At 35.6% G+C, this 72,089-nt stretch overlaps 2 protein-coding genes across 2 annotated transcripts; one reads left to right on the top strand and one right to left on the bottom strand.

The window, feature by feature from the left end:
- The first annotated feature begins 6,803 nt into the window (after positions 1–6,803).
- On the top strand, positions 6,804–10,553 carry LOC117921139 (FT-interacting protein 7). Its single transcript, XM_034838939.1, has one exon. The coding sequence runs from the start codon at positions 7,098–7,100 to the stop codon at positions 10,257–10,259; it is 3,162 nt and encodes a 1,053-aa protein (XP_034694830.1). The 5' UTR covers positions 6,804–7,097; the 3' UTR covers positions 10,260–10,553.
- A 24,144-nt stretch (positions 10,554–34,697) lies between these two features.
- On the bottom strand, positions 34,698–70,517 carry LOC117920226 (peptidyl-prolyl cis-trans isomerase B-like). The gene is made up of 3 exons (XM_034837632.1): positions 70,374–70,517; positions 69,955–70,262; positions 34,698–34,920 (listed from the first exon to the last, which is right to left on the bottom strand). Exons 1-3 carry the CDS (start codon positions 70,515–70,517, stop codon positions 34,698–34,700), a joined length of 675 nt encoding a protein of 224 aa, XP_034693523.1.
- Between the last annotated feature and the right edge of the window lie 1,572 nt (positions 70,518–72,089).

Genomic DNA, 72,089 nt, shown 5'->3' with positions numbered 1-72,089 from the left:
AAGATAGAGGTTTCGATAGCTCAAGGATTGGATGTACTAAATATTTTTAAGGATGTACCAAATTTTGAATGATGTACCAAGAGCCCCAAAGTTCATTCTAAGGTGGGGAATGACCTCCAATCAATACCTAAGGGTCCTCAAATGATAATATGGACCATTGGAAGGTAGATAGGGGTCTCGATAGCCTGAGGATTGGATGTACCAAAATTTCTTAATAATGTACCAAATTTCCTTAAGGATGTACCTAAGATTCCAAAGTTCGTTTCGGAGTAGGGAATGACCTCTGATTACTTCCTAAAGATCCCTAAAGAAATAAACAAACCATAGGTAATACTATAAAGGTCCCGATAGCTCATGGATTGGATTTACCAAATTGTTTTAAGGATGTGCCAAATTTTGTGAAAGATGTACCAAATTTTGTAAATGATGAACCAAATTGTCTTTAAGATGTACCTTGGGTTCCAATGTCCGTTCTAGGGTGGGGAACAATTTGCAATTTCTTCTCAAGGGTTCCCAAAGGAATATATAAGCCATGAGAATGAAGATAGGGGTCTTGGTTCCTCTAAGAATAGATATATATACCTAGGATTCCAAAGTTCGTTTTGGGGTGGGCGAGGACCTCCAATTATTTATCGAGGGTCCCAAAGGAATATATACACCATGATAAGTATGATAGTAGTTTTGGTTCCCCTAAGCTTGAATTTACCTTCTTTTTTTTTTTTTTTTTTTTTTTTTTTTTTTTTTTTTTTTTAAGAATGTACCTATTTTTTATGAAATTAATATAAAAGGTCACTACTACAAAAATAATTTATGGTGTCACTTTTATAATAATGACACCATAGGGTTTATAATTAATAAAGGTGACACATCTGATAAAAAATCTTTAATTGAGGTGGTTAGATTATATTAGTTTTATATTTATAGTGTCATTTTTCGGAAAGTGACATCATATAAAATAATTTTTTTTAAGTATTATAACTTAATGAGCCCACTTGAGCCCACTTTTAGAATTAATTATGAGAGACAATATATAAAAAGCCCATTGTTTCTACATGCCACCCACAATCCAAAAAATCTCAGTATACAAACCTATATATAAAATCATAATCTTCTTCTACCTTTTCTCTCACCCATAGTCAACACGCTCACAATCGACATTCTTCTTTTTTTGGACTCCCAGGTAACCCAAAATCTCTTAGAACTATCATCTTTTTTCTTTTATTAATGTCATTATATTGATTGTTTCAACATCTTTGTATTATGATTTTTGTGAACTGCGTTTTCTTGAGTTGTAGGGAAGAAAAACTTAGGTTTAAACTTCTAGCCTAGAAGAAAAAACCTGTAGATTAATTGAGTTTTTAATCTGAACCAAGCACATGGCCGATTCCTTAAAAACAAGTGAAAAACAAGAAAAAATTAATGATTTTTAATATGTATTTGTGTGAGAATGACAGGTACAGAATTTTGTTGAAATATACTGCCATATAATCTTCATCCCTTCTAAAAATTGAGAGAGAGAAAAAAAAAAGAATGATTTTTTTGTTTGTATCTAAGTGGGAATGAGATATAGAATTTCGTTGAGAGTATCTAACCCCAAAAGGACCGATCCGAGAAGACAATACTCCCACCATCCTCAATCCTCCCGGCTAGTGGATAGTATCGAGTTAGAGTTTCAGAGAGGGATTTCTTAAGCCCACTTAATCTATGGGAAAAGTCAACTGGGTTATCACCGCCATTGTTGGTGTAGAATAGGATGATGGGAATATACACGCCATAACTCATTTGATCGAATATGGAGAGCTTGTACCATATTTGGGAATGTGGGGTTGGAGAGGAAAGTTTGATAGTTTCTCTGGATATTATCTCTGGTTTCATGGTTGCCAAACCCTCCCTACATATTTTCTCAGGCTCATTATCTTTCTGAACGAGGTTTGTAAGCCACAACCATGCCACTGTATTTATATCTTAAATATTCTAAAAACTTTTGGGTTTTTTTTTTATATTGTAAAATATGTTTTTGTTTTGTTTTGAAAAACAAAAAATCTATTCTCAAAAACACTATCATTTTTTTTTTCTTCTAAATTTGTTAACTTTTTATGACATTTTTTTAAAAAAGATTTTAATGAAATATTGAAAATTTTCTCACGCTCGTTTCCTTGTATATCCCGGAGTAGGATCGTGGTTAATATTTGAATATGCACAAATTAAAATTTATAGAAATATTTTTAAATTCTCATTTAGTATATGAAAATCTATTTTCACAAAAGAATATCAATGAATATTTCACATAATATTCCTTACCAAAAGAGAATATACAATAAATTGGTTGCCTTGTATCAATTACCTTCTTTCTACCATATAAACATATTGACATGACATAACTATCCCTTTTTGTTGTTGTCTTATTAAAAAAAAAATAACTAAAATAAAATGAAATAGTAAGTTATTTTATTAGACAACTAAATTCCAAATAATAATAATAATAATAATAATAATAATAATACCATATATATCAACAAGCCAACATGGTATAACGGAGGTATATATGGATTATTTTTCCTATTTAAAACATTTTAGGTAGTATATGTTAGTGAGAATATTGTATACAATATTTTATATATTAGAGTTTTACTCGTATCTAAAAGAAATTTAAGATACTTAAATTTGATTATGAAAGTTCATGTATGGGGTAAAATCTGCCCATTCATAGATAGGCATTTTGTAGAGGTAGTGTAATTTAAAAAAAAATTATTTCATCAAAAATGATTTTGAAATTACCATACATTTTTATTTTAAATAGAATTTAATTTTTTAAAGGTGAGTTCACTACAAAAAGTGAGCTTGTAACTTTTGTTTTTATTAGTTATTTGTTTTTATTACTTATAACTTTTAGTATTTATAAATTAAAATTTTAGTACTTAAATTTAATATTTGGCTTTGAGCTTGACTGGCCAACAAGCCTTGTCATACTTGAACTGAACATCCTCAAGTATGTCATTTTATGTCTGTAGTAAATTTGATTGTAACTTGGTATTTTATTGTTTAGGAGTATATATTACTAACATTCCTGCCCTTTTCATAGGTGTTGGATAAAGGAAAGAAAAAGATAGTGAAGGTAACAATTATTCGAAAATCTAAGCCTCAAAATCATTTGGTCATTAAAAATTTTTAGAAATTTGTGGATGGTTGTCTTGGTAATGACAAGACATACCCAATACAGCTCGCCATTTCACTATTTGGTGTCGAATTTCAAACATATATATCTAGAGAGGATTGTGAATACATTATTTCATCTTTAGAGGTGTCATCAAATTGCATCTCCTTCTATTTATGGTGTGCACCTTTTATTTTCATTTGTTTTTATTTTTTTAATATGAGTTGCCCATGTTGAACGAGATTGGATATGACTAATGATAATATTCTTTTGGTGTTTTGATACAATAATAAGCACATGCATGATCAACTACATATTGCCAAAAAGGAATCATAATTTATATTTGTTAATTCTTTTACAATATCACGAGCAGGCTTTAGTACTCATCAAACATAGAAAATAGCACAATTGTTGTCAAAACTCTTAATAGAGTGCCAAGATGCTAAATATGTTTTCATGCCCTACAACCCTGAGTAAGTGGCGAATATTATACTTTAATTAGAGGTTTTATGATTGCTTTATATTTCTAATTAGATGCTACTTTTGTTTTTGATGTTTTAGCTTTCATTGGGTCTTGGTAGTGATTGAGCTAAGGAAAATGATAGTCCACTATCTTGACCCTATGCATCGCAAACCATGTGAAGACTTAAAGGATATCGTAAATATGTAAGTTCTTCTTATTATTTTTCATAGTATTATTTTTTTTATATATAAAAAAATACATTCACCTCAAACACATTTTTTTTTTATATTTATATATTAAAACCTATAACATTTACCTATTTTAAAAATGTACCCATTGAACTTATTTACATAGGGCTCTTCAAATATCTTCAAAGAAAACATCTAAGAGGGAGCCATCTTGGCAACTAGTGTAGGTGACATCCAAAAATTTTTCTTTACACATTAGCTTATGCATTTGCACCATATATATATATGAGTACTAATGTTATTTTATAATTGATCGATTAGTGTTCAAGATAAGAAGGAGGGTTCAAATGTGGCTACTTTGTTGTGAGATTCATTAAATAGATAATTTTTTATCCTACAATTATTGCTTCAAAGGTATTACTTATTTAATGAATTGTACATAGTTATAGCCTTCCAAATGTTGTGCATTTTAATGCTATTTTCTTATTTGATTTCAGTTTGGTGATAAAAAAAACATATTCTCAAGTAGAATTTGATGAAATTAGAGGAGAATGAGCTACTTTTGTGCTACAACTAATCATGAATCATGTTGATGCATCATGATCACCATGCATGGTGAGTCCCTTAGCTACTATATGAATTTTTCCATAGGTATTGTATAGTATTGCTTATTCTTTGAATAATGTTTCTATTTGAAAAAAAGAAAAAAAAAATAGTTCTTAGATTTGTTCATTTATGATAACATCGATCCATGTTTATTTTCTTCAATAAAAATCTATAAAACTCATTAAACTATGAAATGCAGGTATACACACTTGGGAGGGTGGAATGGAGAATAGAAAGAAAGAAGAAGGCAACAAGATTTTGGGTTTTTAAATGCAACTCTTATGTCATACATTGTAGGACATAAACGTTACTTTAATTGGTACTGAGAAATTTAGATTTTTAAATGGGACTTTTATGTCATTTTATAGTTAGCCAGTTTTATGCTTATGAAATGGAGGTATACATGAATGTTGAGATCTTTAACATTTCTAAATCATGTTTTGGTATGTATTCACTCTTCTTTTTTAGTTTTGATGGGTTTGATATGTTGGATGTACTATCTTTTTGTGAACATTTGATAAACAAATATTATTAGATGATCAATGTATTATGAGTTATTACATAAACATTACAAAAAAATTAGTTAAATATAATATGATTGTTATATTTATGGACAAAATATAAACAGGTTAATCTTATTAAGTCATAAGCATTACAAAAATCTACAGCTAAAACCAATAATATCTTCTACAATAATTTACAATGATGTGACATCATAACTCAAAGGTGATGCATTTAATGTGACATTATAACTCAAAGATGATGCATTTAATGTGACACCACATCATCACTAGAAATATATGGTGCACTTCCGAATGGGTCACCATTTATCTACTTTGGTGTCCCTTCCAAATATGTCACTAATTGGTACCCTCTATGGTGTTAGTAGAGAAGGTGACGTTATGTTGTAGTGACACTCTATGTTTATAGTGACTCGTTATAAATATCACCATATATCTTTTTCCTTGTAATGGGTTAAATAATTTTTTTTATGAAAGATATATTTTCTTTTATATTTTAATTTAATTTAAAATTAAATATTTTAACCAAATAAAAAGTTAGATCCACAATCAAATTAAAATCATAAGAAAAATGATAAAAACACCATCACTTATTGTGATTTTGATATGATAAATTTAAAATGAAAATTAAAAGAAAAATAATGTAAATAATAAAATAGTATTATAGAGATATTTTTACTTTTACATGTGATAAAATTCAAAATAAATAAATATTTTGTTTAGTATTAATATAAAAAATCTTATATCATAAACCTCTAAATAATAAAATATAATTTTAAAATTTAAACCTTAATTTATCAAATGTATTATTATAATTAATATTTAAAATCATCAAGTGTATTATTTGTGGAATAATATTTTCATTTTTGTCCATTATATATATATATATATATATATATATATATATTATTTAATTTTTTATATTAACTATAATATAATATCATTTTAAGTTTAATATGTCAAAAAAAAAATTAAAATTAAAGAAGTTTTATGAGAAAATACATGAACATATTAAAATGAATATAAAGGAAAAGGAGAAAAATAGTAATAAAAACTATAATAGGTGACATTGAATTATGATGGGAGGAAAGAAGAAAAAAAGGGAAAAAAAGAAAAAGAAAAAGAAAAAGAAAAAGTGGGCACATGGCACGTGGTAAGTGAGATATATTGATGTGAGAGAAATAATAAAAATAAATGACACATATATTTATTAAGAGATGTATTAAATTGGTGTATATTTTGTCATTTACTTTTGAGGGTAATTGTGGAATAAATTTAAAAGCAATATTGGAGTGCATGAATAGACAATATTTTTTTTATTTTACACTAAAATTAAAAAATAAAAAGTAAAATTCTAAAATCTCGTATTTTTTATAGTTAATGTATAGTTGTATGATTTTCCCCTTTTAAAAACAAGCACAGTGACAAACGACTTTTTAAGTTTCAAAGAATGTCCAATTTCTTTTTTTACGGAACATTTGAAACAAAAATTCAGATGAAAGGATGGAACATTTTGGTAAACGAATGACCGACAGGTGCATTATTTTCCATATGCATGGGTGAAAGCATTGGCATCCAAAGAGGCCACACTGTCAATCACGCATTCCAACCACATCACCATTCATGGAATTGCGGAAAAGCAGTAGTAGTGGGTTGCGTCTCAGTCTTAGAGATGAAAGCATTTTCAAACTTCCAATTCTGATAGTGATAAGGATACAGTAGGCAAAAAGTAAAAGGTGAAGGTGGTGGCATGCAAAAACCATAAAGGGTCGGTGGTGACTCATAAAAAGGGGCCAAATTCGGGAAAGCATAGTCACTTGGCGGTGCCATTTCCCTCTCCAAGTCGCTCTAAGCCCTACTCCCTAGGTAAAATGGGAATCTTCCCTCTTCAAAAGTAACCCATTATCTCATGAGCCAAAAGGCCTAAAAGCATTACCTTAAACTTGTGTGAATGCATTGTTATGTCTAAGGCTGCCTTGCACATGAAGTTTAGAACCTTTGTTATCTCCACTTTTCTTCATTACAACCCACAACTCCACTACCAACCCAACATCTCTCTGCGCCTGATCTGTATCGAGATATATATATATATATACATATTTCCAACATCTCTGTATTGTTCTTCTGCATGGAGGTTTCTTTAAGTGAAAGTCATTATTAGTATTATGGCTACCATTCGGAAGCTGATAGTTGAGGTAGTGGATGGTCGGAATCTTTCGCCGAAGGATGGGCAGGGGACGTCCAGTCCGTATGCGATTGTGGACTTCTGTGGGCAGCGAAAGCGGACCAAGACGGTGGTGCGGGACTTGAACCCCACCTGGAATGAGGTCTTGGAGTTTAATGTGGCGTCGGGGGCTTTGGAGTTGTTCGGGGACACGATTGAGGTTGATGTTTTGCATGATCGGAGCTATGGCCATACACGTAGAAACAACTGTTTGGGTAGGATTAGATTGAGTTCTAGGCAGTTTGTTAAGAAAGGTGAGGAGGCTTTGATCTACTTCCCTTTGGAGAAGAAGAGCTTCTTTAGTTGGACTCAGGGCGATATCGGTTTCAAAATTTATTATGTGGATGAGGAAGTGCCTTCGCAGCCACCGGTACTGGAGGAAGTTAAGCCACCTGAGGCAGTGCCGCCGCCTGCAGCTGATTCCGGAACCACTGACGCTTCCGCAGCTCCTCCTCCCAAGACTGAAGCAGTGCCGCCAGCTGAACCTGAACGTGCAGCATCTGATCCGCCAAAATCTAGTGAAGAACAACCGCCGGCTCCACCACCTGTGGAAGCTGCACCTCCAGCCGAAGAACCTGCACCACCTTCGGAAAATCCCACCCCTGAAGCAGAAAAACAGCCGGAATCTGAGCCACCGCCGCCACCACAGGAAGGAACACAGGATAAGATGGAGGCATGCCCACGAGACGTAGAGCAATCAAATGCAGAAACCGAAGCTCCAGTTCCCAAATGGGTACCGTCGCCGCAGGTCATGGCATCTATAGAAAACAGATCGGCTGCTCCGCAAGTGAAATTCGCCCCATTCGAGCCAGTTCACCGGCCACTGTCTTCCGGCAACTTCAAGGCCGATCTGCCGGGGACAGTTTCAATCGAACGGACCTCTTTCGATCTCGTTGAGAAAATGCACTACATATTCGTCAGAGTCGTGAAAGCTCGATCTCTACCCACTAAAGGAAATCCGGTGGTGACGATAGCAGTTTCCGGAAGCCACGTCAGCTCCAAACCAGCCCTGAAAAGTACAAGCTTCTTTGAGTGGGACCAGACATTCGCTTTCGGCCGTGAGACACCAGAATCTACTTCCCTTCTTGAAGTCTCAGTGTGGGACCCTCGACTCTCAAATCCATCCGACGTGGCAGGAGATGGTTTCTTAGGCGGCATCTGCTTTGACGTGGCGGAGATTCCACTGCGGGATCCACCTGACAGCCCACTAGCCCCACAGTGGTACCGAATCGAAGGTGGTGCAGCCGAAAACGGCGTTCTGATGCTCGCCACGTGGATCGGCACTCAAGCTGATGAATCGTTTCCTGAAGCATGGATTACTGACGCAGCCGGTAGCGTTCACTCGAAATCTAAAGTATACCAATCTCCCAAATTGTGGTACCTTAGAATCACAGTTATGGAAGCTCAAGACGTTTTGCCGTTAACGTCGTTAAAAGATTTGTCACTTCAACTAACAGTGAAGTTGGGGTTTCAAATACAAAAAACAAAAGTCTCCGTCACTCGAAACGGAACTCCGTTATGGAACCAGGACCTCATGTTCGTCGCCGCCGAACCCTTCACTCACGAGCACCTCATCTTCACCCTCGAAAGCCAGCAAACGAAAGGAAAGGTAGCCACCCTGGGCGTCGCGAGAGTGCCGTTGACGGCGATCGAGCGGCGTGTGGACGATCGAACACCTGTGTCGCACTGGTTCAGCTTTCAAAACCCTAACAAGGAGGAGGAAAGGAGCAGTTACAAGGGTAGAGTCCACCTACGTTTATGCTTCGACGGTGGATATCACGTGATGGACGAGGCCGCGCATGTCTGCAGCGACTTCCGGCCGACGGCGAGACAGCTCTGGAAACCACCTATCGGCACGGTGGAGCTGGGAATCATCGCATGTAAAAACCTTCTCCCAATGAAAACAATCGACGGCAGAGGATTAACGGACGCGTACGCAGTAGCCAAATACGGTCCGAAGTGGGTCCGTACACGTACAGTATCTGAAAGCCTGGATCCTAAGTGGAACGAGCAGTACACGTGGAAGGTGTACGACCCCTGCACTGTCCTCAGCGTTGGGGTGTTCGACAGCTCCGCTGCATTCCAGATAGAAGGCTCCAAGGAAGCCACGCATCCAGATTTCCGAATGGGGAAAGTACGGATACGTATCTCTACTCTTCAGACGGGTCGAGTGTACAAGAACCGGTATCCGTTGCTGCTCTTGTCTCCCGCAGGAAAGAAGCAAATGGGGGAGATAGAGCTGGCCGTGAGATTCGTACGTGCCGTTCACACGCTCGACATCCTCCACGTCTACAGCCAACCTCTCTTGCCCTTAATGCACCACATCAAACCTCTAGGAGTGGTCCAACAGGAAATTCTGCGGAACACTGCTGCCAAAATAGTGGCCGAACACTTATCGAGGTCGGAGCCACCGCTGAGGCGGGAGATCGTGCTCTACATGTTGGACGCCGACACTCAGGCCTTCAGCATGCGAAAGGTGCGGGCAAACTGGATCAGGATCATCAATGTGGTGGCCGGAGTGATCGACATAGTCCGATGGGTCGACGACACTAGGTCGTGGAAGAATCCGACGGCCACAATCCTGGTGCACGCCTTGCTGGTGCTGCTGGTGTGGTTCCCGGATCTCATCTTCCCCACGCTATCCTTCTACGTCTTCGCCATCGGCGCGTGGAACTACAGATTCAAATCGCGAGAGCCACTCCCCCACTTCTGCCCCAAGATATCAATGGTAGAGGCGGTTGATCGGGAGGAGTTGGATGAGGAATTCGATACGGTACCAAGCAGCCGATCACCGGAGAGGGTGCTTGCGAGATACGATAAGCTGAGGACACTGGGGGCGCGAGTGCAGACGGTGTTGGGGGATGCAGCGACGCAAGGGGAGAGAGTGCAGGCGTTGGTGATGTGGAGGGACCCACGGGCGACAGGGATATTCGTAGGGATGTGTTTGGTGGTGGCGGTGGTGCTGTATTTGGTGCCGTCGAAGATGGTGGCTATGGCGGGTGGGTTTTATTACATGAGGCATCCCATGTTCAGGGACAGGGCGCCGTCACCTGCTTTCAATTTCTTCAGGAGGCTGCCTTCACTTTCTGATAGGATGATGTAATTGCTTACAATATTAGGTGGCAACTGACAAGGCATGAATAAGAGCCGTTCTTCAAATGCATTTCATTTCAAACATGCTGGAAATTTAATTCTGCAACGGCCAACGAGAACGTTACGAAATTCTGGGCGTAAATAAAATCAGAAATTTCTAGATATATGCCCACGTGGACAATCCTATTGGTATGGGATTTTTTTGTTTTTTTTTTTGAAATACTGGAAAAGCCATAAAGCGGCTACTTGACGTGTGATTCCTTTTGACTAATACATAAATACGTGGAGCTTATCGTTATTATTATTATTTTTGGATTAATTTATTAAACGATGAAAAGATTTCATAAAATTAAGAGTAATTTATTTTTTCCATAAATACTTTTTAATATTTTTAGTATTTACATGTATTTAAAAAAATGTTATTTTTGTAAGAAAATGGTGAGAGTATTATTGCCTAAAATGAGTATTGTTTTGCATTAAAAAAAAAAAAGTTTAGATTTGTAATCTCATATTTCTTTTTTCCCTTTTAATCAATTATATTTTTTTTACTTTAATTTAATATTTGACATGAAACATCTAATTTTACATTTCTCTTATTTGTTTGTTGGATATAAATTTCAATTCTATCTATCTTTATTTGTTAAATATAAATTCATATTCTACCTTATCTATGTTTATTAGATATGAATCTAAATTCTATTCGTCTTCATTTGTTGAATGTGAATTCAAATTCTATCTTGTCTCTATTTGTTGGATATGAATTTAAATTCTATTTGTCTCTCTTTCTTTTACGGTTTTATGTTTTCTTTTGTCTCTCTTCCTTGACTTCTCATTCCTTGATAGTTTTATGTCGACTTCTATCTCTTTTTCCTTAATGACTTTAGTTTTGTGTCTTCTACTACTTTTTATTCTTTTCTCTTTCCTTGATAGCTTTAGTTTTATATCATCCACTACTTTAAGCATATACTTTTCTTTTCTAGTCATATTTTCTTCCTTGAGCATATGCCTTTTCTATTCTTGTTGAGTCTCATAATGCCTCTAAGTCTGAACTTATTTGCAACGATCATTTCTTGGATAATATAGATAGTTTTCATGCAGATATTGGTACTTTGGTTTTTTATTGTCATGTTCTTTCCTCTCCTCCTACAGGTACTCCAACACCTTTTTAGATTGAGGATTCTTCGCCCCATATTCTTCTCAACGTCTTTTAGGCCATGATTGACTTTCTGCTTTGCATAAGATTGATACTTGGTATTTGGTACTTTAATTAAGTAGGACAAAGCTCTATTAGTTGCTAAGTGATTTTCTTAACAGCATAATTGCGAAGTTGTTTACCAAGTCACACTTGTTTCCATGTTTTCGGTTTTTTTTTTTTTGGCAAACTCTCGATTTTTCTTGCAGTCACATTGTGAGTTTGTGGGGATGTTAGAAGTTATTAATATATTTAGTTACTATATATTTATTTATTTAGTTATTATATCTCTTATTTAATTAGTTATTATATTAGAATTATTTTCTTTCTTTTTAAAATGGTAAATTCATTTTTATTTCTTTTTATTAGGTATTTGAATTTTAATGGTGTTGTATCTATTTTTAAAATGAATTCATAATAAAAAAAAATCATAGATTTTCTATTTTCTCTTTTTTCCCTTTGAATCTTTTTGGGATTTCAACATTACATTCTTAAATGAATCCAAACACAAGAACTAAAATCATTGGATTCATACCTATTCAAAGAGATATAAAAATGAAAACAAAAAATTTATATCATTTTCTATTTTTATATACCAAACATGACAAAATATATTTATCCATTTTGAGATGTTTAATTTTTTTTAATTTTGATATTTAATTAAATAACAGTGAATTTCTAATGCCCCTTAATTATTAAATTATAGATACTTTTTTAATAAAATATTTCTTCAGTCTTAACTCATTTATATTAGTTATTTGAAATTTAATTTTTAAATTTATTAAAGAAATTGTGAGTTCAAGCCTTAATTAAGGGTACCTACAAGGGAGCTTTGCCAAGTTATCCTAATTTTATCTAGATTTTAATAATATTAATTAATTTTAATGATTTCAATAATGCATAAAAGATAACTAATCTCACACAAAAACACTGAATATAACATGAAAAAACTATCTAAAGAGTTTCACCAAAACTTTGTAGATGTAAAAAACCTAAGTCAAATGACCTCAAATAAATCCACTAAATCTAAAACAACTTGTACACAAAATTGTTGGGCAAGGCTGGGGGTGCATACATCTATGATCTTGGGCATAACGGAAGTGATAAAAATTTAAAATTTGGTCCCATGGAGTGTGTTTGAATATTCCCAAACCTAAATCCTTTCATAGAAACCTTGAAACCTCATGATCTTCCACTTGATGGATGTCTTTTTTTTTTTTTTTATCCATGACACTTGTGCAAGGTGGCTGCATACTTCTTGAGGGAGAGAGAATGAGGTTAATTCTTTAGACAACCAACTCTCAGAAAGATTAGAGTCTTCACTCTAAAATCCATGGAGTTTATACAGACTCGTCCTCGAGCTTAAGTGACTTTAGCCCAACTTGAGTGTGGATCATTTAATTTAGCCCATTAGGCTCTTATTAATTAATCAACCCTATTAGACTTTAATTAATTAGTTAGCACAATCCAAAAAAAAACTCATAACAATTAATCATTAATTTCTATGCAATCTTGTACTTTAACCAAAATGCTCTTATGTAAATAAATGATTAATTCTCTATAAAGCCTCAAAGTAAATCATAAATTTTTATGTAACCATCCGCTTTTACCAAAATGCTCTTATGCACACATATCACTAAATGTCTAATTTCCTTCAAACCTTTGTGTCAACAAAGAGTGTGAGCTCAAGTGGGGGGTCACTAGAACCCATAGGAAAATATTGACTCCCTTAATTGAATTTTGAAGTTGACTCAACACTACCCATAGGAAAATACCGGCTCCCTTATAATTCAATTTTGAAGTTCACTCAACACTACATAAAAAAAGAGTCAATTGCACTCTAGTATCTTATATCATCGCATGGAGATAAGAATTGGTTAAATCCAATTGAATCAATTCTTTCAATCAATGACCTAATATCTATTGTATGTAGACTCCTCATGAACTAGTGTTTATAATCTAGTAAAGTAAATGTTATCAACCTCTCAATATTATTTTTACAATCATTGACTCTCAAATCCTCCTATTATGTGACCAAATGACATACTCTAACTCACAAAGAGCATATGTCGAATTCCACTAAAGGAATTACTATAACACTATAGATTTCATGATCATAAGTCCTTAGAATCGCCTAAAGGGATACATTTTCTCATTTCCATAAGATATCATAACGTCTATCTTGAGAATACCTATTGTCACCTGCTTTAATCAATAGTGACTCAATCCGTATTACTATAACACTATAGATTTCATGATCATAAGTCCTTAGAATCACCTAAAGGGATACATTTTCTCATTTCCATAAGATATCATAACGTCTATCTTGAGAATACCTATTGTCACCTGCTTTAATCAATAGTGACTCAATCCGTAGGGAATAGATGATCATCTTAGGGTCTTGTCCATAAGTCAGTGCCACTGAAGACCACAACACTAACTCAATATTCTCTTAAGATTGAGACTCCATGAAGCATAGTAGCGTAGTGAATTATGACCCTTTCATAGCCAATATCATGATGCACCATATGTCCTGTCCAATATGTAACCATACATATTAGTACACTCACCTTGAGAAACTTATCCTAATGACTAAGATAAGTCATCCCTCCGATTAGAGGGTATTGTATTACAAGCCTACATCTATTGCCTAAGTCCATGAACCGATTATGAACAGTTCATTAACTTGAAAGAAACTCATGACTTATGGCTCATCTCATCAAAGTACATTAGTTGGCTCTTAAATGAATATTACAATATCTTAAAGGGACTCTCTTACTCAATCTTATTTTTTTTCCCTCGGCATCTCTAGATATTCAAGCTTACACAGATGCGGATTAGGCATCATGCCCGTATGATAGACAAAGCACAACAGGCTACTGTATCTTTCTAGGCCTCACTATGATTTCCTGGTCATCTACCAAATAGTGCACTATATATCGAAGCAATTCAAAGCCTGAATATCATACTCTTGCTGAAATTGTTGATGAGATAACTTGGATTCAATTTGTTCTCTGAGAACTATGTATTTATATCCCATTTCCACCATTGATATGGTGTGATAATCAAAGTGCTACTCAACTTGCTGCAAATCCAATGTTTCATGCAAGGAGTAAACACATAGAAATCGATCTCCATTTTATATGAGACAAAGCTCTCCAATGTGCCATCACCATTCAATATACACCCTCAATAGAACAATTCGTTGATATCTTCACCAAACACCTCTCAAGCTCATAGTTCACCACTTTCAGACCTCATCTGTCGGTTATTCCCTTACCCATGAGCTTGTAAGGGGATGATAGAGTTCAAAATCAAGAACTCACCTAACTCACTTGCTGTTAGGATAACTATACGAATCTTATAATAGTTAGATGGCAACCAAGTGTTGTTAGAGTTAGCAACATTTGTTAGGTTTAACTAATTAAGTTATTAGGATTAGCTGGTAAGTAGTTATTCACATATAACTGAGATAAGAATTGAACAATTTTCACTTTTTCTATGTGTTGCTCAATATTTATTGGGAAAATGAGACAAGATCAATTTCAATAACAGGTTATAGAATGCCTTAATCATTTTCATTAGCAATGACTAATAAGTGGATCTACAATAATATGATGAAGAACAAAAATAAATGTAAGTCATTATTTCTACACAAACTTAGCTTACCAGAGACGTGAAACATGCATAAGAATTTGGCTCAAATATATGCCTCTATTTCTAGTAATGAGCAGGGTGTTGAATGTTTGAATTATGATAGAATCTACACTATTTTTTTTTATTAATGATTACATTTTGTAGGTGAAAGTCTCTAGTTCAAGTTCCGCAAGCAGGAACTAGTTTGGGATAAGAAGAGTAATTTTATTTTTCTTTCTCAAGATGAAATGATGGCATCCAACAGCTTCTATGTATTAACCAACATTAAAATCGACATTTTGATTATTGGTAATTCACACGTGTTGTCATTTAAATCCTTATGATAGAATGTAGTGTAGCTAACTAAACATTTTTATTATTTTTTTTCTCCAAATTATCATATGGTTAAAAGCCACACAAATGGTAAGCCAAAAGAGTTCATTCTAACTAAAGTATGCTAGTTCTTTGTTTATAAGAGGTCTAATTAATCTCCTTTTGAATTTAAAACATGTGAATTTTTATTAATCATTTTCTATTTGAGTTATTTTGACTAAATTCTCACGGAGCTACATTTTTTCTGTTTATGTGGTATCATTAATAGAACTTTATTGTATGATATCATTAATCCTCTCAATATGATATCATATAGAACCCATTTCCTAGTAACTGTGTAAGGAGATTTTGTGCAAAGAAATACTTTGGCTATGTTGGGTTTTCCACAACTAGATTACTCTCAAGTACTTGGTGTCTTGGCCAAATGAGACCATCTTCTATTTATAGGCACCTATATATCTAGTGGAACCCTCAAAGGTTCCCTATTACTCTAAAATTCTCTAGAAATGCCTATAAAAAAGTTATATACAAAATATGTACAAGAGTTCTCTAAAACTCTCTAGAAATCCCTATACATTTCCTTTGTGTAGATATTCTTTTATCCTTTGCATAGAGATGTGTGGATGTCTCTAAACTTCTCTGGAATCTTCTGCATTCCTCTACTAATAGACCATCTTCTATTTATAGTATTACATCAACATTTTTTTTTTTCAAACCACCCTAATTAATTTGTTTCTCCTCTATGGTACACTTCATAATTTTTTTTATTATCGTCTACCAATCACACCAAAGTAAACATCATCATTTTTTTCACTTACACAATAAAACTTTTTCATTCTATCATAAATTTGATTTATCTTTTTTTTTTCCCCTTATTCATTCATATTTCTTCATATTTGTATTCTTTTATTGAACAACTAAAATGTAATTTTTATGTATTTATATTTATATTTGCTTGCAAAATTGCACTTCTTAAATTTATAGAATTTTCCTATGGGCTAAATACTTACATTTATCTCAAAATTTTATTGTACATCAATTTCTTCTCAAATAACAATAAAAACTCACTCACTAAGATTTTTTCTTGGCCTAGGATTAAATAAAAGACCACATTGATCATACTACCATTAATTTCCTTATTAAAATTTCTTCATTTTTTTTGACCTCCAAATCCTATACTAATTATATTAACTATAATGTTTTTTTTTTCACATCTAATCTAGAAAATGACCAAAAATCATTAATATGTATAATTTTAAAATATTAAAAAAAAAAAAGAAAAAAAAACAAGGATGAATAGATTTCCTAAAAGACTTACTGTATATTTTACTCTTTAGAGAGTAAAAACAATAAATGATGAAATCTCAACATTTATCTCTTTATTTTTCTTTCTTTTAACTCTTAGTCTCTCTAGTTCTCCCTTCTTCATACTCTTTATATTCATTATTTATTTATTTAAATTGAAACTCACTGAATGTGGTTTAAATTTTGCAACTTTTGTGTTTTTTATGATGTATCGTTATTCTTATTTTTATTATTTCATTCTTATTCATTTAAACCATGAAAATTAAATTTCATGGGTTGTAATAACCTAAGCTTATGTTAGGTATATTACAAAAGGTTTTTTTTTTTTGGGAAAAGTATATTTTCATACCCACATTTGAAAATAATTACAAAATAAAAACCCTAAAAAAGTAATTCAAGTTTCATGCACTTTAATGTCAAAGATACTATCTAGGATGATTAAGAAAAAAAAAGTACGTATATCGTTAGAAGATAGTAACTATGTGATTAAAGGTAGTACTTTGACAAAAAAAAAGTGTATAAAATCTAATTATTTTTAGGTAAATGTATTAACTTTGGATTTTCCATATTTAGGTTCTTATTTTGTGATTTTTTTTTTAAGGGTGTGTATAAAAACACACTTTTCCCTTCTTATTTTTTAAGCATCAACTTTCTTATTATTTTGAATAATTCTATGGTATTGATTTAGTACTTATTGAACTTGTAATTTCAAGAGTTGAAAGTATATGATGAAATCCATGCTACTCAATGAGGATACAAATATATGAATCAAGGAACAAATAAATAGAACTAAAATATAAAAGAATTGGATCAAGGTACAAAATAATGAGACTTAAATTAAGTATATAACAATGGAACCAAGTTTACGCATGACATATTATGATTGATCCCACTTTTTGATAGAGGTGAATACTTTATCAATATATGGAAAATTTAAAAATATTGTAAAATATGGTAGTTTTAAAACTACCTAGAGAATTATGGCACTTTGTGCTACATTAGCTTCGCATAAATGTCACATGGTGACTATAATATCTTGTTCTAAAAATTTGTTTTAAAGACACAAGTTCAATATATGTTTATAAAGTTGTGTATTCAAAACACAATTTTAGTATATTTTTATGAAGTTGTCTCGCCAAAACATAATTTTAATATGTTATTTTAAAGTTATATTTTCAAGACACAATTTCAATATATTATTATTTTAAAGTCATATTTTTAAGACATGATTTCAAATACGATTTTATTTTCTTTTTTATTTTAATTTTTTTATGTTTTTTTTTGTCTTTTATTTTTTTTTTCATTTTTATTAGTTTTCAATTTGTTTTACAATTTCTAGAATTTTTTAAACCTTTTAAATTATTTATTTGTATGAAGTGTAAAAATAGTATAAAGATTATATTATTAAAAATGGTCATCATTCATTCACTCCCTCCTTTATACATATAGTCCATTTCTTTAAAATATATAAAATTGAAAGAAAAACATTAAAAAATAAAAAATAAAAACTGAAACAATAAATTGATTAAAAAACAAAAAAAAAAACTAAATAATCAAGAAATAACCTAATATAAAATTGAAATTAAAAAAACAAACTAGAAAAAGATTGAAAAAAAAACTAGAAAAAAATTTGAAACAAAATATAAAACTTCATATAATTATTTTCTAAATGGAATTTTATGTCCCACATGTATTAAATAATTTTATAATTTTATACAAATCAAGATAATTGAACAAATAAATGAGAAAATTGTCTAAAAATTTGAAAATAAATAAACTTATGTTTTTTGCCCATTTACATTTTTATACAAAATTAACATCATTAAACAAAAAAATGGAAAAAAATAAAAATAAAATCCATTTACATAAAGTTGGCATCTTTGATTGATTTATAATTTTATATAAAGGATGTCTGCAAAAAAAAAAAAAAAAAAAAAAAAAAAAAAAAAAAAAATATATATATATATATATATATATATATATATATATATATATGAAAAACAAAAGAAAAACCCATTTTATAAATAAAAATCCTATTGTGGACCCTGCATTTCACTTGGTGCGTTCCCACTCGATGGCAAAACTCGTTTTTTTATTTGTTTGGTGAAATTTTAATTTTTAGAAAAAAAAAATACTTTAGAGTCACCACTTATTTTTGTTTTATTTTTAAAGGGAACACAAAATAAGAAAAAAAAAACCCTAAGTGTGACTCCTTATTTGGAAAAACAGGTTTGTGAAAAACCGAGTCGAGTTCGGGGGTTAGGTTACTTATTGGGAAGGTATGGTAAAAGACCGAAAACACCCATCTAAGTCCCTAAAAATGGGTCTCTACTAAATAAGATGAGACAGATGTGGCAATTGATGAAGAAATTAATGGATACCAGTGAAATAATCAAATAATAAAGCGAATCATGCATAAGAATAAGCGAAATGGGAATGAGATCGTACCTTAGCAGCAATTAATAGCGTGTTATCATGGAAACAGGGTTAGCTCAAGTATAAAATCATTACATGTATATCAAAGAGTAAGGCAAAGATCAATCAATACTCATTAAGCATAACAGTTGACAATCAGAAGAGAAAACTCATATGTAGGGCCCCTACCAAAGCCCAATTGATTTCGCATGAATTAATCCTACAAATTCCATTGTTTTGGAATTATGAAAATCATATTCACGCTTATTTAAAATCAAGAAAAACAAAAAATTATTTGAAAATCAAAGAAAATTTGTGAAAGTGCTTACCTGAAGGGAAAGATAGTAAGTTTATTTAAAAACGAGATTTTTAGTGACTTAAAACCCTAATGAATAATGAAAAGTGGTAGAATTATAAAAAAATTTGAAAATTGGAATGAAATTAAAATTATTTGAAAAACAGAAATTTGAAAATTGGAGTTTCGAAAATTAAATTTAAGAATTGGAATTTTGGAAATTAAATTTGAAAAAATTTGGAATTTTGAAGATTATTTGAGAATTGGAGTTTTGAAAATTAAGTTTAAGAATTAGAATTTTGGAAATTAAATTTGAAAAAAAATGGAATTTTGAAGATTATTTGAGAATTGGAGTTTTGAAAATTAAGTTTAAGAATTAGAATTTTGGAAATTAAATTTGAAAAAAATTAGAATTTTGAAGATTATTTGAGAATTGAAGTTTTGAAAATTAAGTTTAAGAATTAGAATTTTAGAAATTAAATTTGAAAGAAATTGGAATTTTGAAGATTATTTGAGAATTGGAGTTTTGAAAATTAAGTTCAAGAATTTGAATTTTGGAAATTAATTTGAAATAAAATTGGAATTTTGAAAATTAAATCATGAATTGGTGTTTTGGAAATTATTTGAAGATAGAATTTAAAAAAAACATAAATAAATAAAATAATAATAACAATAATAATAAACAAATGTGAAAATTGGAATTTTGAAAATTATTCTAGAATTGGAGTTTTGAAAATTAAATCATGAATTGGAGTTTTGGAAATTATTTGAAGATGAAAATTTAAAAATAAATAAATAAAATAATAATAACAATAATAATAAACAAATGTGAAAATTGGAATTTTGGAACTTGGAAATTAAATTCGGCAATTGGAATTTTGAAAATTATTTGAGAATTGGAGTTTTGAAAATTAAATTATAAAAATTGGAATCTTAGAAATTATTTGAAAATGGAATTTTAAAATAAATAATAATAATAATAATAATAATAATAATAATAAACAAATGTGAAAATTGGAATTTTGGAAATTGGAAATTAAATTAGAAAATTGGAATTTTGAAGAATTATTTAAAAAAGGAAATTTAAAAATAAATAAATAAATAGAATAATAATAATAATGAAGATAATAATGATTAAATAAATAAATGTGAAAATTGAAATTTCGAAAATCGGGAATCAAATTTGGAAATCGGAATTTTGAAGAATTATTTAAAAATTGAATTTTAAAAATAAATAAAATAATAATAACAAAAATAATAATGATAAAATAAATAAATATGAAAATTGGAATTTTGGAAATTGGAAATCAGAATTTTGAAGGACTAAAAAAAAAATGGAGTTTAAAAAAAAAATATTTGAAAACGGAATCTTTGAGGATTTTAAATTTGACTTGTAGGATAAGAAAAAATGATGAGAAATGACCATTGCATGCCAAGGGTGGCCATGCATGGGCTCACCCCAACAACTTTTTCCTTGGAAAACCCATTTACAAAGTTGCATGCTAGGTTGACCTAGGAATGCAACATATTGATTGCTTGGAAATGAACTACTACAAATGGATTTTTTCTGCATTGCCAGAACCTTAGTTTGCAACATAAAAACCCATAAACCTCCACCATTAATCATCCCTCAACGTGAGGCCATCAAATGTTGAAGACATCAAGATTGAGAACAAACGTGCATGCAGGCTACTTACGTATGAGAGAAAATGAAAGGAAGTTAAGTGGATGAAACAATAAGGAAAAAAAAAATGGTTTGGTAACGGGATGAGTGGATGGGGGGTAGTGAGAGAAGTGGGTTGGGTAGTGGAATGAAAATTGGATATGTGGGGCGTGGTGACGGGTATGAAAGTTCAAAGATGGAAATATGGGTATGAATATTGAAAGATGGGGATGTGGGTATGGAGGGTTGGAGTTGTGAGTGAAGGGCGGCCATGGATGCATGATTTCGGTGTGCATGAGTGGAAATGGGTAGGAAACAAATAGTTGGGCAATAAGTTGGGCATATGTGAATGAAGTGGGATGTGGGGGTATGATGACGGGTTTTGGTGAATGGATATTGCGGATTAGGGATATGAGTGGCGGACGGAGCGGCAGAGCCTGTTACTTGACGTGCTTTTGGGCCAGTAGGTGCTTGGTATTCAGCTCTTTGTGCAGGCAGCAGCAACAAATATCCTATTAATGTTTCATAACATGGCCATTGTCCAGGTGAACGGGTTTAGGAGTATTTCTACCCACATATGCATGAATTTCCAACAAAATCAAATGAACCTTTACGAGACACGTGCCATGCATAGTACTAAAGGGCAAGGGAGCACCCAGACGCCTGCCAATGGGCACAAAAGGACCATTTTTTGGCGATTCCCCAAGATGGGTCAGTGGCCTTGCATAATAAGCCAACGTTATGAAACCAGTTCCATCATTGGATTACTTCCCTAGCTTCCTAAGGCACTTTTGCTTGCAGCATCACCTCGTCCATCAATCGAAACAAAAGAATCTTGAGCAACATTTCAAAAATCTGATGTTGTTTTAGTGTATACAATAAGGAAGACACTATCTCCTTATATGAGGTGTTGGACCAAGCACCGGCCGCTCAAAATATTTCCCGAGGACTCTTTGGAGGCTAGGACTTCATAGCCATAGCTTTCACTCCCTAGGTCTGTACTCTCAGATGGTGATACACAAACCAAAAACATTCCACAGCTAGATACATAAGAGTAGATAAGTATAGAGAAGAAAGTAGCTAAAAATAGAGCAAGAATAGGGGGACCCAAAGGTTTATCAAGCAAAGCCTCGTTTCATGAGTTATAAACGGGCTAAGATGTATGTGAATGAGACCAAATGGATTTCAAATGGAAACCAAGACATGATTGCAAACATCTCATATGGAATCCCAAAACAGAGCCAAGGAAATAGGTTAAGAATCAAGCATAAAATGCAAGCAAACGAACTCAGGTTCAATAACAGACATCACAATAGAATACCAGTATACACAAAAAACATGTTGGAGTTATATGAAAATGAAAGAACCTAGTAGCTTATAGAAATCATACCTATGTCCTTCGCTTCCCAACTCATCTCCTCTGTTCTTCTCTCTCAGCTTAGTCCAGCTCCCCTTCTTCCAGTCTGTAGCTTTCTACTCCCATATTTTATTCTCAAACTTTCCAAAAAAACCCCTCCACAAATTTCTATATTTTCTTTTGAGTAAAAAAAAAACCTCACTTGCCCCCTTCTCAAACTCCCTCATGTCTCAGTCTTCCTAAATCAGCCGACCCACCTAACTTTCTTTTCATGCTAGCCTCCACTGGCTCCCTACTCAGATCAGATCATCATTTAAAGCTTCAACCACCACCATGGCGAGGTGGTCACGTCCAAGGCCACACGTCCCATATAGTTTAGCATGGGAGTCATCCCTCACTTCTCCAAAAAAATAAGAATGTTTGGCTTCTCCCTCTAGTGTTCCTCAAAGGTGGCGAGAAAAGCTAAGATAAAAAAAATGGTCTACAAATATACCCCTCTTCGGTAGAGTTCACGAGTGTAAAGAATATGAACATCGAAATGAAATGAGAGTGTGAATGATGAGTATAACGAAGTGAACTCTACCGAAGAAAAAGAAAGACCCCTAAAAGTACATAAGTAGAACACAAACTCACCCAAACCAATAGAGGAACAAAAAGGGCTCTAAAATCCTAAGAGAAAAGTGGATCTCTCAAAGTGCCTCTGAAGCCACACTAAGGATCTAGACTCCTTCTAAGACGTCTCCAAAAGATATTCAAAAAACCATATCAAAGATGAGTAACAGTCGAACCACCTTGGAGTACAAGAAAGAATGAGTCCAAAGGAGACTGCCCTATGTGAACTATATAAGAATGCCAAGTGTAGAGTGCCCAACAACATGGCCGAAATATGTGTCATGAACTCAAAGGACTATGTCATGTGCAGTGGAAGGGGAAGTCTAGAAGAACGTGATGAAGGAACGATAAGCACGAAGTAATGAGGTAAGGAAAATGAGGGTGAATGCAAAGTCTTGAAGGCAAGATGTACGATGCCAATGAATACGCATGCCAAGAGCTATAACTTTGAATGAAAAGGCTGAGGAGAAATGACTTTGAACGTCAAAAACAAGAAAAAATGGTGACCCTAAATGCCTGAATGAATATGTACAACGGCTTTGAACGCCCAAACTAAAAAAAATAATAATGGTGGCTTCAAATACCTGAATGAGTATGCATAATGGAACAATGGCTCTGAATGCCAAAACTAAGAAAGATGGTGACTCAAAATGCATGGATGGGTATGAAAAACGGCTCTGAACGCTAAAACTAAAGAAAAATGGTGACACTGAATGCCGAACTGAACAATGGCTCTAAATGCCAAAATGAAGACGCGACTTTGAACGCCAAACTGAAGAATATGACGGCTCTGAATATCAATAATGAATAATGGCTTTGAATGCTGAATTGAAGACATGGCTCTGAACGCCAAATGGAAGTTGCGGTTCTGAATAGCAAACTGAAAATGAACAATGGCTCTGAACGCCTAATTGAAGGTGTGGCTCTGAACACCAAACAGAAAGCAAGATGTGACAACTCTGAATGTCAAACTAAAAAACAAACGACGACTCTGAAAGCCAAACTGAAAATGGTATGATGGCTCTGAATTTCAAACTAGAAATAAACGATGGCTTTGAATGCCAAACTGAAAATGAACAACGGCTCTGGATGCCAAACGGAAAATGCGGCTCTGAACACTGAATTGAAGATGTGGCTCTGAACGCCGAACTAAAAATGAACAACGACTCTGAACGCCAAAAGGAAAATGTGATGGCTCTGGATGTCGAAATGAAAATGTGGCTTTGAAAGCCAAACTGTAAGATATGGCTTTGAACGCCAAACGGAAGATGCGGCTCTGAACGCCAAACTAAAGTAACTGATAACTCTGATTACCAAAAATGTGGCTTTGAATGCCGAACTAAGGACAAACGACAACTCTGAATGCCAAACTTTTTTTTAAAAATAGTGGTTCTGAATGCCAAACTAAATAAGAACGGTGGCTCTAAACACCAAAATGAAGATGTGGCTCTGAATGCCAAGTTGAAAATGAGGTATGATGGCTATGAATGTCGAACTAATGTCAAACGATGGCTTTGAACGCCAAACCGAAGATATGGCTCTGAACGCCAAAATGAAAAAGAGGCATGATGGCTATGAATGTCATAATAAGGACAAACGACGACTCTAAACGCCAAACTGAAGATGCGACTCCGAATGCCAAAATGAAAATACGGCTCTAAATGTCAAACTGAAGATGCGGCTCTGAACGCCAAAATGAAAACAAGGTATGATGGCTATGAATGTCATACTAAGGACACGACTCTGAATGCCAAGATGAAGACATGACTCTGAATGGCGAATGGAAGAAAGACATGACGACTCTGAATGTCGAACTAAACAAGGGATGGTGGCTCTAAAAGCTAAGCTGTAAGGATATGGTGGCTTTGAATGCCAAACTGAAAATGTAGCTTTGAATGCCAACCTAAAAAGTGATGGTGGCTCTGAACGCCAAATTGTAAGAAGGACGACTCTGAACGTCAAACTGAAGATGAGGGTGACTCTGAATGCCAAATTGAAAAGAGAAGGTGGCTTTGAATGCCGAACTAAAAATACGGTTCTGAACACCAAACTAAAAGTATATGGTGACCCTGAATACTAAGACCTATGATGAGATGATGGGGTGGCTCGGAATGCCAAGTTAAAACAATATCCATGAATGTCAATCTGAGGGAGACGACTCTGAACGTCGCAACTGAGAAGACATGGTGGCTCTGAACGCCAAGCTAAAAATGCGAGAATATGATGAGAGGGAAATATGCCTGATTACTACTCAAAAAGTGCTATTTGATAGCTTGTAATTAATCCTTTTAAACACTTTTGAGTAGTATTTATTGCCTTTTAACCCAATTAACATGTTAAGGCCCCTTTGCAATCAATTCTAATCAAATTGTCTTAAGTTTTGGTGTTTTGATAGCTTTTTGATCACCAAAGCAATATGAGATTGAGGAGAGTTATTTGGAATCCTTGGCAAAGCAATGAATAGCTCAGAGGCATGAAGAATCAAAGCTTTGAAGCCCTTTGCCATAAGCAAAGTTGAAATGCAAAGAGGGGAAGCAAAGAGAAATCTGTCATGAAGCATTCTTGATGATAGTCATTTCAGCCACTTTTGGAGCACTTCCTGTAGTCCAAATTATGCATGCTATATGTCATTTGAAAGCTTAGGAAGTCAACAATCCAATGCTTCAAACCGTGTACGATTTGGAGCTGAAATGAGGAAGTTACAGCCTTTGGAAGACAACTGATCCAAGCTGAAGGAAGGATTCAGCAAAGTGCTACGAAATCGCCCTTTTGTTGCGGAATGATTTCGCAGCCTTTTTGCACAGTGCTATGGATTTCCCTTGAAGTTTCACGACGCGATGGAAGCCAAACACCACAAGATGAAAGCCAATTTCGCAGCACTGCGGAATCAACCTTTTGTTGCGAAGTAATTTCGCAGCCCTTCTTGTTTGTCTGCGAAATTTCGCATACCTCTTTTTCTCCTGCGAAATGGTCCTTAGTGCTTCCCGATATTTGTAACCGACACTTGGAGATATTTTTCATCAGATTATTGTTGTCTAAATCCCCAAATTCTCCTTGTATCCCACCAATTATAGGATTCCTTAGCTTTTAAGTTAGGAAAATAGCTAAATATCCATGTAATAGTTATTAATGTAATTTTGGTATAAATATAGCCCGAGGAGCCTGTTCTGAGGGTGATGAACCTTTTGTAAGTTTGAAAGAAAGTAATATACAGAGCTTGAGCTCTATCTTACCTTACCTTCTCACTTTGATTGTATTTTTCATTTACTAAGTTATGCACTCTCTGAGGAGCTTTCCCCAGAGAATGAGTAACTAAACTTTTTAGTTCCTTGGAGTTAAGGTTGCCGGGAAAGGTTCCAAGTGCAAGAATCAGAAGCTTTGTGGTTTCAACTATGAATGAAGAGAAGGTGTGTCCCATGAATGGTTTCTACGTTTTTAGTTAACTTAAAACGCCTTGGAGTCACCTGGGCCAACACTTGGTAAGACAAGTGATCTCTAACCATGGAGATGCACTAGTTTACCCCTTACGAGCCTCTAGGAGGTGACTTGAAGGTAGGATTTTCTAGAATTGCCAACACTTGGTAAGCTTTTGGACTCTAAGGAGACATCCATTAGTTATCTCTTGCGAGCTTGTGAAAGGAAGTCCAAGGTTAAAGATCACCTTGAATGGTAAAGGCTAAGTGAGAGGTTCGAACCATTGCAAGTTGCATCAGTGAGAGAATTAAAGCTGAAATCCAATTGAGGGATGCATTTGTGCAGCACCTGTTAGAGAAGTGACTTTATGTTAATTCTCTAATGCGAGGAATTAAACCAACTGACCGGAGCTATGCTATTGCATGAGGAACCTCCCCTGTAAACTTGAATCTCCAAGGAATGCTTTTCTTCTTAAGTAATTTCCATCACTTGCTGTGTTGTTAATCTAAGTCCAAACCTTTTTCAACCAAAATTACTGTTTTATTTCTTAAACTAACCTTGAAAAGAAACAGCACCAATTCACTTTGAATTGGTATCATTTTCAACTTGGAAACCCTTCCCAGGGAACGATCCTAGAGCCACTATGCTATAGTAGCTTTTTCTTTGCTACCCTAGTTCATGGTGTTATAGGTTATAAATTTTGTTGATTACTCCCGCTATCAAGGAGCACCAGCTGGACACGAATCAGCTGAGACACCAATTAGGCATGAATCAATGCCCTAGTGTAGTGTGCCACCACAATTCTCAATCCACTGGAAAGGTCTGAAAGAGACTCCATGAGTCTCAAAAGATGCTTCGCTAGCGAGTCGGAATGATCAAATCAACTATAAGTATGGCCTCACAACCCATCCGACTAGATCACAATGCCTGACGAGATGTCATAATAAGTCAGACGTCTCTAACTCGAAATGCTCCGTTGGAGGAATCTATTGTCATCTCGAACAAATAATCCAATGGGAAGTCTCAAGAGAATAGTTTGCAAGGGCAACTACCACGATCTTAACACAACAATCTACCGAAGAGTCATGGATAGTGGGGTAGTCAAGACCTGAAGTCGTGCTCCACTAAAGGCTCATCTCGACCAAAATCACCGAAACGGTGACTAAGAAAGCAAACAAATATCCCTTAGTTGAGTAATGAAGGCTGTAATAAACCTATGAGAAAACCATCATCTCCACAGCTAAAGAAGAGAAATATGCCCCAGTATAACAACTGGTGCATTTGGTCTATCCTGATAACTCGAGAATAACTCCATGGGGATGTATAAAAGATTTGACATGTACTTCATTGAAATGATGATATGAGAGTCTATGCGCCTGAGATAACTCCATCACAGAATCACGACAATATTAGAAAGTATGAGCCTGACTGAATGACTCAAGAAAGGCTCCACTAGAGAATCATGAAAAAATAATAGCAAATCATCCACCCAATGTGTATCTCGTAACTGGGGATGATCATGCAGATTAGTGGGGATCTACAAATCTCAAACAAAGAGGAAATATACCCCAGTATGGCACCTGATGTGTGATAGATCATAAAATCGGACAACATTAAATCATCCATCATCAAATGTGTGGTCCCGATAATCCCAATCCATAGCTGAACCGGATCTAAACATCAAAGAGGCATCTCCCAGAAGAAGAAAATACATGATATCCAAATGCTTAAAAATATGGGCCTGACTGGATGGCCCAAGAGAGACTCCACTGGGGGATCATGATAAGATAACAATAGACTATCAACTTGACATGCATCTCGTGAGTGGTAAGGATCATGTGACTCCATGAAGATCTATAAATCTTAATTGAAACGGAAATATGCCCTAGTATGGCATAGATGTATGGTAGATCAGAAAATTGGATAACCTCAAATCATCCATCATCAAAGGTGTGATCTATGTAATCCACATCAAACCCAAACATCAAGGAAACGTCTCTCGGAATAAGAAGCATGACGGTAACCAAATGCAGAAAAATGAGGGTTTGGATGAATGGATCTAGAGAGGCTTCACTAGGGAATCAGGATAGAATGAAAGTGAATCCTCAACCCGACGTGTATCTCGTAACTGGGGATGGTCATGAAAATCAATGGAGATATACAAATCTCAACTGAAAAGGAAATATGCCCCAATATGGCATCAAATGTGAGGTAGATTAGAAAATTAGGTGACATCAAATCATCCCTTTTCAAACGTGTAATTCCGGTAATCCAAATCCATAGCTAAATCAGATCCAAACATCAAAGAGGCGTCTCCCATAAGAAGAAGCATGATGATATCTAAATATCAACCAAATCTAAAAAACATGTCTAAGTATTTGATCTCATGGCCTCAGGGTGGTCTTAAGATACGGGACGTAACGTAGGCTAGGGTGATAAGGTAATAGAAATGAATGGAAACTAGGCCCAAATACCTAATGATCAAAAACCCCTGCCCTCAGGTATAAAATGCAACATGTATAGAAAAACTTGTGAGCCATGGACTTGAAGGTGCTCAATGTGAATATAATATCAATAATAAGATGATGAAGCAAATCAAATTGATAACGAGATACGCAAAAGATATCAAACCTGGAATATGTTAGTGTAAGAAAAAAAAAAGGGGGGGGGGGGGGGGGGGGGAAGCGAATCGGGCAGCCGGGATGAATCACAAGCAATGACAAGGATGATAGTGAAACAATGAATATACAAAGAAAAGTGACGATCAACTCAAGTCAAACATGGAGTGAAGTCACATCAATAATGAATGTAATGATAGAAAGGACAATGATCTAGAGTCCCTAGGAGAATGTTACCCATCTCACTCTCAAAGAGATATAACAAAGTGAATACAAAGAAAAGAAGATCTTAGAAAGCTCACATACGAACTCTCACCAACAGTCATACTCGATGAAGTGACCCTCAAATATCAATATACACGCTCAATGATGGAGAATACTATGCACATACACACACGTGTTTATTTTTCTTTTCTTTTCATCATCATTTTTTTTTCTTTTCCTTTCATTTTTTTTTACATATATACAAATACGCATACCCTGAACATAAACAGATGAACCTCAAAGATGATATCAATAATGGATAGACACACTCTCAAATGTTAAGGCAACAAAAACTCTCTCTGACGAGATGACCTTCTCAAACTAAGGATCTCTGAATCAGTGTCCGTGGAATAGATAATGGAAATGATATGACTATCCTCCATGTAATGAACTGATGAGGATCACCACTCAGGGTGGAGAGAATATGAAGTAAAACAAGTAGTAGATAGAATAAAGAAGAAGAGATGAAGAACACGACTAGTGAGATGTGATGAAATGCAGTCGTGTGATGGTAGGAAAAAATAATGAAAGAAAAATGCACCTATAGGCCCAAGGCTCATGAAACTCTCAAACAATGCATGCATACACTAAAGGGCCCCTATCCCGGTGCAAAAAAGTGAGCAAGACAATAAGAAAGAAAGACTATAATGCACATGTGAGGCTCAATGGGCTAGCAACAGTCTGTTTGTCAAAAGGGAATAACAAGGTATATGACTAACTGAAATGATGGCCACCCATCCTACGACCATGGTCTCAAACATAATACTTCTTCAACCAATCTACGTTAGTTGGCTCCGAGAATCGATTTCCATCTAAATCCATCAACCATACAGCGCCCTCTGAGGTCAACTCCCTAATGAAGTAAGGTTCGCTCCAATTGGGTCTGAACTTCCCTTTTGGAGCTCAGATCAATCCCCTAATAACCTTCAAAACCAAGTCACTTCTCTGTAGCGGTCTAGGCTTGACTCGCTATTTGAATGCATGGGTCATCTTCCTCTAATAAGCACGAACATGATCTGTTGCCCTCAATCTCCTCTCATCTAGGAGATTGAGCTGGTCTAATCGAGTCTAGGCCCAATCTGCCTTTGAAATCTGCTGCTCCAATGCTACCCTCAACGAACCCATCTCTATCTCAACTAGTAGCACTGTCTCCATACCATATACCAATGAGTAAGGTATAGCTCCTATAGAGGTGAGAAAAGAAGTTCGGTAAGCCCACAATGCCAATGGAAGCTTCTCTGACCAATCCCGAGAAGTCTCAATCATCATCTGTAAGATCCTCTTAATATTCTTATTCGCAGCCTCTAATGCTTCGTTAGTCTGCGACCTATACGCAAATGATCTATTATGCTGGATCTCGTATCTTTGTAATAAAGTGTCAACATCTGCTCTAAAATGTACTCCTCTGTCCAAAATGAGCTCATGAGGGACTCCATAACGACAGATAATGTGTAATATGATGAAACTAGCAACTCTAGATGATGTCAATCTCGCATATGAGGTAGCCTCCACCCACTTGGTGAAGTAATCGATGGTGACCAAGATGAACTCATGACCACTGGAAGACTTCAGCGAAATCTTCCCAATAATATCTATACCTCATACTGAAAATGGTCATGTCGAAGTCAGTGCATGTAACTCTAAAGGGGGTACGTGAATAAGGTCCCCATGTATCCGACACTCTGGACATCTCTGAACAAATTGGCAACAATCTGTCTCCATGGTCAACCAAAAATAGCCAGTCCTCATGATCTTATGGGCTAACATATGTCCTCCCATATGTGGTCCATAGACTCCTGCATGAATCTCTCTCATCACTCGATCGGTAAAGGCGCGGTCTAAGCACAATAGCAACATCCCATCAGTTGATCGTCTGTACATTGTCTCTCCACAAATCACAAATCGGGCAACCATCTATCTCAATGCTCTCTTATCCTTGGCCATAGCGGCCTTAAGATATGAACCAAGTCTCAAAAACTGGTATATGTCATGGTACCAAGGCAAGCCATCATCTAACTCTGCCTCATCAATCAAACAATAGTAGGCAGGAACAAATCTCCACTCAATCAGTAAAGGGCGAACAACAATATCGACAAGAATATCAATCATGGAAGCTAGGGTAGCTAAGGCATCAACAAACTGGTTCTGCGCTCTAGGTAGATGTGTATATCTCAAACCATCAAATCTCCCAACCAGTAGCTCTAAGTATGCATGGTAAGGCCTAAGCTTCAGTTCTCTAGTCTTTCACTCACCCTGAATCTGTCTCAATACCAAATTAGAGTCACCAAACACCTCTATCTGTCTGATCCCGAGCTCAAGAGTTGTCTCTAATCCCAATATGCAAGACTCATACTCAATGATATTGTTCGTGGCAAGATGTCGATCAGAGAATGTCAAACGAACAAATCTAGGAATGTGCTTGCCATGAGGGGATATCAGTAGAACACCTATCCCATATCCAAAATGGTTGGTTGCCCCATCAAAGTACATGCCCCAACCTGACAGGCTAGTCACAACAACAATATCCTCATCCGGGAAATCATCATCAATCGTCCTACCATCGAAAACTGGTAATGAGGCTAAGTGATCTGCAACAATGCTCCATCTGATGGACTTTTGAGTAACATAATGAATGTCAAACTCAGTCAAAAGTACCAACCATCTCATGAGTCGAACAACTAAAGCAAGCCTATCAAACAAATATCTCAAGGGATCTAGACAGGATATCAAGTGCACCGAATACTCGATCATGTAATGTGACTCTTCTTCAAGATTCAGAAAATGGGCTCGTAGATATATGTCAATCTAGTAATGAATCTGCTAATGTACTGAAGTCTACCTAAGAAGCCTTTGATCTCTCTCTTAGTCTTCGGCGTAGGCATGTCAAGGATGGCTCTGATCTTATCTAGATTTACCTCTATGCCTCTATCACTGACCATGTATCCCAGTAATTTCCCAGAAATCACTCCAAAAGTGTGCTTCTTGGGATTCAATCTCAATTTGAACTGTCTGATCCTCTTAAAGAATCTCTCCAAAGCTGCTAGGTGATCTGCTCTATCTCGGGATTTCACTATCATGTCATCTACATAAACCTTGACATCTTGATGCATCACATCATGGAAGAGGGTGGTCATTTCTCTCTGATAGGTAGCTCTTGCACTCTTCAACCCGAATGGCATGACTCTATAGCAATAAGTACCCCACTCAATAATGAAAGACGTCTTCTCTATGTCCTCTAGAGCCATCAATATCTGACTGTACCTAGAAAACCCATCCATAAAGGACAACATCGAATGACCTGTCGTACTATCAACTAGCATATCGATGTGTGAGAGAGGAAAATCATCCTTAGGACTAGCCTTGTTGAGATCTAGGAAATCAACACATACTCTCACTTTGTCGTCCTTTTTGGGAACAAGGATAACATTGGCCAGCCACTTGGGATACTCGACCACTAATAAAAATCCTACACTGAGTTGCTTCTGGATCTCCTTCTTCACCTGCAAACTCCAGCGAGGGTGCAATCATCTCAACTTCTGCTTAACCGATCTGGCATGGGCCAAAAGTGGTAAGCGATGTTGGACGATAGATGGATCAAGGCTTGGCATGTCCTCATAAGACCATGCGAAAACGTCCAAATATGATTTGAGCAACTGGACGAGGTTGTTTCTCTCATCTGTAGATAAATCCACTTCGATCCTCAGTTCCCTAGGCTAATCTGTTGTACCAAAATCAATAATCTATGCGTCTCCTACAGTAGGTGAAACCTTCTGATTTATGGGGCCCGAATAAGAAGCAGAAGTTGAGTCATCATCTAAATCATGTTGTACAATCTCATCATCTATATCAAATATATTGTGATGTGGGTGAAAATGGTGCAAATAAAGTGATATCACAAAAGACAAGTAGATACTCGAAAATGATCAAATCCATAAATGAAAAATCATGAACATCGTCAGAACGGGAGACAAATCTCGATAAAACATCAAATGAAATAGATGGGTCCACAAAGTCGGACACTATCTCAACTGGGCCAATAGTACCCTCAGACAAATCAGCAACAACTATATCATCCTTTGTAAACTCCGGAGAAAGAGTAGTCTGGATCTCTTCGGCAACCTTGATGACGGACACCCCAAAGAGATCAAATGGTGAAGCAAGCTCATACTAAACTATCCTATCAATTTGGCTCATACTCATAGCAAGCATCTCATCAACGTACTCGTCGTGTGGAACAGATCCATCCACCATGTCTCCGATCTCGAAAAATATCCCATGCTTATCGATCTCATCTGAGAAATAGAGCGTCATAAGGCTCATACAATCTGAAGATGATGGGGCAGCCAACGTAGATGTCGAAGTGCCAAGAGCTCCATCACTCAACTATAGCTGATGGATAAGACGTTGAAGCTCGGCCTCCTGAATAGTGTTGAATCCCCTAATGATCCCATTCGAATGCATTTGTAGCTCCGACGCTCTCACAAAGTAGTCTGCCAAGCTCATGCTATATGGGCGAACGAGATAGTCAAAAGGTGTGTGAGTCAATTGGGCTCTCACCCTCTCATTGCGCAATCGCGCCATATATCGATAATCGGCCTCAATAGGGATGAACCCAAGTCCGTATGGTACATCGTGATCTGGGATAACCATAAACTAGCTAGGACCATGCTAACGTCGCCCCAATCCCATGTCGGGCAGATAAGACATGCTCCTCATCATGTTGAGTACCACCGTGCTACTGTGCTGATCAAATGACATAACCACGAAGTCTCGGAAAAAATCCTCTATCTCTAAGGTCTGCACCTCATCAAATATGAATCCAGTCAGAAATAGGTCATCATCATTGTGACTTATTTGAAGCACTGGCTCAAAAGAAATAAACATATCTCCAACAAACCGCCCTGTGACGACTTAGCCAACATGAATGAACTTCATCTTCTGATGAAGAGAAGAAGGAATGGCCCCAGCTCTATGAATCCAAGGTCGGCCCAATAGCAGGTTAAAGAATGTAGGAATCCTCAAAACCTGGAACAAAGTGGGAAAAGTGGTCGGACCTGTCAACAACTCAATCTCCAAAGTGCCTATGACATCCCTCCTAGTGTTATCATATGCTCGGATTGTCTGAGTGGAGGGGCCAAATTCAGAGGGCGCATAGTCGGGGTGATGACAATAGCTAAAGGGCAGACGTTCAAGGCCGAGCCATTTTCTAAAAGGACAAATGGGACTCGGTGGCCTAAACAACCAATTGAGATGTATAGTGGACGTGTATGGCCCGAACCATCAGGTGGCAAGTCATCATCAGAAAACACTATGCAAGTGGCTCTGCTAGCGGTCATCATGTGAATCAACCCCTCGGAGTGGTGGTAGTCTCGACTTTGATCTGGCTTAAGGCTCGAATCAATGCATCTCTATGAATGCTGGAAGATGCCAGCAAGCTCCAAATAGAAATACGAGCCTGAGTGCTCTGCAACTGCCTCAAAATCTCATCATCTTCTCTCCTAACCTCCTCATGAGAAGACGTCCCCTCCAACGGTCTAGCGGCTACTGAGGGTTGTTGTCGTACCACCCTACCCCACGAATAACACACTATATATTGAGAATGTGAACATCATCAACATATGGAGTCTGAACCTCCTCAACATTCGGAATCAAGACAAATGGAGTTTGAACACTATAATGTGGGAAAGTCAATGATTCGACTGTGGCCATCTGTACCGATGCCGCCTCAAGAACCATTTTGAATGGTGTGGGCATCTGTGGGCCCAAGGTCACTCCGCCTATCTCATAAATCTCATCTTCCACTATGGGCTCTGGCTTTGGCTCATTCCAACTCAGCATGTTGATATGAGTCGAGCTCAGCAAAGTCAATGTAATGTATGCCATCGACTGGAGGGGGAACTGCATATGTAGTATGAGCCGGTAATGGGTTTGTGGTTACACTCGGCTGACCTAAGTGAACCAAACCCTAATCAATCAAATCCTGGATGTCATGTCTTAGAGCAGTACAACGGTCTATCTCATGTCCTAACCCTTGATGATATGCACAGTATAGATCTATCCTGAATTGAGGCGGGATAGTCTGAGGCAATGGTCTGGAAGTGAAAGCTGTCAATAATTCGACCTCTATGAGTTTCTGAATAGCCTGGCTCAATGGCATACCCAACTGTGAAAATTGTCTCTGTGTCCTCAAATCAAAAGAAGTAGAGGTCTGCTGAGTTTTAGGCCTAGGATTGCATGTTGTAGGTTTCACGACAAACTATGTTGCATAGCATGGCTACCTTATGGTAGAATAAGAAATAAGAGGTCTCTTTGTGCCCTGCGTGGCGTAATAAGGCAGTGCTAATATAGGAGGTAGGATAAGCCTGATCATATGATTGATGAAGTGCTCGTGGCCTATACGGTTGAAGAGGATATGAAGGGTGAGTCCCAGTGAGCTGTGGAACTGGCTGATGACGCTTGGGAGGCCTCTAATTGGTAGAATTGAAAGCACCAACATCTCTTAATCTCTGTCATCCTAAATGTTTCTTCCCTTTAGAGCTAGTAGGGGAAGACTCAGACCACAATCCTCTAGCTATGCCCTCCTCTATACCATACAATGCCTGTACCAAAGAGCCAAAGTCCATATGAGGGAATCCCATCAAGTGCCTAGAAAATCAAGGCTGCAAGCTCCTCATGATCATACTAATTTGATCCATCTCAGATGGCCTATCAATAACATGTGAAATCTTCTCCCTCCAGTGAGAGATAAATGAAGTGATTGACTCATCTAGCCTCTACCTCAAAGCCTCTAACTCTCTTCTCGAAACATCAATGACGGTGTTAAATGTAAACTGTCTCAAAAACTCTTGGGCTAAATAATCCCAAGTCCGGCGATGTCATACATCCAATGAAGCAAACCAACGTTGTGCCGCACCACTCAGGGACATAGGGAAAAGCATAACCATTTGGGTCTCATCCAGCCTATGGGCCCTCATGATCGTATTATAAAGCCTCAAATGGATGCGAGGATAGCCAATGCCCATGTATCTCTCAATCTCGAGCATCCTAAACTTGGCCAGTAAATTGGCCACTAGTGCTCCATCAAAATCCTCCCAAGTAATAGCTCCATCTAAAGTCCTCAACTACCTCAACCTCTGCTCAAGTCTATCCATACGTGCATGTGGATCCTCTAAGGTCTGGATAGGCAATGTGACAAGAGGCGGGGAAACCTCGATCTGACTATGCAAAGTGAAAGGTATAGTCTGTGGTGCTACCTAATTGGGTGAAAGTGGTGGTGGTAATGTAGGGTCATACTGTGTCCCATCCTGAGGCGAGGCCTGCTAGGCCTACTGCCCATCTATCCTCTGGAAAAGGCCAACTATAGCCTCCTGAATCAAAGCCATGGTCGAAGCAAACTGATCAACAGTAACCACCTGTGAATCCATATCCCTCTAATCTGATATCTAGTATGACTGGTCTAATACTCTGATCAATCTACCTCTAACTCTGATCCAAGAAGCTGGATCCAGACCGAACGTATCGATGCTCTTACAATATTGGAAATACTAGATAAGATACGGTGTAAGGGGAACTCCACAAGGAATGTCTATCAAATATGCCGAAAGGTAACCTGGAAGTAATCAAACTAACATCCAATTCTAAGCAAATATACAAGAGACTACTATGAAGGTAACTAAACCTATCACTACTGACCCGGCTTTGAAGGCCCATAGATGCACCCATGTGTATGAAATGAAATCCTGATCGAATGATCAAGGCTCAACTTACAAGGTAAAGGTGGCTCTAAAAAGAAGAGATGTGGACTTTAAAGGATCCTTAGCAGAAGCGATCATGCCCTTCGGCGGTATGCAACCCTCTACACACCTCCGAAGAGACGGAGCGCTTCCATGCAAGGTGGTCATCCCTTCCATATATGCACTGCCTCGACATCCTAGGGGGGTTTCCTATAGTGAAAGTTCTCGCAAATCTCAGTGAGTGGTATGGGTGCATCCAAAAATCCCATGAAACTAAAGCATAAAATGAAACACACTGGTCACACAAATATCCATGAAACCTAACTCTAGGCTATACAGGTCTTCAAAGATCGAACTCCAATCAGCGTCAGTATGTCCATCTCCTCTAGAATGCTACTAAACATCGATATAGCCCGTCGCTAGACCCTACTTCTAAGCAATTGGCTCGGTCAAAGAAACAAGCACACACAAAGCCTTACACTTGAAAATGTAAGAACCGAAATGAAGGAAATGACCGAAACCATAGGATTGGAGGTAAGGGGATAGATATGAGACCCACATGGACAAGCAACATGCAAACACACAGGAGAAGAGCAGTTATGCAACAGGCAGTCAAGCAGAACGCAGGTATATCATCCATGTCCGCACACAAGCTAAATAAGAATATGACAATCAAAATGAATAACAACAAGGATAGCATGCTCAAATTTGACCAAGATAATATACAAGAAAATGATTCAATCACTAAGACAATAAGATATACAACAATGTGAACATACATGTCAAAGTGAGCAGGATAATCATGGCAAGAGCAAAATCAATATGCTAAGACAATCAAGAGAATCAATCAATATCATCAGTATGTCAATGTCCAAAAGCGATATAACAATCAAGCATAGAAAATCGCCACATCAAAATCCCCAATGTGCTATGATCAGTCAAGCATAGAGAAGTACAAAGGAAAGGTATTCGTCAACCGACTAATCAAACGCCACATTTGCCTCAACTTAAGTTCGAGCTTGACCCTTTAAACATCCCCAGTGGAGTCGCCATTTTGTGGACCCAGCATTTCACTCGATGGCGAAACTTGTTTTTTTATTTGTTTGGTGGAAATTCGACTTTTTTTAAAAAAAAAAAAAAGACTTAGAATCATCACTTATTTTTGTTTTATTTTTAAAGAGAAAACAAAATAAGAAAGAAAAACCCTAAGTGTGACTCTTTATTTGGAAAAACAGGTCTGTGAAAAACTGAGTCGAGTCCGAGGGTCAGATTACTTATTGGGAAGGTACGGTAAAAGACCAAAGGCACCCCTCTAAGTCCCTAAAAATGGGTCTCTACTAAATAGGATGAGACAAATGTGGCAATTGATGAGAAAATTAATGAATACCAGTGAAATAATCAAATAATAAAACGAATCATGCATAAGAATAAGCGAAGTGGGAATGAGATCGTACCTTAGCAGCAATTAATAGTGCGTTATCATGGAAACAGGGTTAGCTCAAGTATAAAATCATTACATGCATATCAAATAATAAGGCAAAGATCAAGCAATACTCATTAAGCATAACAATTGACAATCAGAAGAGAAAACTCATATGTAAGGCCCTCACCAAAGCCCAATTGATTTCGCATTAATTAATCCCACAAATTCCATTGTTTTGGAATTATGAAAATCATATTCACGCTTATTTAAAATCAAGAGAAACAAATAAAAAATTTGAAAATCAAAGAAAATTTGTGAAAATGCTTACCTGAAGGGAAATGTAGCAAGTTTATTTAAAAACGAGATTTTTAGTAACTTAAAACTCTAATGAATAATGAAAAATGGTAGAATTAAAAAATATATATATTTGAAAATTGGAGTGAAATTAAAATTATTTGAAAAACTGAAATTTGAAAATTGGAGTCTTGAAAATTAAATTTAAGAATTGGAATTTTGGAAATTAAATTTGAAAGAAATTGGAATTTTGAAGATTATTTGAGAATTGGAGTTTTGAAAATTAAGTTTAAGAATTAGAATTTTGGAAGTTAAATTTGAAAGAAATTGGAATTTTGAAGATTATTTGAGAATTGAAGTTTTGAAAATTAAGTTTAAGAATTAGAATTTTGGAAATTAAATTTGAAAGAAATTGGAATTTTAAAAATTATTTGAGAATTGGAGTTTTAAAAATTAAATCATGAATTGGAGTTTTGGAAATTATTTGAAGATGAAATTTTAAAAATAAATAAATAAATATAATAATAATAACAATAATAATAAAGAAATGTGAAAATTGGAATTTTGGAACATGGAAATTAAATTCGGAAATTGGAATTTTGAAAATTATTTGAGAATTGGAGTAATGAAAATTAAATCATGAATTGGAGTTTTGGAAATTATTTGAAGATGGAATTTTAAAAATAAATAAAATAATAACAATAATAATAAACAAATGTGAAAATTAGAATTTTGGAACTTGAAAATTAAATTCGGAAATTGGAATTTTGAAAATTATTTGAGAATTGGAGTTTTGAAAATTAAATTATGAAAATTGAAATCTTGGAAATTATTTTAAGATGGAATTTTAAAAATAAATAAATAATAATAATAATAAACAAATGTGAAAATTGGAATTTTGGAAATTGGAAATTAAATTAGAAAATTGGAATTTTGAAGAATTATTTAAAAATGGGATTTTAAAAATAAATAAATAGAATAATAATAATAATGATTAAATAAATAAATGTGAAAATTGGAATTTTGGAAATCGGGAATCAAATTTGGAAATCGGAATTTTGAAGAATTATTTAAAGATGGAATTTTAAAAGTAAATAAATAAATAAAATAATAATAACGAAAATAATAATGATTAAATAAATAAATATGAAAATTTGAATTTTGGAATTTTGGAAATTGGAAATTAAATTTGGAAATCGGAATTTTAAAGAACTTATTTGAGAATGGAAACTTGAAAATTACATTCAAGAATTGGAATTTTGAAGAACTAAAAAAAAAATTGAAAACTGAATCTTTGAGGATTTTAAATTTGACCTATAGGATAAAAAAAAATAAAATGATGAGACATGACCATTGCATGCCAAGGGTGGCCAAGCATGGGCCCGCCCCAACAACTTTTTCCTTGGAAAACTCCACTTAGAAACCCATTTAAAAAGTTGCATGCTAGGTTGACCTAAGAATGCAACATATTGATTGCTTGGAAATGAACTACTACAGGTGGATTTTTGTTGCATTGTCAGAACCTTAGTTTGCAACATAAAAACCCATCAACCTCCACTATTATTCATCCCTCAGCGTGAGGCCACCAAATGTTGAAGACGTCAAAATTGAGAACAAACATGCATGCAAGCTACTTATGTATGAGAGAAAATGAAAGGAAGTTAAGTGGATGAAATAGTGAGGAAAAAAAATGGTTTGGTAACGGGATGAGTGGACAGGAGGAGAGGGTAGTGAGAGAAGTGGGTTGGGTGGTGGAATGAAAATTGGAGATGTGGGGCGTGGTGAAGGGTATGATGGGTATGAAAGTTAAAATATGGAAATATAGGTATGAATATTGAAATATGGGGATGTGGGTATGAAAGGTTGGAGTTGTAAGTGAAGGGCGGCCATGGATGCATGATTCGGGTGTGCATTAGTGGAAATGGGTAGGAAACAAATAGTTAGGCAGTAAGTTGGGCAGATGTGAATGAAGTGGGATGTGGGGGTATGAAGACGGGTTTTGGTGAATGGGTATTGCGGATTAGGAATATGAGTGGCGGACGGAGTTGCAGGGCCTGTTACTTGACGAGCTTCTGGGCCAGTAGGTGCTTGGTATTCAACTCTTTGTGCAGGCAACAACAACAAATATCCTATTAATGTTTCATAACATGGCCATTGTCCAGGTAAGCGGGTTTAAGATTATTTCTACCCACATATGCATGAATTCCAACAAAATCAAATGAACCTTCACGAAAGACATGCCATGCATAGTATTAAAGGGCAATAGAGCACCCAAACGCCTGCCAATGGGCATAGAGGGACCATTTGTTGACGATTCCCTAGGATGGGTCAATGGTCTTGCATAATAAGCCAACAATATGAAACTAGTTCCATCATTGGATTGCTTCCCTAGCTTCCTAAGGCACTTTTGCTTGCAGCATCACCCCGTCCATCAAGTGGAACAAAAGAATCTTGAGCGGCATTTCAAAAATCTGATGTTGATTTAGTGTATACAATACGGAAGACACTATCTCTTGATATGAGGTTCTGGACCAAGCACTGACTACTCAAAATATTTCCCAAGGATTCTTTGGAGGCTAGGACTTTGTAACCATAGCTTTCACTCCTTGGGTCTGTACTCTCAAATGGCGATACACGAACCAAAAACATTCCACAGCTAGATACACAAGGGTATCTAGCTGTGGTCACGAGTGGTCACTAGTTTATCTTGGTCACCATTGATTACTTCACCAAGTGGGTGGAGACCGCCTTATATACGAGATTGACATCACCTAGGGTTGCTAGTTTCATCATATCACACATTATCTGTCGCTATGGAGTCTTTCATTAGTTGATCTCGGATAGGGGAGTACATTTTAGAGTAGAGGTTGACACCCTTTTACAAAGATATGGTGTCTAGCATCATAGGTCGTTTGCGTATAAGCTGCAAACTAACGGGGCAGTAGAGGCCGCGAATAAGAATATTAAGAGAATCTTGAGGAGGATGGTTGCTACTTCTCGAGATTGGTTAGAGAAGCTCCTCTTTGCATTATGGGCTTATCGGACTTCTTTTTGCACCTCTACAAGAGCCACACCTTACTCCTTGGTGTATGGTATGAAGGCAGTGCTACTAGTTGAGATTGAGATGGGTTCATTAAGAGTAACATTGGAGCAGTAGATTCCAAAGGCAGATTGGGCTCAGGCTAGATTAAATCAACTCAATCTCCTATATGAGATGAGATTGAGGGCAACAAACCATGTTCGTGCATATCAAAGGAAGATGGCCCGCGCTTTCAAAAAGTGGGTCAGGCCCAAACCATTACAGATAGGTGACTTAGTATTAAGAGTCATCAGAGGATTGATCAGAGATCCTAGAGGGAAGTTTAGACCCAGTTGGAGTAGACCTTATTTCATCAAGGAGTTGACCCTAGAGGGCGCTGCATGGTTGATGGATCTAGATGGAAACCAATTCTCAGAGCCGACCAATGTGGATTAGCTAAAGAGGTACTATGTTTGAGTTCATGGTCGTAGGATGAGTGGCCATCATTTTGGTTAGCCATCTACCCTTTCACCCTTTTGATATATAGACCGTTGCTAGCCCATTGAGCCTCGCATGTGCATTATAGCCTTTCTTTCATACTACCTTGCTCACACTTTTGCATCGGGATAAGGGCCTTTTAATGTATGCATGCATTGTTTGGGAGTTTCATGAGCCTTGGACCTAGGGGCACATTTTTTTCATTATCTTTTTCTATCACTACATTACTGCATTTCATCACACTTCATTGATTGTGTTCTTTATCTCATCTTCTTTATCCTATCTGTTGCTTGTTCTGCTTCATCTTCTTCCACCCCGAGTGGTGATCCTCCTTAGTTTATTACATGGAGGGTAGTCATGTCATTTCCACTATCTATTCCACGGACATTGATCCAGAGATCTTCAGTTTGAGAAGGTCACCTTGTCAGAGAGAGTTTATGTTACTTTAGTATTTGAGAGCGTTTGTTCATTTTTGACCTCATCTTTGGAGTTTCTTTGTTTGCGTTCAGAGCATGCACATTTGTGTATATATAAATAAATAATGAAAAAGAAAAATAATAAGCGCGTGTGGACAACATTCTTCATCATTGAGCAGGTATATTGATGTTCGAGGGTAACTTTATTGAGCATGTTTGTTGATGGGAGTCCGTATGTGAGCTTTCCGAGACCCTCCACTCTTTGTATTTATTTTGTCGTATATTTTGAGAGTGAGATGAGTGACCTCTTAAGAGTTCTGGGTCATTGTATGTTCCATCATTACATTCGTTGTTGATGTGACTTCACTCTATGTTCGATTTGAGTGGATCATTACTCATATTTGTGTTCTTTGTTTTGCCATCATCCTTGATTTTGCTTCTGATTCATCCTTTTCATTTCACCTCTTATTCTTTTCTTACAGCGACCTGTTCCGGGTTTGATACTCTCTTTGCATCATCATTACACATCTCAATATCGATTCGATCCGAGATCTCTTAATCATTATCAGTTCGGTTTTCTTCAATGCCTCACTACTGTTACCATAATTGATTGGGCATCCTTAGGTCCATGGCTCACGAGATTTTTTTATACATGTTGCATTTTATACATGAAAGCATGGGTTTTTTATCATTGGGTATTTTGGCCCAGTTTCCCTTCATTTCTATCACCCTATCACCCTAGCCTACGTTACGTCTCGTGTCTTAAGACCACCCTGAGGCTATGGGATTAGATGCCATCTTCTACAGCCCCTAATTGGACAAGTGTTTGAGATCTGGTTGATATTTAGATATTATCATGTTTCTTCTTCTGGGAGACACCTCTCTAATGTTTAGATTCGTTTCAGCCGTGGATTTGGATTACTGGGATCACACGTTTGATGATGGATGATTTGATGTCACCTGATTTTCTGATCTACCACACATTTGATGTCATACTGGGGCATATTCCGTTTTGGTTGAGATTTATAGATCTTCATGGATTTGCATGCCTATTCCCACTCACAGGATACACACCGAGACATTGACCTATTTGTTATCTTATCATGATCCCCCAGTGGAGCCTCTCTGGAGCCATTAAGCCTGACCCACTTTTTTTGGCATTTGGTTGTCATCATGCTTCTCCTTTTGGGATACGCCTCTTTTGATATGTGGATCCGATTCAGCCGTGGATTTGGATTACTAGGATCACACATTTGATCATGGATGATTTGATGTCACCTGATTTTCTGATCTACCACACATTCGATGCCATATTAGGGCATATTCCGTTTTGGTTGAGATTTATAGATCTTCATGGAGTTGCATGCCTATTCCCACTCACGGGATACACACCGAGACGTTGACCTATTTGTTATCTTATCATGATCCCCTAGTGGAGCCTCTCTGGAGCCATTCAGCCTGACCCACATTTTTCGGCATTTGGTTGTCATCATGCTTTTCCTTTTGGGATACGCCTCTTTTGATATGTGGATCTGATTCAGCCATGGATTTGGATTACTAGGATCACATGTTTGATGATGGATGATTTGATGTCACCTGATTTTCTAATCTACCACACATTCAATGCCATACTGGGGCATATTCTATTTCGGTTGAGATTTATAGATCTTTATGGAGTTGCATGTCTATCCCCACTTACAAGATACACACTGAGATGATGACCTGTTCGTTATCTTATCATGATCCCCCAGTGGAGCTTCTTTGGAGCCATTCAGCCAGACCCACACTTTTTGGCATTTAGATATCATCATGCTTCTTCTTGTAGGAGACGCCTCTTTGATGTTTGGATCTGATCTAGCTATGGATTTGGATTACCGGGATCACACGTTTGATGATAGATGATTTGATGTCACCTGATTTTCTGATCTATCACACATTCGATGCCATACTAGGGCATATTCCATTTCGGATGAGATTTATAGATCTTCATGGAGTTGCATGCTTATCCCCACTTACGGGATGCACGCCGAGACGATGACTTGTTCGTTATCTTATCATGATCCCTCAATGGGGTCTCTCTTGAGCCATTCAGCTAGGCCCACACTTTTCGGCATTTAGATATCATCATGCTTCCTTCCAATATACGCCTTGATCTGTGGGTCCGATTCAGTTATAGACATGGATGACTAGGATTACACATTTGATGACGAATAATTTGAGTTCATTTGATTTTTCAACCTATCACACATTTGATTCCATATTAGGGTATATTTCCTATTTGGTTGAGATTTGTGGATCTCCATTGATTTGTATGATCATCCACATTTACGAGATACATGTCGAGTTGATGATTTGCTTTCGTTTTGTCATGATTCTCCAATGGGGCCTTTCTTGAGTCATTCAGTTAGGTTCATACTTTCTGATATTGTCGTTATTCTTTGATGGAGTTATCTCAGGTGCATAGACTCTCATATCATCATTTCAGTGGAGTACATGTCAAACCTCTTATACATCCCCATGGGGTTATTCTTGAGTCATCGGGACAGACTGGATGCACTAGTTGCTATACTGGGGCATATTTCCCTCTTTTTAACTTGGAAAGGATTTTTTTCTCACAGACCTTATAGTCTTCATTACTCGACCGAGGGATATTTATTTGCATTACTGGACGCAATTTCGATGATTTTTGCAAAGATGAGTTCCTAGAGGAGCACGACCTTCGGGTTTTGACTACCCCACTATCTATGGCTCTTCAGTAGATTGCTATGTTGAGATCATGGTAGTTACCCTAGTGGACTATTCTCTTGAGACTCTCCAATTGATCATTCATTTGAGATGACGATGGCTTCCTCTAGCAGAGCATTTCGAGTTAGAGGAGTTCGACTTATTGTGACACTTCGTCAAACCTCATGATTTAGTCAAATCTTGTGAGACTATATTTATAGTCAATTTAACCTTTCTAACTCGCTAACGGAGCATCTTTTGAGACTCAAGGAGTCTCTTTCAGACCCTTCTATGGATTGAGAGTTGTGGCGGCATGCTACACTGGGGCATATTTTCCCCTCATCATATCCTTGCATTTTCAACTTGGCATTTAGAGCCACCATGTCTTCTCAGTTGCGACGTTTAGAGTCGTCTCTCTCGACTTGACATTCATAGCTATTATTTTAGCTTGGCATTCAGAGTCGTCCCATCATCTCATCATAGGTCTCAGTATTCAGAGCCACCATCTCTTTTTAGTTTGGCATTCAAAGCCATCATCATCTTCAGTTTGACATTCAGAGTTATCTTCCTTACAGTTTGGCGTTCAAAGCCACCATCACTTCTCAAATTGGCATTCAAAGCCACATTTTTCAGTTTGGCGTTCAGAGCCACCATATCCTTACAGCTTGGCATTCAGAGCCACCATCCCTTGTTTAGTTCAACATTCAGAGCCATCATGTCTCTTCTCTGTTTGATGTTCAGAGTCACATTTTCATTTCGGCGTTCAGAGCCGTATTTTCAATTCAGCGTTCAACGTCGCATCTCAATTTAGCATTCAAAGCCGCATTTTCCTTTTGGCGTTCAGAGTCGCATCTTCAGTTTGGCGTTCAGAGTCGTTGTTTGGTTTTAGTTCAGAATTCAGAGCCATCATACCATCTTCATTTTGGTGCTCAATGTCGTTGTTTGTTTCTAGTTCGACATTCAGACTCATCATGTCTTCTTTTCGTTCGACGTTTAGAGTCGCATCTTCATCTCGGCATTCAGAGCCACATCTTTAGTTTGGTGTTTAGAGTCGTTGTTTGTCTTCAGTTCGACATCCAGAGACATCACATTTTCCGTTTTTCGTTCAAAGCTGTTGTTCATTTTAGTTCGACGTTCAAAGCCACACCTTCAGTTCAGTATTCAAAGCCGTATTTTCCGTTTGGCATCTAGAGTCGTTGTTCATTTTAAGTTTGGTGTTTAGAGCCGTCGTTTGTTTTTTTTTAGTTCGACATTCAGAGTCATCATGTCTTTCTTCCATTCACCATTCAGAGTCACATCTCCAGTTTGGCGTTCAGAGCCGTATCTTATAGTTTGGCGTTCAAAGCCACACCTTCAGTTCGGCGTTCATAGCCACATCTTCAGTTTGGCATTCATAGCCATGTTTTTTTTTAGTTTGGCATTCAAAGCCATCACGTGTCTTTCTTCAGTTCGACATTCAGAGCCATATCTTCAGTTCGATATTTGGAGCCATTGTTTCAGTTTGGCGTTCATTCTTTGTTTGTTTTAGTCTGGCATTTAGAGCCATCACGTTTTTTCTGTTCGACATTCAGAGTCATGTCCTCAGTTTGGCATTCAAAGCCATTGCTCATTCAAGCATTTGATGCCACCATCTTTCTTTAATTTTGGCGTTCAGAGCTATTGTGCATACTCATTCAGGCATTTAGAGTCACCATTATTTCCTTCCTTTTAGCGTTCAGAGCCATTTTCCTCACCTTGTTACCTTGTGCTTATTGCTTGTTCATCATACTCTTCTAGACTTCCCCTTCCACTACACATGACATAGTCCTTTGAGTTCACGACACATATTTCGGTCATGTTGTTGGGCACCCTACACTTAGCATTCTCATGTAGTTCACATAAGGTAGTCCTCTTTGGACGCATTCTTTCCTGTACTCCAAAGTGATTCGACCGTTACTCATCTTTAATATGGTTTTTTGAGTCACTTTTGGAGACGACTCAGAGAGAGTCTAGATCTTTAGTGCGGCTTCAGAGGCACTTTGAGAAATCCACTTTTCTCTTAGCATTTTAGAGCCTTTATGTTCATCTGTTGGCCTGAGTGAGTTCGTGTTTAACTAGTGTCCCTTTGGGGGTCTCTTTTGTTCTTTGGTAGAGTTCACTTCATTCCACTCACTATTCACACTTGTTTTTCACTCCAATGTTCATATTCCTTGCACTTGTGAGCTCTATCGAAGAGAGGCATATTTGTAAACCCCCATTTTTTTATGTCTTTTTGTGCAGATTTATTTTCCCAATTGTCGCAATTTTGGATAGCCACGTGTTGCCTCAAGAGAGGCCATTAGAGAATCATGTTAGTGGTTTGAAGAAGCAATATGAGGGCGACACGTGTCATGGGAATATTCAGAAACAATTTTTTAGGAATTTGGAGGAGCATATTTTTGTTGTAGAGAGTGAGGTCATTAGAGGGGATAAGGTATTCTATAGCTTGATGAGGAAGTTTTGGTAAGAGGGCAAATGGAGAGGAGCAGGTTTTTGGGGTTGCTTGGGAGAGAGGATACTTGGGGGGGATTCTCTTTGGAAGAGGTTACAGAGGAACACTTTTTTTAGTAGCTTGAGAGAGAAGACAATTGGAAGGAAGACCATTTGAAAGAGATGAAGGTTTGAGAGATAGAACTTGAGGAAAAAAAATTTGAGGGGAAACAAAAAGGAGAGAGGACCAGAAAAATATAAAGTTGCAAGAGGAGCAAAAGCGCAGCTGGAAGCCAACCCACTCTTTGCTTGAAATGACCATTTTAGGTATGACTATTCATGAGCTCCTTATTTCTCATTTCCACATTGATTAACTCTCATTTTCAGCTATTCTTTAGAGTATTTGGTTTGTTGATTAGTGTGGATATTATAAGTCACTCGTTTGTTTTGTGGGACTCTGGGTATGCATGCTCTGTTTCAGATTAATTTTGGGTGTTTTTTTACTTCTCTTGAAAATATCTGATGCTCTATTCCTTCCCATAACTTGATGTATCAAAATCATGCTCTTATTTCCTCCGGATTCCACCTGCTCATAGCTCTTTGACGGTTTATGGCATAGAGCTAAGCTCATACTTTGTTTTTATTACATTTTCATTCTTCCCTGGTTATTATTCTGTTTCTTGTTGAGGGTGGAGTGATGTCTTCAATGACCAAGCTGTTGGGATTCAATGAGTGTAGTCATGAGAGGAAATGAACTTAATGGAATATTTTTTATTGTACCTGTGCCCCATTTGATTGGTTCAAAATGGTAGAAGTTGTCACTAAGTTGAGTGAGTGCCACCAGAAGGTTTCAAAGATGATTGTGGGGAAAGATCTCAAGGTTTGGAGTAGAAAGAGGGAAAGGAAAGATACTTGAAGTGTTGAAAAACTGGCCTGAGAGGAGTATCCAGGTTATTTTCGCAACTGATGATGAGCGTACTTTGGGGATTGGAGATCTTGGCTGCCATAGAATGGGAATGCCATTGTGCTGGTGCTTCCGAATTGTTGCCGACTTACTTGACAACTCCTGAATGGCAAAAACACCATACTGCCCTCATTGCCCTTGCTCAAATTGCAGAGGGTTGCTCTAAGGTGATGATAAAAAAATCTGGAACCGGTAATATCAATGGTCTTGAACTCATTTCAATATGGGTATGATGAACAACCAAAACAGACGGTCTCCTACATGGCTGAGCAGGTGGTTGGCACTGGTTCCTTTGGGATCATTTGATGGCAGAAGCAATGTTTTTTATAATTCTGATGGGCTAAGTTTCATGTCGGATGGGTCTTATGTGTTTGGATTTAGTAGTCTCTGGTCAGATTGGTTCATCCCCTTGAAGGAGCGGCCTGAGTTGTCATCACCAACAGCATCTCAACAGCTAGTTGGTTCACTGAGTATGTCCAAGATTGATTTCGGAATGGCTTCCCAACAACATGGATCGTTTTCCAGATTTAGACCATACCCCGCATGCGTGAAACGCTATTTTTGCATGGCCACCTGAGATCCCATGTTTTCCAAACCCACAATCGGTGTTGAATTCGCCACCCGGTATATTCGGGTCAATGACAAGATCGTTAAGGCTCATATTTGGGACACTACTGGCCAGGAGAGATACTGTGCAATCACCAGTCACATACTCTTCCTTTCTTACTTGTTCCATCCGAGCACTTCAAAGGGCCAAAGGTTTTTCGTCTTATAATTTGGTAACAGTACATCCAAGAAGGCCAAGACCCAGGTTGGAGAGAGGGTGCACCTTTTTGTTTTCTAGGAAACTGGTGGGAATCTCCATTGCATTCACTTTTGAAGAGACCTATGGATTATGATTATAGGGTCCTTCTTGCGACCTTGTTCTTCTTATGTTTCCAGTGATGATTGGAGAACTGTCAAATTCAAGATGAGCCATTCTCCAAGTTCCTATGCTCCAGTCCAGATCTCGAGGATTGGAACAGGAAAATCTTATACGATGAGCTTCCAGCAGCATCTTACAAAGGATTACCTCTCTGATTCACCACATATAGCGATAAGGGAGTGGCCATCACATCACACTACAAGAAAATGTACTTTTCGTGACAAAAATTTAGGGGCGAATTCTAATTTTGTCGCTAAAAGTAACTTTTACCGATGAAATTTTAGATGTTGTCAATAATGCCAATTTTTACAAACTTTTCCTAACGAATTTGAAATTTTTGTCGCTAAAAGATGTGGCGGGAAAATTTGGCGCTTTTTTTTTTGCGCAAACACTTTTGTGACAAAAATAAACTATTTCCCTACGAAAATATTTATCACTAATTATAATTTTTGGTGATGAAAATAATTTCCTCACTAAAAGTTACAACCTTTTATCTATTTTTGCTTACAAAATGGTTTCGTCGGTAATTATATTATTTCCTGACAAATTGAGTAATTTTGTCACCAAATAATGTTATTAAATTGTGATATTAATAAAGAATATTAATAAATAAGTAGATTATTTATACTATGAAATAATACAATATATATTTGTTGACACTTAATATTTATACTATAATATTTTATTTATATAAATAATAATAAAAATTAAGGATCCAAAAAATTAAATACTAGAATGTAGATTTATTTAAATTTAAATGTTCTATTATGTAATAATAGTATTGTTATGAAATAACAAAAATGTAAATTATTTAAGCAATTAATATTTATAGTGTAATATGTTATTTATATTTATATATATATATATATATATATATATATATATATATATATATATATATATATATATATATATATATAATAACAATAGATAATCCAAGATATGTAAGATTACATCCTATGATATAAATTTATTTAAATTTCAATATTATTATATGGTGCTACACATACATAAATACTACTAAATGATTTTTATTATATTAGGTAAAAGTTATCCATACAAGTCCAATGTAGTATTAAATTTATGTTAGCTATGAATAAGTAAATTTATTCAAAATCATACCTTATCCACTCAAGAAGTAAATTTATACTAACATTTAGTTACCTAGTTTAAATTAATAGATTTTTTTTTTAATTATTACTTGGTTTTTAAATAATTGGTCAGAATTAACTTTCTCAAATAAATTGTCTAGTATCTATAAAAACATTATACCTACATAAAATTCCAAATATTATTTATGTGTACGAAGATATCATATATTATTAATAAATAAATAAGTATAAGTTAAATATTATATGATATAATATATTGTAAGTACTATATGCCTAGCTCTATTTTCATATTTACAAAATAAAAAATGTCTGATATATATAGCACATATGAAATTCTATATAAATATAAAGTTTTTTTAAAAGTTTTCAACCACATCTTTATTAATAATTGGTTATTTTATTTTTTATTGATCAATTATATATTTATTATTTTTAATTATTAATTACTAATTTATCAAAATTGATTAGTTATTAAGAATAAAATCTTAAATTATACCGCAAAATAGTAACTTCTATGGCTACTAACTTGTAAAGGAGTTTTTATACTTGTATGCATTTTTAATCAAATATTTAAAACAAATGTAGTTATAAAAATAATTGAAATATATCATAAATTATTATATGATTTATATTTATAGTGTTTCATTATGTTTGATATTTTTGTTTGGAATAGATGAGAAAGGGAAAGAAAAAAAAATGATGTAGAATCCTAATTTCATTTTGATCATTATTTTATTAATGTCAATATGAGTATTACACTTTGGCATTCTCCTAACATTGTCTTTCAATTATACTTTTATTTTATATTTCAAATTTATCACTTTAATCCATAAGTCTGGAATTGAATTTATTCTAGCTATTAATAAACTATAGTCCTCTAATTTGTTCTCATTCAACATTAGGTTTGTTTAGAGGTGACAAAATTTGATATGACTTGTCAATATGACTTGAATCTAACACCCTTTCATGATTTTGGGTTGAGTATAATTGAGTTTAAGTCAAATTCATGTCAACTATGGAGAGTGACCTTAAATAATATAAGGTCCCAATTTTGATCACCAATTGGTTTTCAGAACAAATGGGGGTCTTATCATAAAATACTCTATGGTTAAGCGTGTTGCAGTCAAAGAAATCTTAGGATGAGTGACCCACTGGGAAATACGGAGCACCTCGATCTACAAGTGATATCAGAGCATGGTCACATGTTTGACGGGTGAGCTAGCACTGTGGGTGAATGGCGAAGGCTTGGGGCGTGGCCAAGACAACTAACAAAGAAGGTAGACTATCACCGACGAAATTAATTTGTTACCAAAAATATTTGGCAATAAAAATAAAATTCGTCGACATTAAATATTGACGACTTTTGGGACAAATTTTATTTTTTTCGTGACAAAAATTCTTACTTTTGTCGATGAAATATTTCGTTGGAAAACACCTTCAGTGACAAAATTTTATTTCATCAAGGAAAACTTTGGGCGACGAAATAAGATTTTTGTCACGAAACTTTTACCGACGGGTCTAGGGCGACGAACAAGGCACGAAAGAATTTTCGTTGGGGAATGTTTTTGTAGACGAAATTTAGACTTTCAGTGACAAAATATTTTGTCGCTAAAAGTCAATTTTCTTGTAGTGTCAACTGCAGTGAAGAAAGGAGGACTCTCAACTAAATGATTCCCAACTGCTACCTTCCATCACTAAGCAATCACCATCGGAGCCAATCTTTTCCAAAGAAGTCACTAGATCGGACAGCTAAATTGGGCAACCGATGCCTCCAGAGTCGGATTCAAACGTCAAGGTTGTGATGAGAGTTAGGCCTGTGAATGAGCATGAGAGGAAGGGTGAACAGACGGTGAAGAAACTTTCCTCAGATACATTGTTGGTTAGGGATTAGAAGTTCATGCTTGGTTCAGTCTTAGATTCGAGTTCAAAGTAGGAAGAATATTTTTTAGTTGATTGGTGAGCCTTTAGTTAAAGATGCTCATATGGATAGACTGGAAGTGGAAAGATTTATACAATGCCAGCACAAACATATTGGCAGCCTTGGACGAGGCAGTGGCAGACAAACGTCAACATTCTTTTACTTTCGCTAGGTGGTGGAAGGTCCGATTATTATCAAGACAATGTTGTTGTGGGAGCTTTTGGGGCAATGGAAAAGGGCATTCTCGTATCCTGTTCAACTGGAAATTCAGACTCTAGTCCCTACAGTTTACCAAACGTCGCACCATGGATCCTTACCGTCAGTGTCGGAATCTTGGATTGCGACTTCCTTGCCTTCGTTAGTTTCGGCAACGGCTAGAATTATTCCGACGTGCCCCTTTACAGAGGCGACCCACCATCAGGAACGCTACTTCTATTTTGTTTATGCTGGAAATACGAGTAACGCACCATATGGGAACCTGTGCATGGCCACATTTGGGCCATGTGTCTTTTTTTTTTTTTTTTCTTCATCTTTGGTTTTAAAATGATTTCCCAATTTTCAGTTTTCAAATAACTTTCCAAATTCTAATTTTCAAATAATTCTCATTCTTCAAATTTTCATCCTTAGAATTTTTAGGTTCCAAAAATCCTTCCATTTTTAATAAAATTTTGCTGCCAAATTTTCTTTCTGGCAAGCAATTTTCACACTTTCCTTGTTTTTTAAAATGTTTTAAAATAAGTATAAATTTAATTTTTGTAATTCCAAATAATGGAATTTATGGAATTGATTCATGCAAAAATAAATTGGGCTTTGGTGGGGGTCTAACATCAAAAAAGTTTTATTTAAAATAAAAATAAATTTGAGTGAAGTGCAGTGTTTGCTTTTGTGATTTCTTATCTTGTTTAGTGATGCATGTGACATATTTTACGCTCATTATTATGCACTAACCTCATTTCCTGATAGCGCATTGTCGTTTGCTGCCAAGGTATGCACTCGCTCTCACTCTGACCATTCTCCATGCATGTTTGACTTCTAGTGTAATATCATTTCGAGTATCCATCTCATTAGTAGATACCCGTTTTTAGAGACTTAGAAGGGTGCTACGGTTTTTTGTCGTACCTTCCTAATAAGTAACCTGACCCCCGAGCCCAAATTTGATTTTTCATAGACCACATTTTTCAAATAAGGAGTCACACTTAGTGTTTTCTTTCTTATTTTGTTTACTCTTTAAAAATAAAATAAAAATAAGTAGCTACCACAAGTCATTTTCTAAACAATAAATCATTTTCAAATAAAAAGCGAGTTCGTCATTGAATAGAAACGCATGAGCAGAAATGCAGGGTCCACAACGGGACAAGTGAAGTGGATGAACTTCAACAAGTGGATAAATTTCACCACTAAACGAGAATTGAATTCGAGGCAACACAAACCATCTATGTTCACGAGAAAGCAAACTTTTGTGTTCTTGTGAACACAAAAGTTTATGTTTCGAAGTTTTGAAAGAATATTTTTTATTAAAACACATGGCAAACTACTTCTCTATAAAATAGGAAAGTTCTAGAAGTTAAAAAAGACCCGGGGGAAGGGCGTGAGAAAAAACATAGAACCCTTAAGAGAATTCAATTTTTTCAACCAAAACACAACCCACTTTCTTTTGTATAACTCTTGTACGTTACAAGCGTTTTGCTTTTAATGCATGCTTACTTTATTTCCCAAGGTTATCATTCTTCTTAACTGGCTATCTGTCCCAATGCTTTCTCTATATAGAGTGAAGTATGTTTGGATGGAGGACGTGCTAAGACCAAATGGAGGACAAACTTTTGTTGGATAGAAGCATGTTTAAATGGAGAACATGCCCACCCGTTCAAACACTCGCTCCTTGCCTATTCAGACTAGCTTTCTTCTCCCAGGCTTGTCTTAACCAAGGACACTTAGCCCTCACAAGTCACAATAAGCACAAAAACCATATCTTGAAGACAGACTTTAACAAAATACATGAATAGAGATTTGTGTTTGATCTTAATCAAATTAAGAAAAAAAAATCATATTTTTAAGATACAATTTTAATTTTCTATAAGGTTAATTTAGTGTCTCTAGGACATCGATTTTATAATATATTTTTTAAAATAAATTATTTTTTATATTATTTTAAATTTCGATATATTTGTTTTTTTATTTAAAAAAAACAATTTGATACCGTGAGGACGTAATTGATTTTTTATTTTTATTTTTCAATAAACTAGTCAACGGAAACGTAAGGGATAAAGATTGGAAGACCTAGGGAAAAGTGGGTTTGAATGAGGAGGCAAGATTGGATGGCACGAAAGTAGTGAAGTGTACACAATCCTCTTATCATTAAAAGGGGATAATCTGGAGTGGGACAGTGCCTGCCGACATGGTAGTAAGTGCCTCCCCTTTTATTTTAAACTTATCCAAAACTCCAAAGTAGGAAGGTAAAGTGAGACCAAAGAGTTTCTCAAATGCTATACGTTTCATCCACAATAAATTCATATTTCTTAATTTCATTTATTCACATTTTTATTATATTTTTTAAAACTTCACGATTAAATTTTATATAATTTTGGATTACAAACAAATCTTTGTAATTCTTTTTTAATTTATCCATTATTATTTTTATTAAATTGCGAAATCTAAATCAATTTTGTTACATTTCACTCGAGTTATCAGGGTTGAGCTATCTGATCAGCTTGCATGATTTAAATTCCATTGACATATGGATCATATTGATCATCGAATCACGTTAAAAATCTCGTTTTCTTTTCTATTTTTTCTATTTTTTGTTGTGTGTATGATTTGGTTAACAATTTTAAAAATATTTTTTTTACATAATTGATTACTAAGATAATTTAATTATAAAAAAGACTAATATATTTTATAATTTAAATATGCCTGAAAACATGAATTTATTATTTTTTATGATAAAGATGTAAAGAAGTCGAAAAGCTCATTTGGCTTATAGCATGTGAATTTAGATAATACAAACCTATAAATAACTTAAATGATTTAGATAATGTTTAAAACTTTAAATAATCATAAATATTCATTATTTTAAATTAATTATATTTTAGAGTTAAAAATTATTGTATAAAAAAAATTATCATCATTTTAGTTTTTATTAACATAATTTATTTAAAATAATTGAAACATGGAAAGTTAAATATTTATAGTCCAACTATTTAAATAAACATGTAAATATCCATTGTCACCATTTATTCAAATTCAAATTTAAAATAAAGAAAATTGTGTATTAAATTGCATAATGATAATTTATAGTTTATTGTTATTTAAAATATTAACTTTATGTGTCATAATAATTGGATGTGGTTCTAAATAATGCATGAACCGCTACGCATTCGATTATTATGATACATAAAATTAATATTTTACATAACAATAAATATTATATTATTATTATACAATTTCATACTCATTAAAATAATTTTCCTTATTTTAAATTTGAATTTGAAGAAATAAATTAATGGTCAATGGATTTTGTAAATATTTTTTATATATTAAGAATTTTTCATATATATTAAGAATTTTTCACAAGAGCAAATCTTTCAAGAATATTTTATGGTAGTGTAGACCCCAAAATTTGTCTCATTTTTATCTTACATTGATTTTGAGCCCAATTTTATTCTTAGATTTTAAATTCCAATTACATATATTTTTTTGCTCACTCACCATTTAATAGCTTTTATTATTTTGTATATCATTTTATTTTATTTTATTACTAATACTACTATTTTATTATTATTATTATTATTATTATTATTATTATTATTATTATATCTATTTTATTTTTATTTTTTATTTATTTATTTATTATTATTATTATTATTATTATTATTTATCATTATTATTATTATTCATTTTTCTCGATTTGATTATACTAGTAATTGTTGTTTGTGATATTTAAATTGTTGAATTAATATGAAATTTGAGTTAATTTGTTGGTGGTGAATTAATACGAAACTTTGGCTATTTTTGTTTTTGCATGGGCTCGTTTTGCGAACCTGTTGGCTGAGCATAAATTTATGACACATGGAACACGGAATTTTATGGAACAAAGTGAGACTCGAAAAGGTGTAAATGGAGCATTGAACTTGTTGTAAGCCTACTGGGTACATATTTGATTTCTCATTTATATTTAGTTTTATTTCTATTGATTTCTGTAAATATTTATCTGTGTATATTTACTTGTATGTACATAATTGAATATCGAACAAACTAGAAATTTTGTTTAAATAAGATGAAGAATTCAGTAAATATATTTTGATGAAACAATAATTTTAAAATATTATTTTTAATAAAAGAAAGTTTTTTTATCATTTATAAAAATTCAGAAAAATGCATTTAGAAAAATAAATAAAAATAAAAAAATTGTTTTTAATAGAATTTGAAAATTTGTTTTTAATGACATTGTCCAAAAATTTCTTTGTTTAACAAAAATTGTCCAAAAATTGTTTTGTAAATAAAGTTGTCCCAAAAAATAATTTTTAATAAAATTGTCTAAAAATATTTTTTCAAATGAATTCTTTTTCCTTAATTAAAATGAGATTAAAAGTGTTTTTTAGAAATAGAGGATTTAAATCTTTGTTTTTCTTTTTAATTAAAATTTCTTTTGCAAATAAAGTTATGTCATTTTAAATAATTTGTAAAAATCACTCTTTTAAATGAAAATGAATCTAAATACTTTTGTAAATAAAATTGTAAAAATTCATTATTTTCTAGTAAAAGCAAGTAAAAATAATTTATGTGCCCAAATTGAAATTTTGTAATAAATTCTTTTGATACTAAGTGTAAATAACTTTTTTGAAAATTGAATGCAAACGAAGTTGAGAAAATAAATTGTTTCCTTTTTGCAAGTAAATAAATTGAAATCATTAATTCAAAATCATTTTTAATAAAATCCTTTGAAATTTCTTTAAAACTTTTTTTTCAATATCTTTTATTTATTTAATTCAATAAATCATTCTGCATAATTCTCTTATTATTTATTTTGTGTATTTTCGTAATTAGATTTCATCATTATTTGTGTATATTGCTTTTCACTATGACTTGTACATGCTCATTTGCTTGATTATTAATTTTGGTATCCATGATTAATTAGTTAATTGACACCATTGCTTCATTTTATTAGTAGAGACCCGACTTTAGGGACTTAGAGGGGTGCTACGATCTTTACCATACCTTCCCGATAAGTAACCTGACCCCCGAACCCGATCTGGTTTTTCACAGACCGCCTTTTCCAAAATAAGGAGTCACACTTAGGGTTTTTCTTTCTTATTTTATTTACCCTTTAAAAATAAAACAAAAATAAGTGGCAACTCCTAGTCTTTTTCTAAAAATCAAATTTCATCAAATAAAACAAAAAACGAGTTTCGCCATCGAGTGGGAACGCATCCAACGAAAATGCGGGGTCCACAAAATGGCGACTCCGCTGGGGATCACTAGAGGGTCAAGCTTGAACATAAATTGAGGCAAATGTGGCGTTTGATTGGTCGATCAATGGGTACCCACCTCTCTTTGTGCGTGTGTTTATTTGACTATTGATTACACATTGAGAGCTCTTGATATCATTACCCTTGATGCATGCTTGGTTATTGTATTTGTTTGGGACATTGACATGTTGATTATATTGATTAATCATTTCGCTTTTCCTCACATGTCGACTTTCTTGGTTGTACAATCAATCTGCTCACCTTGACATGTACATTCTTCTTGTTGCTTATCTCGTTCATCTTGACATGTTTGACTTTTGGTTGTATATTATCATGATTGTTATGGAGCATGTTATCATTGCCAGATATTCTTCTCGATTAGCTTGTGTGTAGATTCGGATGATATATACCTATTTTGCTTGACTGCATGTTACATGACTGCCCCCTCTTCTGCATGATCGCATGTCGTTTGTCCGTGTGGGCCGCACATCTATCCCCTTACCTCCAACTCTCTTGGTTTCGGTCCTTCCCTTTATTCCGGTTCTCACTATTGCAAGTGTGAGGCCTTGTGTGTGTTTGTTACTTTGACCGAGCCAATGATTAGGAGTAGGGTTTAGCGATGGCCTATATCGATGTTTGGTAGCATTCTGGAGGTGGTCGACATATTGATGCTGATTGGAGTCCGAACTTTGAAGAATTGTATAGCCCAGAGCTAGATTTCAAGATGTTTGTGTGGCCAATGTGTTTTCTTTTAGTTTCATAGGATTTTCGGATGCACCCACACCGTTCATTGTGCACTTTAGTCGATTACTAAGTGCTGAGAGTTGTGAGAGCTTTCACCATAGGAAACCCCCTGGGATGTCGAGGCAGTGCATGTGTGGAGGTGATGACCACCTTGCATGGAAATGCCCCGGCTCTTCGGAGGCGTGTAGAGGGTTGCGTACCACCAGAGGGTACGATCGCTTCTACTAGGGATCTTTTAAAGTTCACCCATCTTATTTTAGGGCCACCTTGACCTGTAGGATGAGCTTAGATCCTTTGATCAGGACTTCCTTCCTTACACATGGGTGCATCTGAGGGCCTTCAAAGCCTCTTTAGTTACAGTTCGGATCTAGTACTTCCTCATTTGGTCTCCAGTTGAGATTGCTTAGAGATCAGTGCGAGTTTGTGTATCAATTGGACCACCCTTTATTGTATGGTTTTGGTTTCTTCTTGTCGCTCATTGAGTTTAGCACACTTTCTTCCTAGGACTTTAGATAGTCTTCTTTTCTTAGGCTGACACATTCTTTTACTTTGTTGTCACTTTCTACTTGATGTTTTGGGATATGTTCATTGACTATGCTCGCTTTTTTATATTCTTCACCTATCATGGGCTTGATACTACATTCTTTGGTTAACTCGCCTGATTCTATTTTCAACCAGATTTTCATTACAGAAAGGTGAAAGGCAGGTTTTCACATTCACACCATTTTTGAGATGTTCGCCTTTACCACCTAATCATTTTTCTTTATTGAGTTTGGGTTGAAAGTGAATCAGAGATATTTTGTTATAGATGGAGTATCAATCTCATGACAGTGTTGTTTTTCACACCTCATTCATTTTTTGGATCGTTGATAGAAATTCTTTAGTCACATTTGTAGCCATCTCACAGTGGACACCTTCATGACCTTAGAGTTTTTGTCATATTTCCAGTTTTAGATCGCCATCATAGGACCATATATCGTATGAAGTGTTGTACTTTTGACTTGGGACATTTATTCATTTGCACATCACGATCACTCTGACCTGACCTATCATGGAAGATATTGAGCCTATTGACCTAGGATTAGGAGATCGACCTAGAGAGTTCGAGACTACGACCCATTTCACCTTCTAATCAGAGCAGTACCATATCTACAAACATATATTGACTTTGCAGGCTTGATGACCTACCAATTTTGAGCCTGACATGACACCTCCCCTTGGTACCATTATCATCATTATTCACTTTTGTATACTACAGTACCATTGCCTATTCTTTCCATCATTTCCTTGATCTGACCAGGTAGTGTCCGAGATGGTTTGACCTAAGATGAACTCTACATGATGATAAATGGATTATGATGAAAGAGAGTAGCTTGACTGCTTGATGATATTGTTGAGACAGAGGGGTTATCATGGAGCATCCAGATTCGAGTCATTGCACATGACTTCAGAGAGTCGGGATGATTAGAGATAGTGATTTTATGAGACGATGGCGAGTGGCTTATGATGATGGAGTGAGGTGATTAACAGAGGACATTGACGGTTATCATAGAGCATCAATGAGAGCTTTCACATGATTTTAGAGGAGTTGACATGACTTTGTTGGACGGATGCCAGTCATTAGTATTGACCATGTGAGATCTTGAAGACACGATGTTCGAGGTTGTGGTTAAAGGATGGGTGGCCATCATTTCAGGAGCTCATTGACTCTATTACCCTTACGTATAGAGTTACCCATTGCTAGCCCATTGAACCTCACACGAGCACCATAACATTTTCTTTCATCACCTCATTTACCTATTACACCAGGTTGGGGACCCTATAGTGTTTACATGCTTTGATTGGATACATCATGAGTTCTAGACCTGACATACATATTCAGGCCTCATTCCTCACTCGTCATTGTGATATTTTCCTCTTTGACATCATCTCATCACTTTTTCCGGCATCACATATCATTACTTGTGGTATTCATTCTCTGTCTTTTCTCTCATCATTGCTTACTCGATATTATCCTTGTTTCACCTTGAGTGGTGGTTTCTCACACGTCATTGCATGGAGGATTGTCACATTCTTCACCCCCGTTCACCTTATGAGCAGTTGTTCAGAGATTTCAGTTTGAGAGGTTGTCTTATTAGTGAGTATTCGTGTTATATTCGTATGTAGAGAGGGTTTGATCATTCGGGTATGTATTTTCATGGGAGTTCATTCATTATTGATCAGAGTATGTGCAAAAAAAAAAAAAAAACAAAACAAAACAAAACAAAACAAAAAAAGTGCGTTGTTCATTATACCGTTTTCCATTGAGCACATGTATGAATGTGCTAGTTTGCTTCATTAAGTTTATGTGTTGGAGAGAGTTCGTATGAGAGCTTCTTTATGAGATTCTATCTTGGTATATTTTGGGTGAGAGTATGAGTCGCCCATTCATTTTTTGTGAGAGAGACGAGCGACATTTTCTTTAGTATCTCTGGATCCTTGCTCTATCCATCATTCCATCTATTTCAGATGTGACTATTTTCCATGTGTTGATGCGGGTTGACCATCACTCATTTTTCTATCTCTTCGCCTTCTTCTATCTTTATTTTATTCCTCCATTTCACTCTACCTCATCTGATTTCATTATTTTCTCATCCTGCTTGATGTTTGACATGGGTTCAGCATCCACACTTTATTCTTGCTTATTCAATTGTGACCATTCATTTATTGTCACTTTTTGTGTGGGAACCCCTAGGTCCGGGACTCATGACGTTTTCTACGCATTGCATCTCATGCATGAGGGGTATGGGGATTATATCATTGGGATCTTTGAGCCTAGTTTCCTTTCATTTCTTTCACTCTATTATCTTAGCCTACGTTACGTCCCATGTCTGAAGACCACCCTAAGGCCATTACTTCACATTGTGTTTGACAGCTCACACATGGGCAATACTTGAGCTTGGTCGGAGATTATTTCTTGGAGCATGATGGACAGGGAGTTAAGATGATGATTTACACTGGGGCATACCCCTCTTATCAGTGATGGATTTTCAGAGGTGATGTGATCTACGTTAGGGCATACCTCGCTCATCGATGACGTTTTCTTTCAGAATGATGCTTTGCACTGAGGCATAGTCAGTTCGCTTCTTCACTTGGATTATGATGGATTAGGAGTTGTTGGATGACCCTACATTGGGGCATAACCATTTCAGAGAGCGCTTTTATTGGAGATACAGTCACTCTACTCGATACTTTACATTGAGGCACACTCTACTCATCGATGGTTGATTTTTGAGATGACGATTTATTTTGAGCCATAGTTCTCTCATCGGTGATGGACTTGGATTTTTTCATTGGAGCATAGTCACCCTAATAGATCCTGTACACTGGGTCATATCCATCTTTTGGAGAGAGATCAGATTGGTTCTTTACATTAGAGCATCTACTGGATGATATGGATCATTGGATTATTTCATGTTGTCTTCATTACATACTGGGGCATAGCCACCTTGTTGGAGGTTTTGACATTGAGGCTTGAATTCCTGTTTGTGATTGCTGCTTACGATGGGTTATGGAGTTATCGACACCTCGGGTTTAGTCTTCTCGGCATACTTGGATGATCTCAGATACTTACATACCTTTCATTTCGTACTCAGAAATTTCACCATGGATACTTTCACGCTTTCTATCATACCAGAGCCTGATCATCACCTTCTTTTTATCCTACACATCCCACCGTGACACATGACCTCACCCCTTTCTCGATTAAGAGGAGATGTAGATCAGTCCTCGATCACCTTGGTTGTGTTTTCATACATCTTTCGGACTTTAGGTTCAACATCTTCCATGATGGCAGGGCCTGACTGATTGTTGACTTATTAGTGACGATGTTTTCACTTTGACAGTTGGCATGTTGAGTATTGTTGTGCTTACTCTTTGCATTTTGAGCACTAATTATTATTGTTGTTATTCACCAGTTAGTTTTGTTTTGTCAACATGGTGTCACGATACATGGTCCTGTTTGGCATTACCTATCTGAGGTTGGACATTTTCATTACATGATGGATGAGCATATTTCAAAGTACAGTAGTTTTGAGACATTGTATATCTCAGTCTGTTCACTGTCACATACTGGGGCATACCCCCTTCTCCAAGAGCATCAGACTTTCCACATGTTTCATTCACTTTTCGATCTAGTTGTTGACCCCTGTGAGTCACATACTGGGGCATATCCCCCTTCCCTAGGATCATCGGACCTTCCATAGGTTTCATTCACTTTTTGATCTAGTTGTTGACTCCCTTGAGTTGCATACTGAGGCATACCCTCCTTCCCTAGGATCATCGGACATTTCATGGGCTTCGTTATCTTTCGACCTAGTTGTCAATCCTCATGAGTTGTCATACTGGGGCATATCCCCTCCGGCCGAGTTTGCTTGCATCATTATTTAAGTCATCCTTTGGTTTTGGGTCACTTGATCAGGTCATTCATCATCTTGTTAGTTCAGTTAGAGTTTGGGGCCGCAACTATATTGATCGGCCATCTTCCTATCATTTCCCATCAGTTTAAGTTTGAGTTTTGAGTCAAGACCACACCTATATTGATCGGTCATTCATCGTTTTGTGTCAGTTTCAGTTAGAGTTTGGGGTCGCACCTATATCGATCGGCCATCTCCTTGTCATGTTAGTTTAGTTTCCGGGACCGCACCTATATCGATCGGTCATCTTCCTATCAGTTTGAGTTTTCAAGTCGGGACCGCACCTATATCGATCGGTCATTCGTCGTGTTAGTTTGAGTAGGGGTCGCAACTATATCGATCGGTTATTCGTCGTGTCAGTTTGAGTCGGGGCCGCACCTATATCGATCGGTCATGTTCCTATCACTTTTCATGTCAGTTCGAGTCGAGACCGCACTTATATCAATCGGTCATCATCTTGTTAGTTTGAGTTTGCGTTTTGAGGACCGCACCTATATCGATCAGTCATTCGTCGTGTTAGTTTGAGTCGGGGATACACCTATATCGATCGTTCATCTTCCTATCAGTTTCAGTTTGAGTTTTCGAGTTGGGACCACACCTATATCGATCGGTCATTCGTCGGGTTAGTTTGAGTCGAGGCCGAACCTATATCGATCGGTCATTTTCCGTGTCAGTTTGAGTTTCGGGGCTGCACCTATATCGATCGGCCATCATCTTGTCTGTTTGAGTCTAAGTCGGGACCGCACCTATATCGATATGTCATTCATCCTGTCAGTTTGAGTTTTGAGTTTGACTTTTCGGGACCACACCTGTATCGATCAGTCATCATCTTGTCAGCTTGAGTTTGTGTTTTTGGGACCGCACCTATATCGATCGGTCATTTGTCTTGTCAGTTTGTATTCAGTTCGAGTTAGGGTCGTACCTATATCGATCGGTCATTTTCCATGTCGATTCGAATCGGGACCACACCTATATCGATCGGTCATCTTCCTATCAGTTTCAGTTTGAGTTTTCAAGTTGGGACCGCACCTATATCGATCGGTCATTTGTTGTGTTAGTTTGAGTCGAGGCTGCACCTATATCGATCGGTCATTTTCCGTGTCAGTTTGAGTTTCGGGGCCGCACCTATATCGATCGGCCATCATCTTGTTTGTGTTGAGTTTGAGTCGGGACCGCACCTATATCAATTGGTCATTCATTCTGTCAATTTGAGTTTTGAGTTTGAGTTTTCGAGACTGCACCTATATCGATCGGTCATCTTCCGTGTTCAATTTGAGTCAGGGTTGCACCTATATCGATCGGCCATCTTCCTATCACTTTTCGTGTCAGTTTTTGAGTTTCAAGACCGCACCTATATAGATCGGTCATCATCTTTTCAGTTTGAGTTTGCGTTTTGAGGCCGCACCCATATCGATCGGCCATATTCCTATCTGTTTGTGTTAGGTTTGAGTCGGGACCGCACCTATATCGATCAGTCACTGTTTTGTCAAATTGAGTTGAGTCTTGTTCGCCTCCGAGTCGCATCTCATTCTTTACTTTAGATTTAGGTGACACTAGTCTTTGCACACCTTGTCCTCACAGCTTCATATTTCATCCTACTTTCATATAGTAGATGAGTGATTTCTTCCTTTGTACACATTTATTCTTGTGTTCCTTGGTGGTTCAGCTGCTACTCGATTTCGACATCGATTTTCGAGTCACTTTTAAGGACATTTATGAGGGAGTCCGGATCCATAGTGTATCTTTAGGGGCACCTTAAGAGTTTTTGTTCTTGCCATTTTTATAGGGTCTTAGAGCCTCTTTGTTCTTGTTTTGGTTTAAGAGAGTATGTGTCATACTGGAACAAATTTGGTGGTCTTTCTTTTTCTTCGGCAGAGTCCATTCCGTTTCGTTTGTGTATACACTCACTTTACTCGTGGAGTCTACCGAAGAGGGGCATATTTATAGACCCCAAAATTTGTCTTATTTTTATCTTACATTGATTTTGAGCCCAATTTTGTCCTTAGATTTTAAATTCCAATTACATATATTTTTTTGCTCACTCACCATTTAATAACTTTTATTATTTTGTATATCATTTTATTTTATTTTATTACTAATACTTTTATTTTATTATTATTATTATTACTATTTATTATTATTATTATTATTATTATTATTATTATTATTATTATTATTATTATTATTATTATATCTATTTTTTTTTTTTCTCTCTCATCTCTCCTCTTTCCTACTCCACAACCACCCCACCCTCTTCTTCTCTATCTTCCCATTCTTCCCACACAGCCCCCCCTTCCTTTTCCCTCATTTTGGTTTTTCTTCCCATTTTGCCCCCAATCTTTTCCCCCCAATTCCCAAGATCCACCCCCCCCCCCCCCCCATTTTTTCCTCCTCTCTTCTCTCTCATTTAGTCTATTTTTTCCCTTACCAAGACACGGCAGCCCCCCACCTCCCCTAATTTTTTTCTCTCTTTTCCCCCTCTCTGCAACTCCACTTCGATTCAGAGTAAGCGCCCAGGGACTCACTTCTTTTTATTTTTCATCATTCCATTCACTCCACTACACCTCACCAGCCGAACACCCCTTCATTTCCTTCCCATCTTTTTCCTTTCATTCTCCATTTTTTTTTCCTTATTTTCTTTATTATTATTATTATTATTATTTTCAAAAACTCAACCCCTCACCGCCGCCGGCAAGCCACTGCCGGTCGACGACCTCCTTCCCATCTCATCCGTTTCTCATTGCTATTATCATTGTTATTATTATTATTATTATTATTATTATTATTATTATTTATCATTATTATTATTATTCATTTTTCTCGATTTGATTATACTAGTAATTGTTGTTTGTGATATTTGAATTGTTGAATTAATATGAAATTTGAGTTAATTTGTTGGTGGTGAATTAATACGAAACTTGGGCTATTTTTGTTTTTGCATGGGCTCGTTCTGCGAACCTGTTGGCTGAGCATAAATTTATGACACGTGGAGCACGGAATTTCATGGAACAAAGTGAGACTCGAAAAGCTGTAAATGGAGCATTGAACTTGTTGTAAGCCTACTGGGGTACATATTTGATTTCTCATTTATATTTAGTTTTATTTCTATTGATTTCTGTAAATATTTATCTGTGTATATTTACTTGTATGTACAGAATTAAACATCGAACAAACTAGAAATTTTGTTTAAATGAGATGAAGAATTCAGTAAATATGTTTTGATGAAACAATAATTTTAAAATATTATTTTTAATAAAAGAAAGTTTTTTTATCATTTATAAAAATTCAGAAAAATGCATTAGAAAAATAAATAAAAAATAAAAAAAAATTAATAGAATTCGAAAAATTGTTTTTAATGACATTGTCCAAAAATTTCTTTGTTTAACAAAAATTGTCCAAATTTTGTTTTGTAAATAAAGTTGTCCCAAAAAATAATTTTTAATAAAATTGTCTAAAAATATTTTTTCAAATGAATTCTTTTTCCTTAATTAAAATGGGATTAAAAGTGCTTTTCAGAAATAGAGGATTTAAATCTTTGTTTTTCTTTTTAATTAAAATTTCTTTTGCAAATAAAGTTATGTCATTTTAAATAATTTGTAAAAATCACTCTTTTAAATGAAAATGAATCTAAATACTTTTGTAAATAAAATTGTAAAAATTCATTATTTTCTAGTAAAAGCAAGTAAAAATAATTTTTGTGCCCAAATTGAAATTTTGTAATAAATTCTTTTGATACTAAGTGTAAATAACTTTTTTGAAAATTGAATACAAACGAAGTTGAGAAAATAAATTGTTTCCTTTTTGTAAGTAAATAAATTGAAATCATTAATTCAAAATCATTTTTAATAAAATCCTTTGAAATTTCTTTAAAACTTTTTTTTCAATATCTTTTATTTATTTAATTCAATAAATCATTCTGCACAATTCTCGTATTATTTATTTTGTGTAGTTTCGTAATTAGATTTCATCATTATTTGTGTATATTGTTTTTCACTATGACTTGTACATGCTCATTTGCTTGATTATTAATTTTGGTATCCATGATTAATTAGTTAATTCTCATCATTGCTTCATTTTATTAGTAGAGACCTGACTTTAAGGACTTAGAGGGGTGCTACGGTCTTTACCGTACCTTCCCGATAAGTAACCTGACCCCCGAACTCGATCTGGTTTTTCATAGACCGCCTTTTCCAAAATAAGGAGTCACACTTAGGGTTTTTCTTTCTTATTTTGTTTACCCTTTAAAAATAAAACAAAAATAATTGGCGACTCCAAGTCTTTTTCTAAAAATCAAATTTCATCAAATAAAACAAATAGCGAGTTTTGCCATCGAGTGGGAACATATCCAACGAAAATGCGGGGTCCACAGGTAGAATGAAGAAAATTGTGCCTAGAGTTATTTATGTCATTTTAAAATTTATATATTATATTTAAAAACTATTTACTTTAAACAAACTACTTTTTTAATATTATATAATACATATATATTCCAAATTTAATTTAAATTATTTTATTGAAATTCACATCTCTGTAATCACTATCTCATTATGTGTATTATAAAAGAAGAATACTATCCATTATAATAATACATCTCATTGACATATAAATTTTATATCTATAAGAATGCGGGCTGTTTGTTTTTTAACTCTATTTACGTCATATATTTACTCGTTTGTCATTCATTCACACCACGGATTTCTTCTTCTTCTGTGTTAGAAGGCTCAATTTAGGCTTTTCCTTATTTTGTTCAACACCACAGCTAAACCCAAAACCCCAAAAAAAAACGCTCCACCTGAATCCCCCATTGGTCAACTATCACAAAATACAAGGGATGTTCAACATTTATCACCATTGAGAAGCAGAGCACCACTACTTCCAAGCATCAATAGAATTTGAGAAAAACTAACAACATACACACCTATGGACCTCGCATTTTGCTCGATGTGTTCCCACTCAATGGCGTGACTCACTTTTTTTTGTGAAATTTTTTATTCTTTTTTTTAAAAAAAAAAAAAAGACTTGGAGTCGCCACTTATTTTTGTTTTATTTTTAAAGGGAAAAACAAAATAAAAAAGAAAAACCCTAAGTGTGACTCTTAAAGGAAAAACAGGTCTATGAAAAATCGAGTATGGGTTCGAGGGTTATGTTACCTATTAGGAAGGTATGGTAAAAAAATCATAGTACCCCTCTAAGTCCCTAAAAACGGATCTCTACTAAATCAAGTGAGGCGAGTGCAGCAATTGATTAGGAAATCAATAGATACCAATGAAATGATCAAATAATAAAATGAATCATGCATGAGAATAAACAAAGTGAGAGTGAGATCGTACATTAGCAGCAAGTCATAATGTGCTATCATGAAACGAGGTTAGTGCACAATAATGAATACAAAATATATTGCATGTGTCACAAAACAGAGTAAGAAATCCTCAATTGTGGTTATGTCTTTCACTCGGATCATTTTCAAAGAAAATATCTCAAATGTTGGGCCTCCACCAAAACCCAATTTATCTTGTATGAATTAGTCCCACAAATTACATTATTTTGGAATTATGAAAAAAAAAAATCATTCATGCTTATTTAAAATCAAGGAAAGCGGAAAATTATTTTAAAATCAAAGAAAATTTGTGAAAATTCTTACCTAAAAAGAAATGTAGCAAGTTTATTTAAAAATTGGATTTTTAGTGACCTAAAACCCTAATGAATGATGAAAAGTGGTAGAATTAAAAATATATTTAAAAATTGGAATGGGATTAAAATTATTTGAAAGAAAACTAGAGTTTTGAAAATTAAATTTAACACTTGCAATTTTGAAAATGGGAGTTTTAAAAATTAAATTTGAAAATTGGAATTCTGAAAAATTATTTGAGAAAGAGATTTTTAAAAATTAAATTTGAGAATTGGAATTTTAGAAAATTTATTTGAAGATGATAGTTTGAAAATTAAATTTGAAAATTGGAATTTTGGAAAATTTATTTGAAGATGACATTTTAAAAATTAAATTTGAAATTTGGAATTTTTGGAAATTTTATTTGAAGATGGCATTTTTAAAAAAAAAAAAAATTTGGAATTTTGGAATTTTGAAAAATTTTGAAAAATGGTATTTTAAAGATTAAATTTGAACTTTTGGAATTTTGGAAATTTTGGGAAAATTTTGAGAATGGTAGTTTTGAAAAATTATTCGAAAAATGGAATTTCAAAAAATTAAATTTAAATTTTGGAACTTTGGAAAATTATTTCGAGAATGAAATTTCGAAAAATTTAAAAATTGGAATTTTGGAAAATTATTTTGAGAATGAAATTTTGGAAAATTTAAATTTGGAGTTTTGAAAATTGAAGTGGAAATAAGATTATTTGAAAATCCGGAATTTTGAAAATTATTTTTAAAAAAATAATTTGTGAAAACATGTGAGCATAAAGGATCAAAAAGGAATGTGGGCATGTATGCTCCAAGGATGGCCCACCAAAGGTCTGTGGTGTCGTCTTCCCCAACAACAATCATTTTTCTGTGGCCATTTCCATGTGCCAGCTCTTTAATTTTGTAGACCACCTCCATCCTGGAAAACACCTTGCCAAACACAACATGTCTGCCATCCAACCAATGAGTTGCTACTGTTGTAATGAAGAATTGCGATCCATTGGAGTCGTGCCCAGCATTTGCCATTGACACAAGTCCTGGACTAGTGTGATTCAGTTTAAAGTTCTCATCAGCAAACCTCTCACCATAGATTGACTCTCCACCTTGTCCATCACCATGGGTAAAATCACCTCCCTGGATCATAAAGCTGGGAATAATCCTATGGAATGCATTCCCCTTCTATATTGACCTAGTTATTCATCATCATTTTGTTGACCAGAAAATAGATCGACTCTACAGTTTGACCATCAAGCTGAGAAATATGAGTTTCAGGAAACATCCAACAACCTTCCTAGTCTTCAGAAGGCACTTCTGAGTTCTCCATTCCAGAACCAAGTGGAAGACTAGAACTTGGTATGAGTTCACAATGACAGGTGCCAGTGTCAGCATATTGGAAGAGGAGATCGATAGCAAGTTGGGTTAGGCATATGGTGTCTAAAGGAGGTCATGCATGCACCGAAATGGTCATTGCATGCGGGTTGCATGCACATGGGAAAGTGGAAAGAAATAAGTTGAAGGCAAGTGCGGTGGTGAAGGGTTCGGTGGATGAAGAACATTGATGGACTTGTTGAGGAGATGAATAATGGGGGTGGTAGGCTGGGTAAGTGTGAAGGATGGGGACTGATGGTGGAATGAACGGCTTCGGTGGTGGTGAGAGAAGTCATTTTGATGGGTATGAAGGAAGGGAGAGAAGTGGGTTTGATGGCTTAGCTGATGATGATGAGTGTGGTTTGAGTTTGGTGAACGGGTTGAAGGCAATAGGTATGAAAGATGGGGGTGGTGAGCTGAAGATGGTGAGTGATTGGAGCCAAAATATGTGCTCTAATGGTACATATTCTATATGATTTGTGCATCAAAGGACATTTAAATCACTCAACTTGACCTAAATCAATGCTAAGGCCCTAGCCATGAGTTTAATTTGTACTTTGGAGACTTATCTCAGGTTCAAGGGAAGAAAATGGTGCAAATTGAATGACTTTAGATTTTAAAAGATCAAGAAAGGGCTAAATGAAGAAATAAGCGAGTCAAGACCCACTGAACGTAAGGAAATGCAAGACGAGGATATCATGAGTTTGGAAGATGAGAAATGACCATTATAGGGTAAGAAAGAAGGCAAGAAAGCATGGGAAATGAGGCATGAAGCAAGATTCAGCTGCATGGAAATTTAGAACTCAAAAATCTGATGGCATTATATACTCTGACTTTGAGGACAAATTTGGAGCACTTATGGAGTCCATTATATACATACTATATATCGTTTTGAAGCTTGGGAAGTCAGGAGTCCAACTCTTCAAACAGTTTGCAAATCAGACGTGAAATGAAGAAGTTATGGCCATTTGAAGACAACTGCACCAAGCTGGAGGGTCATTTCAAAATGATTTCGAAATTCAACTTATGAATTCAAAATCCACTTCGAAATGACACCAATTTCGAATTCACCCACTGCCACTTTGATGTTCCACCTCCTCTACCCCAGGAATTGCATCTATTCAACTTATGAATTCGAAATCCACTTCGAAATGACACCAATTTTGAATTCATCCACTGCCACTTTGATGTTTCGCCTCCTCTACCTCGGGAATTGCATCTAGGGCTCTTTATCCACCCTAAGTGGGCCCCACATGACTAGAAATCACCATTTTATTATTTTTTTAATCATTTTTAGGAAATTATTTTGTAATAAGTGGCCAATGAGAGTGTGCCACATGTTAGGTAATTGATGATATTATATAAACTCTCTCAATTCTAGGTTTGAGGGATCTTGGATTTTTTTCTGAAGAGTTTGACATTAAAAGTGGAAGAAGACGAGAACTTTGGTTTGTTTTCTTTTTCTTCTTTATTGAATATATTGTTTTTAGTTTCTTTTGATTCAAATTATGGATTTTTACCCTAGTATGGATTGTGAATGTGACAACACCCCCATGAGAGGCTAAGAGCCAACTTGGGGCTTGAAACATGAAA

Source organism: Vitis riparia, chromosome 8 (assembly GCF_004353265.1).
Source record: "Vitis riparia cultivar Riparia Gloire de Montpellier isolate 1030 chromosome 8, EGFV_Vit.rip_1.0, whole genome shotgun sequence".
Taxonomy (NCBI): Eukaryota; Viridiplantae; Streptophyta; class Magnoliopsida; order Vitales; family Vitaceae; genus Vitis; species Vitis riparia.
This window is presented reverse-complemented; position numbering and strand designations above follow the sequence as displayed.

Bases quoted from the DNA above. Each gene is read 5' to 3' on its own strand.
- LOC117921139 (XM_034838939.1), top strand. From the start codon at position 7,098: ATGGCTACCATTCGGAAGCTGATAGTTGAGGTAGTGGATGGTCGGAAT.
- LOC117920226 (XM_034837632.1), bottom strand. From the start codon at position 70,517: ATGCTGACACTGGCACCTGTCATTGTGAACTCATACCAAGTTCTAGTC. The intron at 70,263-70,373 runs GTCAAACTGTAG...TTTATGATCCAG, and splicing joins TCATATTTCTCAGCTTGATG to GGAGGTGATTTTACCCATGG. The intron at 34,921-69,954 runs GTGGGCCATCCT...TTCGTGGGGTAG, and splicing joins GACGACACCACAGACCTTTG to GGTGGTACGACAACAACCCT.